Source organism: Heteronotia binoei, chromosome 1 (genome assembly GCF_032191835.1).
Source record: "Heteronotia binoei isolate CCM8104 ecotype False Entrance Well chromosome 1, APGP_CSIRO_Hbin_v1, whole genome shotgun sequence".
NCBI lineage: Eukaryota > Metazoa > Chordata > Lepidosauria > Squamata > Gekkonidae > Heteronotia > Heteronotia binoei.
The window spans coordinates 262,568,864-262,639,831 of record NC_083223.1 but is presented as its reverse complement, the minus strand read 5'-3'; the positions used below and the strand labels follow the sequence as shown (position 1 = coordinate 262,639,831).

The following is a 70,968-nucleotide window of genomic DNA, read 5'->3' as shown; positions in this document are numbered from 1 at the left end:
ATTCCACAAACAGGGAAGAAGAAGAAGATATTGGATTTATATCCCGCCCTTCACTCCAAAGAGTCTCAGAGCGGCTCACAATCTCCTTTACCTTCCTCCCCCACAACAGACACCCTGTGAGGTAGATGAAGATATTGGATTTATTTCCCACCCTCCACTCCGAAGAGTCTCAGAGCGGCTCACAATCTCCTTTACCTTCCTCCCCCAACTGGGGATTGGCAACCCTAATTTGAACACATGAACTCTTATGTCCAACTTTGTTGATCTTCAAGGCGCCACTGGACTCCAACGTTTCTCTCCGCCACATGATGGGATCGTGAATTTAGATGGCGTTTAAAAAGAGTTTGTAGAAAATGAGTCTGCCAACAGCAGTGAAGCACGCAAGCTCAATGCCAGAACCTTGAAATGCCAGATAGTGAGAACAAACCACTGCGCAAATGATATTACTAAAAATGGATTCATTTATGGGTTCTGAGGCCATCACTGCCTGCCAGCAACAATAACTGGTGATGAAACCTTCGCAGTCAGGAGTAGTCTACCTCCGAATACGAGGCACAAAGGAAGATCAGAATTTTTGTGTCCAAGCTGTGAGTTTTTATATGACTGACCTGATGGAAATCAAATCTTGAAACCAATTCAGCCAGATGATAAGACCCTTATGAAATCCGGGATGGTACTGGTTACAGAATCAGACTAGAATCTGGAAGACCCAGGTTCAATCCCCACTCTGGCATGGAGCTTGCTGGGTGACCTTGGGCTAGTCACACTCTCTCTCAGCCCAACCTACTTCCCAGGGTTGTTGTGGGCCTAAAGTAGGGAAGGGAAAGCCATGCATGCCTCTCCAATTTCCTTGCAGGGAGGATGGGACAAAAATACAGTAGTCAGATACAGAACCTCAGAAAAGGTCAAAAAGGTCAAGGAGGGACGGTGGCTGAGTAGTAGAGCATCTGCTTGGTAAGCTAAAGGTCCCAGGTTCAATCCCCAGCATCTCCAACTAAAAAGGGTCCAGGCAAGTAGGCATGAAAAATCTCAGCTTGAGATCCTGGAGAGCTGCTGCCAGTCTGAGTAGACAATACTGACTTTGATGGACCCAGGGTCTGATTCAGTTTAAGGCAGTTTCATATGTTCATATATAGGTTAATACCTTTAAGACTTGACTCAGACTTCAGACTCAAATGCAGGGCTGGATCTGGGGGGGGGGGGCAGAGGGGGGTGCTTGCCCCGGGTACCAACGGAGGGAGGCGCCAAATTGGGTATGGAGTCCATTGTATTCTATGGCACCATAAGATAGAATGGCCCATAAGGGGGCACCATTTTTTAATTTTGCCCACCCTCAAAAAACATGTAGAGCCGGTCCTGCTCAAATGAGGAGGGTTTCGAACACACGCCTGCCAAACAATCCAGTAAATGATGTACTAGACTCTTTAAAATCAATCCGTCAAACAAAGGACACCCTGCACAGCAGCCAAGAAGGTCAGAGCGCCTGCTCCGGCTGCAACGCCACTGAGGATGTTCTCCGCAGCTGAGAACGAAACGTCTGGAAGGAAAACTTTCTCCGGTAGAACACGGCACTTGAGCCCGAAAGATTCTACAAACCCTAATGATGATGCCAGCCGTGAAAACCTGAAATCTTTGATAAAGGACACCCTGATTTGACACAAAAAGGTCAAGGAGAAATCTATGGATGGCTATGAGTCATGATAGCTAAATGGAACTGTCATGTTCAGGGTCAGTATATCTCCAGGGCTGTTGCCTTTGTGGCCAACCTGAGGGGCTTTCAGAAAATATCCAGCTGGCCACTGGAAACAAGATGTTGGACCCTTGGTGAGAAAATATAACATCTCCATATGGTTCTCAAGGCAAGGAACATTCAAAGCCAATTTTGCCATCGCCTGCCTCTGTGTAGCAACTCTGGACTATTTCTGGGGTCTTCCATCCAAATATTAACCAGGGTCAACCTTGCTTAGCAGCCAAAAACTGACCAGCTCAGGCTAGCTTGGACCATCCAAGTCAGGGCAACAGCCCATCAATAGCTCTAAAAATTGTTGACGAAGAAGAGCATCGTATAACCACAGAGCTGGAAGGGGCCATACAGGCCAGCTAGTCTAACCCCCTGCTCAATGCAGGATCGGCCTAGAGCATCCCTGACAAGCGTTTGTCCAGCCGCTGCTTGAAGACTGCCAGGGGGGGTGGGGGAGCTCACCACCTCCCTAGGCAGCCCATTCCACTGAAGAACTACTCTTGACAGTAAAAAAGTTTTTCCTAATATCCAGTCGGTACCTTCCCGCCCTTAATTTAAACACATCCTTGCATGTCCTCTCCTCTGTGCCAAGAGGAACAGCTTCCTTCCCTCCTCTACGTGACAGCCCTTCAAAAGCTTCAAGAATCAGGACCTCCAGGGTCATCTAGTCCAACCCCCTGCACAATGCAGGAAACTCACAAACACCTCCCACTAAATTCACGGGATCCCCATGTCCCCTCTCAACCTCCTCTTCTCCAGACTGAACATTTCCAAGTCTCTCAGCCTTTCCTTACAGGCGAAGAAGAAGAAGAAGAAGAAGAAGAAGAAGAAGAAGAAGAAGAAGAAGAATAGTTGGATTTTTACCCCACCCTAAACTCAGAGTCTCAGAACAGTTTACAATCACCTTCCCTTCCTTTCCCACAACAGATGCCCTGTGAGGTAGCAGGGGCTGAGAGAGCTTTGAAAGAACTGTGACTGACCCAAGGTCACCCAGCTGGCTGCACGTGGAGGAAGAGTGGGGAATCAAATCCTGTCCTCCCAGATTACAGTCCATTGCTCTTCACCACTGCACCAAACCAAAGGAGGAGAAGTCTATGCAGGGCTGTTGGTTACGATGCTGAGAGACAGGGGAGATCTGTGAACTCTATCCCCTTCTTTGTAAGCTTTAAGCGGAAGACTGGGACCAATCTCCCAATAGCCTCACGCCGCTCTCACTTTCCTCTTCCAAGCGTGGCTTCTGTAGGATTTTACACTATCTGCCCTGGGGCTGCAACTCACTCTGCCTCTTTCGCGCAGCAAACAAGTTCCTCTAAAAACCAGTTTGTTTGCTGCTCAAATAAGGCGAAGTTAGTTGCAGCTCTGGAGCACATAGTATGAAATCCAATGGAAGCCCCGCTGAGAAGAGAAGCATGAGAGTGGCATAAGGCTAGTAGGAAATCGGTGTGGGTTAGGTGGAACTTCAGGGCTGTTCTGACGTTCATGTTGGTTCTCCTTTGTCTCCCACCGCCACGAGAAGCACTTACCCATCGCTGATACCAGCACTGCAAGCAGAAGGAGGCTCTCCCGCCCCAAGCTGCCTTGGGACCCCATGGCTGTGGGTTACTGTACAGTCCCTAGCCACATGGAGGGGCGGAACTGGCTGCGGAGACGGCGGGCTCCTTTCTCAAGGATGCCCTGGAGGGTGGCACCCTTGGTTTAAGAGCACGGCCAACCCGGGCAGGATGCCGGCTCTGCAGAAACACCGAGCCAATGGGAACTTGGCATTCAGTTTCGTGGGGGGCCCTCCGGAGCCCAGAAGGAGGAGAAGGGTGGAAAAAGCAGAGAGGAACAAAAGTGAAAGGGGGGTATTTATGATCGTCCCTTGCAAAAAAGGTGGTAAACACGCTCTGGCGGCATTGCCCAGTAAACAGCTGCTATTGTTCAGGCGCATTCTCGGCTGGTGGTGTGGGTGGTACTGCGGCCTCCAGAAGGAATGCAAACTGGCCTGAAGGAGATTGAGCACTGTGGAGGGCGAGGGGATGTCGAAAGCAGCATCGCTTCAGTCTCCTGTATGAAGAAGAAGATATTGGGTTTATATCCCGCCCTCCACTCCGAATCGCAGAGCGGCTCACAATCTCCTTTATCTTCCTCTCCCACAACAGACACCCTGTGAGGTGGGTGGGGCTGAGAAGCTGCCCTGTCAAGGACAACTCCTGTGAGAGCTATGGCTGACCCAAGGCCATTCCAGCAGCTGCAAGTGGAGGAGTGGGGAATCAAACCCGGTTCTCCCAGATAAGAGTCCGCGCACTTAACCACTACACCAAACTGGCTCTCCTATGACTGAGGATAGGAAGGGAGGCTAAAGAGGTTGTCGGGTCCCACTCCATGTATTGAGTGAGGGGCTCCGTGGCACAGCACACAGGAGATTCCAAGGCTGGAACCCTGGTTCAAAGGGTCTCAGGTGTCGGGAAGTGCTTTCCTCTGCCTGAGACCTTGTGAACCTAGGAGAGCCATTGCCAACAACAAAATGTTCAATCGACTCCAATGTGGGAGGGATTGGTGGTGGAAATGAAAAGTCAAAAGAACTGCTGACTATGACCACTAGCAATGTTCCCTTTAAGCTGCAGAGTCTTGTGAGCAAAAATTCTACTATATGAGCTAGTGGTATTAGCGGGGGGGGGGTGTTGTAGAAAAAGCCCAGCAGGAACTCATTTGCATATTAGGCCACACACCCCTGATGGCACCATAGTTTTGTGCGGGGCTTTTGTGTAGAAATCGCCCAGCTGGAACTCATTTGCATATTAGGCCACACCCCCCCAACACCAAGCTAGTCGGAACTGCGTTCCTGCTCAAAAAAAAAAAGCCCTGGGTATTAAAGTTGTGAGCTACTGGCTTTAAAGTTGTGAGCTACTGCATCAATTATTGTGCTCTGGGATCATCCTTCTTAAACTACGACAAAAATGTGTAAACTGGAGGCTAAAAATCTGTGAGCTAGCTTATGCTAATTCAGCTTAGAGGGAACACTGACCGCTAGATCATCCGTCATGTATCTTAAAAACATTAGACAGCAATTTATTCTGTACAAAAGTCCAATCTCTGTCTTGTTTGGTTTGTGGTCAGAGCCAAAATAATATTATAACCTCGCAATAAGATAGTCTCACTCTAATAATTTTTAATGCCCAATAATTTCTAATGCCCAACTTGATGTGCACTTCTGAAAAGAGTGGACTATGCAGAATCTTGGGAATGATGCGTTCTTCGGGTGAGAAATGTCGCATTTCAATAGGCTGGTGACGGACCCGATCTCAGCAATGTGTTCAATATAGGAACCAATTCATTTAGAAGAGGAAGATATTGGATTTATATCCCGCCCTCCACTCCGAAGAGTCTCAGAGCGGCTCACAATCTCCTTTACCTTCCTCCCCCACAACAGACACCCTGTGAGGTGGGTGGGGCTGGAGAGGGCTCTCACAGCAGCTGCCCTTTCAAGGACACGGGCTCAGAGCGGCCTACAATCTCCTTTATCTCCTTCCCCCACAAAAGGAACCCTGTGAGGTGGCTGGGGCTGAGAGGGCTCTCCCAGAAGCTGCCCTTTCAAGGACAACTCTGCCAGAGCTATGGCTGACCCAAGGCCGTTCCAGCAGGTGCAAGTGGAGAAGTGGGGAATCAAACCCGGTTCTCCCAGATAAGAGTCTGCACACTTAACCACGACACCAAACTGGCTCTCCAATTCATTTAGTCATGGAGGATCATGGGTCCTAGGACTGAAGGACTGCTGGTGGAGCACACGCTTTGAACATAAAAGGACAAAGGTTCGGGTCACTTAAACATGTTATTTGGCACAGCTTGGAGGCTGACAGGAAGCATTCCTCCTCCCTGCTGTTTCCACATAGCATTGTGGTACTCCCTCTTGAGTTTCCCCTGCCTTTTCTGCAGGCCTTCCCAAACCTGATTTGTTATGCTATTTAGGGAAGGATCACAGGAAAGCTGACCTGGTTGTTTGTGCAAAAAAGTGTGGATTTTCTCACTAGGGCCATTTTCCTTTTTCCAGTCCCCCCCCCCCCCCGCACAAGCTTTTTTGCCATCAAGTCACTACTGACTTATGACAACCTCTTGGGGTTTTCAAGGCAAAAGATGTTCAGATGTGGTTTGCTATTGCCTGCCTCTGCAACACAACCCTGGTATTCCTTGGAGGTCTCTCATCCAAATACCAGCCAGGGCCAACCCTGCTTAGCTTCTGAATTGTGACAAGATTGGGCTACTCTGGGCTATTCCGGTCAGGGCATATGCTAACTAGGGCATATGCAAACATAATCTTTACAAGGTTATGCATGGGATGGAGAAAGTAGAGAAAGAAGTCCTTTTCTCCCTTTCTCACAATACAAGAACTCGTGGGCATTCGATGAAATTGCTGAGCAGACAGGTGAGAACGGATAAAAAGAAGTACTTCTTCACCCAAAGGGTGATTAACATGTGGAATTCACTGCCACAGGAGGTGGTGGCAGCTACAAGCATAGCTAGCTTCAAGAGGGGATTGGATAAAAATATGGAGCAGAGGTCCATCAGTGGCTATTAGCCACAGTATATATATAGGTGTGTGTGTGTGTGTATATGTGTGTGTGTATACACGCACACATATATTGGCCACTGTGTGACACAGAGTGTTGGACTGGATGGGCCATTGGCCTGATCCAACATGGCTTCTCTTATGTTCTTATGCCCACTGTGTGACACAGAGTGTTGGACTGGATGGGCCATTGGCCTGATCCAACATGGCTTGTCTTATGTTCTTATGGCCACTGTGTGACACAGAGTGTTGGACTGGATGGGCCATTGGCCTGACCCAACATGGCTTCTCTTATGTTCTTATGTGACACAGAGTGTTGGACTGGATGGGCCACTGGCCTGATCCAACAGGGCTTCTCTTATGTTCTTATGTGACACAGAGTGTTGGACTGGATGGGCCATTGGCCTGATCCAACATGGCTTCTCTTATGTTCTGATGGCCACTGTGTGACACAGAGTGTTGGGCTGGATGGGCCACTGGCCTGATCCATCATGGCTTCTCTTATGTTCTTATGCCCACTGTGTGACACAGAGTGTTGGACTGGATGGGCCATTGGCCTGATCCAACATGGCTTCTCTTATGTTCTTATGCCCACTGTGTGACACAGAGTGTTGGACTGGATGGGCCATTGGCCTGATCCAACATGGCTTCTCTTATGTTCTTATGCCCACTGTGTGACACAGAGTGTTGGACTGGATGGGCCATTGGCCTGACCCAACATGGCTTCTCTTATGTTCTTATGTGACACAGAGTGTTGGACTGGATGGGCCACTGGCCTGATCCAACAGGGCTTCTCTTATGTTCTTATGTGACACAGAGTGTTGGACTGGATGGGCCATTGGCCTGATCCAACATGGCTTCTCTTATGTTCTGATGGCCACTGTGTGACACAGAGTGTTAGACTGGATGGGCCACTGGCCTGATCCAACATGGCTTCTCTTATGTTCTTATGCCCACTGTGTGACACAGAGTGTTGGACTGGATGGGCCATTGGCCTGATCCAACATGGCTTCTCTTATGTTCTTAGGGAGATTTTTAAAGCTCCCCCCGCTACTGGTCACCGACATAGTGAGATACCACCAATATAACAGCATATCAGCATGCCAATTACTACTTTACTAGTATGGCAAGTACAAAGACTGTGCAATAAAAGCCCCTAGTGGTGGTAGTGGGGAATGGCTTCCATAGGGAGAATGTGGAGAAGCTGGCCATGGAGAAGCCCATTGCTCACTTCCATGGGAAGGAGGAGGAGAAGAAGAAGAGACACCCTGTGAGGTAGGTGGGGCTGAGAGAGCTCTTGAGAGAGTAGCTCTTTCAAGAACTGTGACTGACCCAAGGTCACTCCAGCAGCTGCAAGTGGAGGAGTGGGGAATCAAACCCAGTTCTCCCAGATAAGAGTCTGCACACTTAACCGCTACACCAAACTGGCTCTCCAGAAAAGGTCATATTCTTTGAAACTTGCTCTCGAAGGATCGTTTGCCACTGGATTTTCCTGTGTGGATTGTCCAGACCAATGGTGAACAATCGCTATGATCACTGTGAGATTGTCTAAAAGGAAAGTGTCCCTGATCGCATGCGGTGTTTTTCCTTTGCGGAGGGGATGCTCCACTCACCCAGAGACCGTCTGAACCTGCGGCCGAATCTGGACTCAGTTCACTGGCTCACTAAATTCCCCCTCCCTTTCATTCGATCCTTCTTGAACAGTTATAAATTGCAAAAGAGGGGAAAGGAAAGAAGCTGTAGACCTGCATCACTTATGTGCTCTTATGTGGTCGCTCAGCTGACAATGATGCAAACTGGAGCTGGTGGGAGGGGGAAACAAAATGTCTGCCCGCTGACAGCCATAATAACATAAGAGAAGCCATGTTGGATCAGGCCAATGGCCCATCCAGTCCAACGCTCTTTGTCACACAGTGGCCAAAAAAACCAGGTGCCATCAATGGGGCCAGGACACTAGAAGCCCTCCCACTGTTGCCTCCCCCGCCCCCAGCACCAAGAATACAGAGCATCACTTGCCCCAGACAGACAGTTCCAACAATACGCTGTGGCTAAGAGCCACTGATGGACCTCTGCTCCATATGTTTATCCAATCCCCTCTTGAAGCTGGCTATGGACAATACACTGCAGTTTAATTGCCATTGAACTCTGTGAAGGTTCCTTGTAGGGAAATGACTGCAGAGTGCCCAGCTATCAGACACCGTCAGTGTGGTGCAGTGGTTAGAGTGGATGGGAGGGGCAGCCCAGGTGATTCCCGTCCGCTGCTTGGCCACAAATTTGGTTCTATTCGGAGCAGTGCCCTTCCACTGGTAGGACAAATCAGGGCAAGTGAACATACGAAGCTGCCTTATACTGAACCAGACCCTCTGTCCATCAAAGTCAGTATTGTCTACTCAGACTGGCAGCGGCTCTCCAGGGTCTCAAGCTGAGGTTTTTCACGCCTACTTGCCTGGACCCTTTTTAGTTGGAGATGCCGGGGATTGAACCTGGGACCTTCTGCTTACCAAGCAGATGCTCTACCACTGAGACACCCTCCCTCCTGAGTTTCCTGAGTCCAACACTTTGGAAGCCCCTGTTGAAAGCACAGGGCCTTAAAAGAAGTCTGGGCAGCAGAGGAGAAGAGATTGGATTTATACATAGCTGTCTTTATTGTTGCACTGCCTCATAGGAGCTGTAGTTATTATTTGCTTAGGGAAAACTAGACAAACACATAGCCTTGCATCTGTGCCAACGTGCCCTCACATGTTCTTGACCAGCACACGAAGCAACTCCAACGAAGCAACTCCTATGAGGCAGTGCAACAATAGAGAGACAGCCATGTATAGTGGTCAGTATAAGCCTACTTTCTGGGAAGTCTAAGTTCAAAATCCCCAATCAGTCAAAGGGAATTAAAGGAAAATATGAAATGTGAAAGAAAAATCAAAGGAAATGTGCTGGGTGAATTTGGTCTGGACACACACTCTCAGGCTAATCCATCTCACTGGCTTGTTATTCCTCATCTAAACAGTTCACATGCATTCCTACTGAGAAAGACTGGATCACAAGGACATGAATATAGTGATAAAGGGGAGGCAAACCTAGTTGCACCCATGAGAGCTCTGGCATAACAAGCCCAACAAAACACACACACACAAACTCTCTCTCTGTAGCAAGACAAAAAGCTCATACCTTGAATAATACTTTGTCAGTCTTAAATCTGCTGTGTGATTGAGAGAGCCTGGCAAAACCAAGTTCTTTTGCTGTGTGATTGAAAGAGCCTGGCAAAGCAAGCTCTTTTGCTTTGTAGCTCATGTGCAATTGAGAGAGCCTGGTAAAGCAAGCTGAGACACAGAAGGAAGCAAGAGAAGAAAGCAGGCAACAGCCAGTTGCTCGTGGGCCTGATAAGAGCCCTGTGGGGGCCATACATTTGCTCTAGGTGGTTCCCGCAGTGATGCTCATGAGTGCCATATCAATGTTTTTCCTAGTCAGTATGGTGTAGTAGTTAAGGGTTTCAACCTAGGCTATGGGAGGTGCAAGCTTCAATCCCCTAGTCTGCCATGGAAACTCACTGGGTGACCTTGGGCCAGTCACACACTCTCAACCTAACCTACCTCACAGGGTTGTTGTGAGAGTAAAATGGAGAAGAGAATAATATAAACCACTTTGACTCGGTGCTGGTAAGAAAAGTGGAATATAAATGAAATGAATAAGTAAATAGGACTCCCCTTGCTTCCTCCCAAAACAAAGAGCTAATCCTGGCTCCCTTCTGTCAAGCATCGATATTTCCCAATAATCAGTCTTTTGTTGTTGAATCAAAAGTTGCTTTATTTAAGAAACGCGGAAGCTTTACCAAGGACACATGCCTTGGAAGTAATGCCGTACATAGGGCGTTTTCGCACTCACCTTCAGCCGGCGCGACCCCCCTCTTCACCACGCAGGATCTGCGTGGATTTCACACTAAATGCCGCGGAGCAGCCGGAAGAGCCAAAAACTCCCGGCGCAAAAGCCGCTCAAGCGGAAACCGCCAAAAAGCAGTTTCCGCTTGAGCGGCTTTTGCGCCGGGAGTTTTCGGCTCTTCCAGCTGCTCTGCGGCATTTAGTGTGAAATCTGCGCAGATCCTGCGCGGTGAAGAGGGGGATCGCGCCGGCTGAAGGTGAGTGCGAAAACGCCCATAGTGTTACATAGTTGCTATATAGATTAACTTCAAAGGGTACCATACAGGCAGCTTGAGTCACGGGTTCAGAGGTCGGTATCAGCCTACTTTCTGGGAAGTCTAAGTTCAAAATCCCCAATCAGTCAAAGGGAATTAAAGGAAAATATGAAACGTGAAAGAAAAATCAAAGGAAATGTGCTGGGTGAATTTGGTCTGGACACACACTCTCAGGCTAATCCATCTCACTGGCTTGTTATTCCTCATCTATCTCTTTTACTGCTAAGGAATTTAGGCTATTAAAAACATCTCCCTTTCTCACACTTCTCTCAGCTCAATAAAAATAGTCTGTGTGAATCTGGGGGAGAGGTGACATGAAAGTGATACCAGCCAGACTGTAGCATAAACATCCTTGGGCCAGATGGATTTATTACTTGCCCAAAGGTTGTAAAGGAGGGGGGAGCAGTCGAGGACAGGTAACCTGTTCCTTGTCGAAGGAACCATTATGTTACATGCATGCTTGACACCTTCAATTTCACTGGGGGTATTTGAAAAGATCCCAGGAGGAATTGCCACCTTTGTGTCTGCGGGTATCACCCATTTAGAAAAGTCTACCTCCATCATATGAGGATGCTTAGCGTGGAACCCCTCAACATTTAGCTGAACCCTCCAAAATAATGTTGTGATTTGACCCACACCCACGGCAGTCATTTTGTTATGATTCCCACTCCCTGTTCTCAAAATTTCAGAAGTGGCCACCGGTTCAGCTAGGCTGAGGGATGGGGAAATCTGTTCTAACTGCTATCCATCATGGTCTTTCTCATCTGGAAGAACAATCAAAGTTCAACAAGTCAAAGGTGTTCTGGAGCAGAGGCTCTCCAAAGCCCACCGGCTTCCATATCCCATCAGCCTTTGCTCTGACTGAACCAAGCTCTCAACAGGAGCTGGAGCCCTGCCTTTGTCAGTGGGAGCGGCATTCCACACAGCTGGGGTGACAAAATGAATCTTTTGTTTCCTAGCTGCGCTCTACGGTTCCAAGAGTGGGTGGCTTGGTGGTTTGAGGCCAGCGCTCTCAGGACTGCTGGGTCCCATGTAGGCAAGGGAAGAGGGAAATTAACGCGTGGAATTCACTGCCGCAAGAAGGGTGGTGGCGGCTACAAGCATGGACAGCTTCAAGAGGGGACTGGATCAACATATGGAGCAGAGGTCCATCAGTGGCTATTAGCCACAACATGTAGATGGAAAACTATGTCTGGGGCAGTGATGCTCTGTATTCTTGGTGCTAGGGTTGCCAATCCCCAGGTGGGGGCAGGGGATCCTCCCAGTTTGGAGGCGTTATCAGAAAGTGTGTGTGGGGGGGTGGGAGGGAAATGTCTGCTGGGCACTCCATTATTCCCTATGGAGACTGATTCCCATAGAGTATAATGAAGAACTGATCTGCGGCTCTGCAGGGCTGGATTTTTTTTTTAGGTAGATGCACCAAATTTTCAGCATAGCACCTAGTGCCTCTCCTCAAAGCACCCCCCAAGTTTCAAATAGACTGAATCAAGGGGTCCAATTCTATGAGCCCCCAAAGAAGATGCCCTTTCCCTTCATTATTTCCAAATGGAGGGAAGACATTTAAAAGCCGTGTGGTCCGTTTAAACGTGATGGCCAGAACTCCCTTTGGCGTTCAGTTGTGCTTGCCACACCCTTGCTCCTGGCTCCACCCCAAAGTCCCCAGATATTAAGAAATAGGGATCTGGCAACCATACTTGGTCCTTGGGAGGAAACAGCGAAAGGGCTCCGGAAGTTCCGCTGGTGGCAGTTGGTTTTGAGGCATCGTATGACACAGGCTGTTGTACTAGATGGGCCACTGGCCTGATCCAACATGGCTTCTTTTATGTTCTTAACGACCAACGACAAAGATAAAGCCATCCCAGCCTACAGCAAGTGCTAATACCCCATTCATCAGTGGAGAAAGAGGATGGACCTTGAGACACCAAACTGATATATCAAAGAGCAGGGCTTTTTTTTTGTAGAAAAAGCCCAGCAGGAACTCATTTGCATATTAGGCCACACACCCCACCAGCCGGAACTGTGTTCCTGTGCGTTCCTGGGCAGAGGGAGACGACGGACAGCAGGGAGGAGGCAGAGTGGGCGAGCTACAAAGGAAGGGAAGGGGCAGGTGGAGGAAGATGATGGACAGCAGGGAGGGAGGAGGTGGGGTGGGTGAGCTATGAAGGAGGGGAAGGGGCAGGTAGAGGAAGAGCCAAAGTAGGGATTTGTCTAGGGCATGGGGAGTGGGGAGGGCCAATTTGGCGCACCCCACCCTGCCGGCGCCCTAGGCAAATGCTTACTTTGCCTAGTGGGAGAGCCAGCCCTGGATGTAGCTCACTGGTAGAGCACAGAGCTTTGTGTACTGATAGCCCTGGTTCCATCCCAGTCCAAGGATCATAGGTAGCAGGTGCTGGAAAAGACCTTTCTCTGTCTGAGATTCTGGCAAGCTACGTGTAGTCAGACTAGACAACACTAGACTGGGATGAAATGGCTTACACCCCCAGAATTTATAGCAATAGGGCATGTACTTTCTACAGGTCCAAAGTTTATAAAGTGCTTTTTCCTGGCTTGTTGTGGGGGGGTGGGGAGAAAGAGGAGCAGCCATGATTCATCTCCCAAGCATGAAGCCACCCAGCACTTTAGAAAGGCACTTTGATGAACACAAGTTTTTGAGGAAGACTCAGCATGGGTTCTGTAAGGGAAGATCTTGCTTCACTAACCTGTTACAGTTCTTTGAGGGGGTGAACAAACATGTGGACAAAGGGGACCCAATAGATGTTGTTTACCTTGACTTCCAGAAAGCTTTTGATAAAGTTCCTCATCAAAGGCTCCTTAGTAAGCTCGAGAGTCATGGAGTAAAAGGACAGGTCCTCTTGCGAATCAAAAACTGGCTAATTAATAGGAAGCAGAGAGTGAGTATAAACGGGCAGTCTTCGCAGTGGAGGATGGTAAGCAGTGGAGTGCCGCAGGGCTCAGTACTGGGTCCCATGCTCTTTAACTTGTTCATAAATGATTTGGAGTTGGGAGTAAGCAGTGAAGTGGCCAAGTTTGCAGATGACACTAAATTGTTCAGGGTGGTGAGAACCAGAGAGGATTGTGATGCACTCCAAAGGGATCTGTTGAGGCTGGGTGAGTGGGCGTCAACATTAAACCAAAATTAATATCCTCCTCCCTCTTGTACTTAGTCATTATCAAAAATTGTCCAATGTCCTTTTATTTTCCACTCTTTTTCTACGTATCTTCTGAACTTTTTCCACTTCATCTTAATTACTTCTAAATCATAGTCTCTTAAGGTTCATGTTAACTTGCCCATTTCACCCCAGTGTCATAACTTTTAAAATCCAATCCCATTTTTCTGGTATTTTTTCTTGCTTCCACAACCGCGCATACAACGTCCTAACTTTTTCCACTCCATCTTAATTACTTCTAAATCATAGTCTCTTAAGGTTCATGTTAACTTGCCCATTTCACCCCCAAGTGTCATAACTTTTACAATCCAACCCCATTTCTCTGGTATTTTTTCTTGCTTCCACAACTACGCATATATTGTCCTAGCGGCTGAAAGCAAGTACCAAATTATAGTTCTATTTTCTTTTGGAAATTTTTCCATTTGTAATCCCGACAGAAAAGTCTCTGCAACTTTCTTAAATTCGTATCCCAAGATCTTTGAAATTTCTTGTTGAATCATCCGCCAATGCTTTTTTGCTCTTTCACAAGTCCACCACATACGGTAGAAAGAACCTTCATGTTTTTTACATTTCCAACACCGGTCTGGCATCTTATTATTCATCTTTTGCCAATGTCACCCAGTGAGTTGCATTTGAACACGAGTCTCCTGGTTTCTTGTTTAACACTTAACCCGCTAGAGCCAGCGGAGTATTTTACATACTTTACTGTAGCCCCCCCTTTTTTTGTTTTTGTTTTTTGCTGAGACTGAAATGTAAGAACAATGTTCTCAACTAGGATAGGCATTAGAGGACCACACTAGGATCCGGAACCATCAAGTTCAAATCCTGACTCCGCCACGCAAGATTGCTGGTGACTTTGAGCCTATCACGCTCTCTTGCCTTAGCCTACCTCACAAGGTCACTTTTGCGAAGATAAAATGGAAAAGGGGAAAACCACTTGATAAGCTGCTTGGTATCATGATTAGGGAGGGAAACAGGATGTAAAAACTAAGCGCTACACCACAGTGGTTTCCATGAAATGTGTGGGCTGGACAGTTGTAAGAGATCGCAGAGGCTACTGTTACACGGCTAACCTCTACCGGCTTCCAAGCTCTGACAAAATTGGGCTATTCGGTTATAATAAGATGAATAATAAGATGCTGGACAGATGTTGGAAATGTAAAAAACATGAAGGTTTTTTCTACCGTATGCGGTGGACTTGTGAAAGAGCAAAAAAAAAAGTATTGGCGGATGATTCAACAAGAAATTTCTAGGATCTTGGGATGTGAATTTAAGAAAGTCGCAGAGACTTTTCTGTTGGGATTACAAATGGAAAAATCCCCCCCCCCCCAAAAGATAGAACTATAATTTGGTGCATGCTTTCAGCCGCTAGGACATTATATGCGTAGTTGTGGAAGCAAGAAAAAATACCAGAGAAATGGGGTTGGATTGTAAAAGTTATGACATTGTGTGAAATGAACGAATTAACAAGAATCTTAAGAGACTGTGATTTAGAAGTTTTTAAGATGGAGTGGAAAATAAAAGGACATTGAACAATTTTTGATAATGATGAAGTCTTAGAAAAAAAGAAGAATGTTAATTTTCATTTTTATTAGTTAAGGGTACCTTTAAACATTAGTACTTTAAGTAAATAACACCGGCGGGGGTCAAGTAATGGGGGAGGAGTGGCTAGAAAGTAATATGTGGGATAGATAAAAGAAGTTATTAATGATGCGAGAAATATAATTTGTTACCATATGTTACCGAATAAAATTGTTTTAACCGTGAAACTCAGGTCGTTAACAGAGGTTAGAACCGCTGTGCTGCAGCTTTACCACTCTGCACTGCTGGGGCTTTTATTTCTCTAATTATCCACGTGTAAATGTTTCATGGGAAGCCTGAATATAACTGAATAGCCCAATTTTGTCAGAGCTTGGAAGCCGGTAGAGGTTAGCCGTGTAACAGTAGTCTCTGCGACCTCTTACCACTGTCCAGCCCCCACATTTCATGGAAACCATTGTGGCGTAGCGCTTAGTTTTTACATCCTGTTTCCCTCCCTAATCACGATACCAAGCAGCTTATCAAATGGTTTTCCCCCTTTTCCATTTTATCTTCGCAACAGCAACCTTGTGAGGTAGGCTAAGGCAAGAGAGCGTGATAGGCTCAAAGTCACCGGCAATCTTGCATGGCAGAGTCAGGTTTTGAACTTGATTGTATAGCCACCTTCAAGAGGGGTTTAGATAAAAATATGGAGCACAGGACCATCAGTGGCTATTAGCCACAGTGTATGTGTGTATATATATATATATATATTTTTTTTGCCACTGTGTGACACCGAGTGTTGGACTTGATGGGCCGTTGGCCTGATCCAACATGGCTTCTCTTATGTTCCGGATCCTAGTGTGCCCCTCTAATGCCTATCCTAGTTGAGAACATTGTTCTTACATTTCAGTCTCAGCAAAAAACAAAAACAAAAAGGGGGGGGGGGCTACAGTAAAGTATGTAAAATACTCCGCTGGCTCTAGAGGGTTAAGTGTTAAACAAGAAACCAGGAGACTCGGGTTCAAATGCAACTCACTGGGTGACATTGGCAAAGATGAATAATAAGATGCCAGACCTGTGTTGGAAATGTAAAAAAAAAAAAACCATGAAGGTTCTTTCTACCGTATGTGGTGGACTTGTGAAAGAGCAAAAAAGCATTGGCAGATGATTCAACAAGAAATTTCTAGGATCTTGGGATACGAATTTAAGAAAAGTTGCAGAGACTTTTCTGTTGGGATTACAAATGGAAAAAAATTTCCAAAAGAAGATAGAACTATAATTTGGTACTTGCTTTCAGCCGCTAGGACAATATATGCGTAGTTGTGGAAGCAAGAAAAAATACCAGAAAAATGGGATTGGATTTTAAAAGTTATGACACTGGGGTGAAATGGGCAAGTTAACATGAACCTTAAGAGACTATGATTTAGAAGTAATTAAGATGGAGTGGAAAAAGTTAGGACGTTGTATGCGCGGTTGTGGAAGCAAGAAAAAATACCAGAAAAATGGGATTGGATTTTAAAAGTTATGACACTGGGGTGAAATGGGCAAGTTAACGTGAACCTTAAGAGACTATGATTTAGAAGTAATTAAGATGAAGTGGAAAAAGTTCAGAAGATACGTAGAAAAAGAGTGGAAAATAAAAGGACATTGGACAATTTTTGATAATGACCAAGTATAAGAGGGAGGAGGATATTAATTTTGGTTCTTATTAGTTAAGGGTACCTTTAAACATTAGTACTTTAAGTATATAACATCGGCGGGTGTCAAGTAACGGGGGAGGAGTGGGTAGAAAGTAATATATGGGATAGATAAAAAGTAATTATTAATGATGTAAGAAATTGAAATTTATTGCCACGTGTTACTAATAAAATTGTTTGAAACAAAAACATTTTCCACCCTCAGATCACAATCGTGCCAGGGTTTTTTTGTTTGTTTTTTTAATCTTCACCCGCATGGCTTCTGCAAAGGGAAGTCCTGCCTCACCAACCTTTTAGAGTTCATTGAGAAAGACTCGCCAGAGATTCCTGAGTAAACTTAGCAGTCATGGGATAAGAGGATGGGTTCTCTTTCTGATTAAAAAACTGGTTCAATGACTGGTAGTAAAGAGTGGGGATCTGTGGACAATTCTCACAATGTAGGGAAGTATGCTACGGGGTCCGATAAGGATTGGTACGGGGGCAAGACTATTTCATTTATTCATAAATGATTAGGAACTAGGGGTGTGGTGCTGGTAAGTGTAAGGTGATGGCATAGTGGGTCAAAAAAATCCCCACTTCACGTATAAGCTAATAGGGATAGAACTTGCTGTGACTGAGAGGGGGGAAAATCCCAAGTGTGTTGTGGATAGTTTGGTGAAAGTGTCAACCCTGTGTGCTGCAGCGGTGAAAAAGGCAAAGTCTGTGGTAGGTATTCTTGGGAACGGGATTGAGAATAAAACAGCCTATATTGTAATGCCCCCATATAGATCTATATCGCAGCCTTGTTTGGAATAGTGTGTACAATTCTGGTCACCGTATCTCCAAAAGGACATTGCAGAGCTAGAAAAAGTACAGAGAAGGGCAGCAAAGTTGATTGGGGGGGGGGGGGGGGTTGGAGCACCTTCTCTATGAGGAAAGGCTGATGAGTGACTTTTCAGTTTAGAAAAGCGATGGCTATGTTAGGGGAGGGGGAGGGTGTGGGGTCAAGATAGAGGTTTATAAAATTATGCAAGGGGTGGAGAGAGTTGACAAACAGAACTTTTTCCCCCTTTCAAAATACTAGAACTCAATACAACGAGGCTGATAGCATATTCAGGGTGGACAAAAGGAAATACTATTTTACACAGAGAGTGATTAAAATGTGGAATTCGCTCCTCTCTCTGCACCCTTGGTTCATCAAGGAGATCAGTTCCTAGGCTGCCCGTGACCCACAACCCCCTCTTCTCCCTAAAGCAGCAACGATAAGCTCTTCTTTTTCTTATAGAATCCTAGGCAACCTCCTACTGCCGGGGCCCTGTTCATTGCTCGAGTAACCCCCAGACAGCTCTTTGGAGTGCTAACAGGTGGTGGATGCTGACGATGGAAAAAAGTTGTATTGTGTGCCAAGATATTAAGTGAGCTGCATGGCTCAGAACAAAGTCCCAGATCTTCTGATGTTAAGAGTTCCATCAAAAGCAAATGAATGCCTACTTGAATGCAATTAAAGGCTCAGATCCTGATCTTGGTGGAACCATATCAAAAATCACCAAAGTTGGCAGTAAATATTTGTGTTGTCAACAATACTTGGGGAACATGGGGTGAATGCACATTTAACAGGGCATGCAGAATCAGTTTCCCAAACTTGTACCCTATGAGAATTGTTTTGACAAGCTAAAGTGTAAATTTATATAATGATCTCTCTCTCTGAGTCCTTTTGCAAAGAGGATAGAATATAAAGCCAAAAGCCTGTTAATAAATAAAACAAAATTGCTCTGACATGCTGCTGAACTAAAATCATTTAAAACACTGCTTACTGTTGCTTGTTTTTATTTAAAATTTTATTTTATCTACATATTGGACACAGTCAGAGTATATCCACAAAAAAACCAATGGGGCATTCTGTAACCTGTGTGTTTCTATACATGTCAGAAAATCCTATCTTTGTTTATATTTAAAATAACATGCATTGAATATCTCTGCCCTGCTTTTGCATTTTTAAGTCTACATTTTCACCCTGCAGTTCAAAAGCAGCCGTAAAAAGCTCTGGGAATATATTGCGTGAGAACCTAATTTCATCTGTTTATTTTGTCCTGGGTCTAAACTGTGTCAGCATTAAATAATTTGCTAAGATTCTTTCTGTCTCACGGGTGAATACCCTCCCTAGGTATGATATACATTTCACAGCCGTAAAACCCCCTTGACCTAGAGCCTTGACCTTGCAGGTCAAATACTTTTCTCTCACAATTAGCCCCATACATACATTTTGATGGAAAAGCTATTTTAAATCACAGACCATAAGAACAGGAAAAAATGCTTTTTGCATTGGATGTACAAGGATTCTAAAATATACTTTTTACTGTGGATGTATAAATGTATGTATATATATTCTGTTTAATGAGGAAAGTGTGGTCTGGGGCAGTTGTCCCCTTTTTGATTTCTTTTTTAATGAGGAAATTGTGGGGGAGGGGCAGCTGTCACTTTTTGATTTCTGTTTGATGAGGAAAGCCCTGTCCCTAGTCTTCTGTCCATCAGTGGCTATTAGCCACACACACATATATTGGCCACTGTGTGACACAGAGTGTTGGGCTGGATGGGCCATTGGCCTGATCCAACATGGCTTCTCTTATGTTCTTAAATGGCCCTGCCATGAATATGATCCCCCCAAACCTTGGGCACACTTTAGCTATAGAGTTTCAAGGGGTCAAAGGAAAGAAAGGTTTGGAACACTTTCCCTATGAAGAAAGGTCAAAACGCTTGGAGCTCTTTAGGTTGGAGAAACTGCAGGGTGACATGATAGAGGTTTATAAGATTATGCATAGGACAGAGAAGGTAGAGAAAGAAGTTCTTTTCTCCCTTTCTCACAATACAAGAACTCATGAGCATTCAATGAAATTGCTGAGCAGTCGGGTTAGAATGGATAAAGAACTTCTTCAACCAAAGGGTGATTAACACCTGGAATTCACTGCCACAGGAAGTGGCGGCGGCTACAAGCATAGCCAGCTTCAAGAGGGGATTGGATAAAAATATGGAGCAGAGGTCCATCAGTGGCTAATAGCCACAGCGTATTGTTGGAACTCTCTGTCTGAGGCAGTGGTGCTCTGTATTCTTGGTGCTGGGGGGGGGGGCATAGTGGGAGGGCTTCTAGTTTCCTGGCCCCACTGATGGACCTCCTGATGGCACCTGGGTTTTTTTGGCCACTGTGACACAGAGTGTTGGACTGGATGGGCCTTTGGCCTGATCCAACATGGCTTCTCTTATGTTCTTATGTAACACACCTTCCTTTAGGGCAGGGAAAGAAATGGGATTTGTAAGGGAAGGGCATAAGGAGAGATGAGAAAACCCCTGGCCACAAGGGAGATGCACAAACACATGAAGTGCCTTACAATGAATCAGACCATCAAGTCTATCCAGGTCAGTATTGTCTACTCAGAACTTGCAGCGGCGCAGTGGATCTCTGGAGTCTCAGGCCTTCTCCACAGACACCACAGCTTAGAGGGAGCATTGGAAGGAGCTAGGAAAGATTCTTAAGGGTAAGGACCAAGATCAAGTTAATTCATGCCACAGTATTCCCCATTACTATATATGGTAATATGGGTGTGATAGTTGGACAATGAAGAAGGCTGACAGAACTAAAGTTGATTCGTTTGAAATGTGTCACTGGAAAATTTTGTGGATACTGTGCACTGCCCAAAAGACAAATCAGTGCGTTCTAGATCAAATCAAGCCTGAATTCTCACCCCAGAAGCTAAAAAAAACCCAAACCACAGCTATCATACTTCAGTCACATTATGAGAAGACTTAGTGGAAAAGACAAGAAGGCTAGGAAAAAATGAAGGCAGAAGGAAAGGAGGCAGATCCAATAGGAGATGGTTTGACTCAGTCAAGGAACTCACACAGCCCTCCGTTTGCAAGACCTGAGCAAGGCTTTTACAATAGAATGTCTGGGAGGATAATAATTCATAGGGTTGCCATAAATTGGAAGTGACTTGATGGCACTTAGCACATGCATGCGCACACACACACACAAGAAGAAAAAAGAGCAAGGTCAAAGGGACTGGTAATACAAAAGAACAGGGTGATATGTAATTATATTGACTTTTTAAAAAATTCCCCTTGGGATGGGTGGCCCTCTGTGCATGCCTTGGGGCCACACACCAGAATTTTTGACACTGGCTGTCAAACTCTTGGGAAGAGGATTTTGTTCCCATAGAACTGACTGTTTTGCGCTCCCTGCTAGGCATTAGTGGGAACTTGGTTAAAGCTGCAGTGATGCTATGCATATTTTCTCTGAATTAAGCCCTCAATGAAACTGGCAGGGCTTTCTTTAAACACACTCAGACCAGCTGCAAGAGTGGGGAAAACAGAAGTGAAAAAGACCCCCAACTCTGAATGGCTGAACCTTTTGGTTTTTTTGTCAAGGTCTATGATGCTACAGCTGCAGTACTGCAGTCCGAGCTCTCTGCTCATGACCTGAGTTCGATCCTGGCGGAAGCTGGTTCAGGTAGCCGGCTCCAGGTTGACTCAGCCTTCCATCCTTCCGAGGTCAGTAAAATGAGTACCCAGTTTGCTGGGGGGAAAGTGTAAAAGACTGGGGAAGGCAATGGCAAACCACCTCGTTAAAAGTCTGCTGTGAAAACATCGTGATGTGACGGCATCCCAAAGTCGGAAGCGACTGGTGCTTGCGCAGGGGACTACCTTTATGATGATTTCTGCCTTTAATTAGGTTTTATTTTGTAATCTGCCTCTGGCATATAACATGTTTCCTGGAGGCAGTGTGCAGGCAGGCAGGCAGGCATCCCAGGAACTATTGACTTATTTATACGATGTACAGGCTTCCTCTCCATGAAGGGGGGGGGGGGGAGGGAGAGCCAGTCAATAGGCAAAGGATTGCACAGAAAATTTCCCTCCTGCAGCCTTAGAGAAGCTTTTTAATGAAAGAAAAATAAGGTCGGGAAGGATGGCGGAGAGAGAAATGGAAATAGATCCAAGTGGGCAGCCGTGTTGGTCTGAAGCAGCAGAACAAAGCAGGAGTCAAGTTGGACCTTTAAGCCCAACAAAGTTTTATTCAGAATGTAAGCTTTCGTATGCGTGCATACTTCTTCAGATGAGGGGATAGGGTACAGTGGGCTGAAATACATGTAGTTGGTGGGTTAAGAGTATAAACTGATGCATAGTTAGGATCAAATGGTGAAATAGCGTAATAAATTGGAAGACCATTTGGTCCGGATAGTAATAAAAGGTAATAAAAGTTGCCTGTTAATTGCTGTTGCTGCACCAAGTCTAAATGGAAAGGTTGTGACAAAAATGGCAGAAAATTTGATCGGAAAACATGAGGAAGCAAAGAGTAGTTTGCAGAAAATGAAGGCAAAAAATAAGTTTTAAAGGAAACAGCCCTTTGTCCTCAGCCCCGTCCTAGCTATGCAATAAATCCTCTGCAATAAATCCCACCGACCTCAACTGGCCTTTTCACTAGCAAGGAAAGCTCCACGTGCAGCTTACGTTCCTGCGCCTTTTCTCTTCTTCCGCCCTTTGCCGCTCTGGCGACAGAAACCGGGCAGTGATGTCATTCGTGTGCGTCCCGCCCGTTTCCGCTTGGGAGCGAGAGTGACTTCTTTGCAAGATGGCGGCGTCTCTGTTGAGGTGACTGGAAGGGGGCGAGGAGGGGGAGCGGTTCCGTGGGTGGCGGTGAGGCCGCCGCTTCAGTGTGGGGCGGGATATGGGGCGAAGAGGCTGCCCCCGAGTGGGACACGTAGGAGCTCGGCCGAGGGGGGATATTGACTGTGTTCTGCTTTGTCTGCCTTGTATCTGTAGGCAACCCAGAATGCGTGCGCGAATTTGTGGCCCTGTGCACGTGCAAGGGTTTGTGTATGCGCTCCTGCATGTGCACGCATACATAGACGCAGTGTGTGCAAGTGCACGCAAACGCAGATATGTGCATAGACTTGCGGCATTAGGAACCACCTTTGTATATACCAGGGGTGGCCATTCTTGCTTAACAAGAGCCACATAGAATACACGTCAGATGTTTGAGACCCACAAGGCATAATGTCAGATGTTGGAAGGAAGGAAAGAAAGAAAGAAAGAAAGAAATAGATGGGGGGGAGAGAGGTGGAAAGAAAGCAACTTTACATACATTCTCCAAGCCACCAGTTGGCTTGAAGAAAGAATTTAAAGAGATATGCCTTCTCCAAGCCAACTGTTGGAGTGGTAGGGGTTCTGAGAGCCTCCCAATATGTGCAAAAGAGCCACAGTTTGGCCAACCCCAGTATATACCTTCTTTCTCTCTGTGTACACTGAAACCGAAATGCGCACACATTGTCTTGGCACTGTGAATGTGCATGCATTACGTAGCCCAGTATACAAGATTTGTGTTCCAAATGCACACATGCTGAAATGTTTACGTAGATTTGTATTGTCCAAAATAAATTCTACCGGAGGGGGAAGGAAATCTTGGGGTTGGGTTCAATACTCACGCTAAGCTGTGGAATCTTCTGAGCAAAAATTCTACTTTGTGAGCTACTTGCGTTAAAGTTGTGAGCTACTGCATAAATTAGTTTGCTCTGAGGCCATTTTTCCTGAGCCAAGACAAAAATGTTTGAGCTGGAAGTTAAAAATCTGTGAGCTAGCTCATGCTAACTCAGCTTAGAGGGAACACTGGTTGGATTATCTCCCACCTTTCTTCCCAATGGAGTCCCAAAATGGCTTACATGCTCTCCTTTCCATCTTCACAACAACCTTGTGGGTAGGTTAGGCTGAGAGTGTGTGACTGGCCAGAGGTCACCCAACAAGCTCCAGTCACAGAGTGGGGGTTTGAGCCTGGGTCTCCCAGAACTTGGTCTTTGTAGTGCGCGGCTCCCTGAAAATCACGGCTCAGTGTGCAGCAATTTTTAAAAAGACAAACTGTTAAGCTGATTAGGGAAAGGACTGAAAATAAAATTGCTAATATTTTAATGCTCAGTATAGATCTGTGGTGTAGCCTCATCTGAATACTATGTAAAGTTTTGATTGCTCTATTGAGAGCCAGTTTGGTGTAGTGGTTAAGTGCATGGACTCGTATCTGGGAGAACCGGGTTTGATTCACCACTCGTCCACTTGCACCTGCTGGAATGGCCTTGGGTCAGCCATAGCTTTCACAGGAGTTGTCCTTGAAAGGGCAGCTGCTGTAAAAAGCTCTCTCAGCCCCACCTACCTCACAGGGTGTCTGTTGTGATTGTGGTGGTGGGGGGAAGGTAGAGGAGATTGTGACCACTCTCAGAGTATAGGGCGGAATATAATTTCTCCTCCTCCTCCTAAAAAAAGCTCCTGCGGAGCTGAAAAAGTGCAATAAAGGGTAACCAAGATGCTTTTAAGGACTGAAATATTTTCTTATGAGGAAAGGAAGCGCTTCCCCCTCTACCATAGTACTAGAACTTGAGAGCACTCCGTGAAGTTGATGGGCAGTAGATTGAGGACAGGCAAAAAGGGAACTTCCTTTTCTTAATGAGTAATTAAATGGTGGAATTGGCTGGCAAATTGAGGTATTAGTGAAGGCCACAAGCATGGTGGGGATGGAAAGTTTGGTCAAGTCACAGCTGATTTATGGCAGCCTCATGGGGTTTTCAAGGCAAGAGACGTTCAGAGGTGGTTTGCCATTGCCTGCTTGGCATTGCGACCTTGGACTTCCTTGATGGTCTCCTATTCAAATACTAACCAGGGCAGATCCAACCCTGCTTAGTTTCTGACAAGCTTGGGCTGGTCAGGGCTGCCACCAGCATAAAAAAAAGGTAAAGGTAGTCAGTCCCCTGTGCAAGCACCAGTTGTTTCCGACTCTGGGGTGACGTCGCATCACAGCGTTTTCATGGCAGACTTTTTATGGGGTGGTTTGCCATTGCCTTAAGAAGAACCCCGTGGTGCAGAGTGTTAAAGCTGCAGTACTGCAGTCCTAAGCTTTGCTCACGACCTAAGTTTGATCCCCAGTGGAAGCTGGGTTTTCAGGTAGCCGGCTCGAGGTTGACTCAGCCTTCCATCCTTCCGAGGTCGGTAAAATGAGTACTCAGCTTGCTGGGGGGAAAGTGTCGATGATTGGGGAAGGCAATGCCAAACCACCCAGGGACGGTGGCTCAGTGATAGAGCATCTGCTTGGTAAGCAGAAGGTCCCAGGTTCAATCCCTGCCATCTCCAAAAAGGGTCCAGGCAAGTAGGCATGAAAATCCTCAGCTTGAGACCCTGGAGAGCCGCTGCCAGTCTGAGAAAACAATACTGACTTTGATGGACCAAGGGTCTGATTCAGTATAAGGCAGCTTCATATGTTCATATGTTCACCCTGTAAAAAGTCTGCCGTAAAAACGTTGTGAAAGCAACATCACCCCAGAGTCGAAAACTACTGGTGCTTGCACAGGGAACCTTCCCTTGCCATTGCCTTCCCCAGTCATCTACACTTTCCCCCCAGCAAGCTGGGTACTCATTTTACCGACCTCAGAAGGATGGAAGGCTGAGTCAACCTTGAACCGGGTACCTTAACGCAGCTTCCGCTGGGATTGAACTCAGGTCATGAGCAGAGAGCAGTACTGCAGTTTTACCACTCTCTGCCATGGGGCCAGCAGCATACATGGCCTTAAACGGAGATTAGATAAATTCATAGAGGATAGGCCCGTAATTGACTACTAGCTGTGGTGACAGTGGAAAACTCTCTATTCAGATGCACTAATCTGAAACACTGTCCTTGGAGGCAACATTGGTTTGTGTGTACCTCCAGATAACCGATTGGCCAGTGCAGAAACAAGATACTGGGTTAGATGGATAACTGTTCTGATTCAATAGGATTCTTCTTAATGTTTTTTATTTACTTCATCTATATCCTGCCTGTCTCCTCTGTGGGGACCCAAAATGCTTTGTTTTGTTTCCCTCCGTTTAAGCCTCACAACAACCCTGTGAGGCTCAGATTATGTGACTGGCACAAGCTTGCCCGGCAAGCTTCCATGTTAGAGTGTTGATTTTTAAGCCATGGTCATCCAGTTCCTAATCCAACACTAACCACTACCCATTGCAGTTTTTCTTGGTGTAGTGGTTAAATGTGCAGACGTATCTGGGAGAACCAGGTTTGATTCTCCACTCCTCCACTTGAAATGGCCATAGCTATTGCAGGAGTTGTCCTTCAAAGGGTAGCTGTTGTGAGATCCCTCTCAGCCCCACCCTCCTGTGGGGGGAGAAGATATAGGAGATTGTAAACTGCTCTGAGTCTGATTCAGAGAGAAGGGCAGGGTATAAATCTGCAGTCGTCTTCTTCTTATCTTTCTGTTTAGACATCATTGAAATAAAATAGAGCAATTCCTCAGTGGAACAGGCTTTCTTGGGAGGTGGTGGGCTCTCCTTTTTTGGAGGTTTTTAAACGGAGGCTGGATGGCCATCTGACAGCAATGAGGATTCTAAGAATTTGGGGGGAGGTATTTGTGAGTTTCCTGCATTGTGCAGGGGGTTGGACTAGATGACCCTGGAGGTCCCTTCTAACTATGATTCTAAATATGCACATAACGTTTTGTCACTGGGCAGATGCATTTGTTTGTATATAAAACATGCTGTATTGTGCACACATACAAAGCTTTTGTTCTTATGCACACATGGCAAAATGTTTATGTAGGTTTGGTGCCTTGCAAGCACGGATGTGTGTACACGGATCTGTGTTTGTGCGTGCCAGCTGAGACACCTACACAGGTTTGTGGCATTGTGACCACATCTTATGTGTGCATGTCATTGCGACACAAATGTACACATTATGAAAGTTATGCATAGGTTTGTGGCAGCTGTGAATATGCATATGTTTATATATGCTTCCTTAAGTGCATGTTTATGAGCATTACATGCTAATACGTCTGATCTGAAAGGCAGATTAGGAGTGTTGTGATGTGTCCCTCTCTTGTTTACATATAAGTTCAAATTCACATGTTTGTGTAGCACATGAGCATGTTCGTGTATGTGTGTTCACAAGCTAATATTTGTGGCGCTGAGAATAAGTGGCTAGATTTAAATGTAAGTACCCGAGTAGATGAGGTATACATCTCTTCTTTTCAAAACAAATTACCAAAGAAAAGCTGCCCTCTGACCCCCACAAATAAATGCCAGATGTTTCCAATGGGAAACATCTATGGGACTGAGGCAGCTGCCCCATGGTGCAGGTGACCTCCTGACCCCCTCTCCACAAATGCATGCCAGAGGTTTCCTATGGGAATTGGTGGAGACAATTTTAGGGGCTTGCCAGCCAGGTTATTTTTCCATTACAGCTTGCTTCTGGTTTTTTTAGCTTCCCCTCACATTTCAATGCAAAGAACATTTTTGAACTTTCCAGATCTTTTGGCTGCGGTTTTTCAATGCATAGCTTTTCAGAAGTAAAACAGAAATATTTTAAAATTTAATTTGGTGATGAGCTAACGTCTCAAGGCCCCAATTCACTCAGCCCTGACTTCTAGAGACATCCATAATCTCCAGCACACACATAACCACAACCACCAGTACAGAAGATGACAAGCCTTACCAAGTATTTTTCCTATTTAAAAGCCAGTGTCTTGTTGCGAAAGCCTCCAGACCCCCTTGCAGAAACCACTCTCATGGTGAATCCACAGGGCTTTTTCTCGAAGACTATTCCGATGAAACATTCCAGCTTCATAATGTTTTGATAACTGTTTTCTACTGTGATTGATTTATATATTGCTAATTGTGAGAGCTGGGCGAAAAGCATTTTGCCTTCCAGGGCCCCTAAAAGGTCAGGGCATCAGGTTACAGGACAGCAATGTAAATCAGGTCTTACAGAGGCCGGAAAATGGACATTACATCTCTCCCTGAAAACACAGGATGCTGGTCACTGTCAGGCCATAAGAGCCCCGTGGCGCAGAGTGCTAAAGCTGCAGTACTGCAGTTGGAGCTCTCTGCTCACAACCTGAATTCAATCCCAGTGAAAGCTGGTTCAGGTAGCCGGCTCGAGGTTGACTCAGCTTTCCATCCTTCCGTGGTCGGTCAAATGAGTACCCAGCTTGCTGGGGGGGGGGAAAGTGTAGATGACTGGGGAAGGCAATGGCAAACCACTCCTTAAAAAATTCTGCCGTGAAAACATTGTGAGAGCGACGTCACCCCAGAGTCGAAAACGATTGGTGCTTGCACAGGGAGTCCCCGTCAAAGGTGGCATCTAGCTTGCGGCAGTCTCGTGGCGGATGCGGTAGCTGGGGTTGTTGCAGCACTGGAGGGGGAGGCGGAGGTGGCTGCCCTCCTCTTGGCCCTTGTGGCCATTCCCCCCACTCACCTCCGAGGTGCCCTGGTCACTGTCATCTCCCATCCTCGAGCGTAGGGAGGGCCACGCCAGGATCGCCTCTCTCCGAGCGGGTGCTTCATCCATCAAGCTGGTGGATCTTCTGGGCTCCCACACTTTGGGGGTGATGAACAGTCACTGTACGTGCAGCGGGGACCCTCGCCCTGCCACTCTCCGGTCGTTGAGTATGTGCCACGGAGGTTGCTTAGGGTCACTACCGGGTCGTTGTTCCTCACCAATCGGTTGTTCTGGGTTGTCGGGGGCTTTTCCGTTATCTAGAGCTCTCTCCGCCATAGGGTTAGAAAGTTTCTAGTTCGGTTACGTCCCCAAGAAAGATCACTTCCAAAATGTCAAGCATCGATATTTCTCAATAAATAGCCTTTTGTTATTGAATCAAAAGTTGCTTTATTGTAGGAACTCAGAAGCTTTACCAGGGACACAATCCTTGGAAGTAATGAGGTATCCAGTGTTACATAGTTACTATATAGGATTTCAAAGGGTATCCTGCAGCAGCTTGAGTCACGGGTTCAAAGGTTACTACACAGTGTCTCTTTTATTACTAAGGAATTTAGGCTATTAAAAACATCTCCCTTTCTCACGCTTCTATGGGACCAGATAAGGACTGTCCGTGTGAATCTGGGGGAGAGGCACATCACAGCTTTACCAGCCAGGCTGCAGCGTAAACATCCTTGGGCTAGATAGATTTATTACTTGCCTAAAGGTTGTAAAGAAGAGGGGGGGGGCGGTAGAGACGGGTGACTTGCTCTTTGTCTAAGGAACCATCATGGCACGCAGAAATACGCATGCTTGACAGAATTGGCCAGGTCTCACAAGCGTATATCTGTGTCTTGTAGTGTCAGCTAGAAGGTATGAGTGGGCTATACAGATCTGACTACACGGATTGAAGTAGTCGTGGCAATGCAAAAGAAATTCACTAGTTATCCCCAAGTGTAATTGTGTCAAGCCCTGACCGGGATGATGAAGAAGAAGAAGATATTGGATTTATATCCCGCTCTCCACTCCAAAGAGTCTCAGAGCGGCTCACAATCTCCTTTACCTTCCTCCCCCACAACAAACACCCTGTGAGGTGGGTGGGGCTGAGAGGGCTCTCACAGCAGCTGCCCTTTCAAGGACAACCTCTGCCAGAGCTATGGCTGACCCAAGGCCATGCTAGCAGGTGCAAGTGGAGGAGTGGGGAATCAAACCCGGTTCTCCCAGATAAGAGTCCGCACACTTAACCACTACACCAAACTGGCTCTCTCTCTCTACCTGGATGGCCCTGGTAGCCTGAACTTGGAAGCCAAATAAGCTCTCCCTTGGCTGGTATTTGGATGGGAGACCACCAAGGAAGTCCAGAATTGCTACACAGAGGCAGGCAGTTGCAAGGAAAGGAAAGGTCCCCTGTGCAAGCACCAGTGGTTTTCGACTCTGGGGTGACGTTGCTTTCACAACGTTTTCACGGCAGACTTTTTACGGGGTGGTTTGCCATTGCCTTCCCCGGTCATCGACACTTTCCCCCGAGCAAGCTGGGGACTCATTTGACCGACCTCGGAAGGATGGAAGGCTGAGTCAACCTCAAGCTGGCTACTTGAAAACCCAGCTTCCGCCGGGGATCGAACTCAGGTCGTGAGCAGAGCTTAGGACCACAGTACTGCAGCTTTAACACTCTGCCCCACGGGGCTCTTAGGCAATAGCAAACCAACTGCATACAAAACCCTATAGGGTTGCCGTAATTCAGCTGCAGCCAGAGGTGTTGAATGGTGCATGTGCATTTGTGAACCGATTCCAAATTAGGTGGATGTTGTTCTTTTATTACTACCCCGATCTTGGTTGTTTATCCTGATTCCTTTCTCTGATTTGCTGTGAATCTTCTGATTTAATCCTGTTGTCTGTTCCTTCCAGTAGGGCTGTTTTTATTCTATTTTATCTTTGTGAGTTGGGGTCCAGATCAATGTTCCCTCTAAGCTGCAGAGTCTTGTGAGCAAAAATTCTACTTTGTGAGCTACTAGTATTAAAGTTGTGAGCTGCTGCATATATTATTGTGCTCTGGGACTATTTTTCCTGAGCTTGGACAAAAATGTGTGAACTGGAGGCTAAAAATCTTTGAGCTAGCTCATGTTAACTCAATTTAGAGGGAACACTGGTCCAGATCCTTAAAAAAAATGAGTCAGCAGCAATGAGTAAATTAGCTTGTCAGGGTAGGTTCATCTCCTTTCATCTGATACGTGTTTTGGGAGTCCATCCATTCCCCAAACCCCATTGGGGTGAGCAACCCCATAGCTACAGCCTGAAGGTTTATCATCCAGATGAAACTTTCCCACTTGATTCTGTGGGATATGCAGACTTGTAATTGAAAGCTGTGGTCGAGCTTGTAATTAGTCTCTTGCCAATCACAAGTAACTCTCCTATGGTGAGTAAAAGTTTCCTTCAGGTGACTAGGCAGGGTTTTGGTGGGGGGGGGGGGAGGAAGATAAAGGAGATTGTGAGCTGCTCTGAGTCTCTGATTCAGAGAGAAAGGTGGGGTATATGTAAATCTGCAATTCTTCTTCTTTTGGGTTTTTTTCTTACTTGAAGAGTGTGGTCAGCTTCTCCCACTTTTTAAAGTAAGCAAATATAATGTGTATCGCTGTGTGTTCCTTGGGGGGGGGGGGAGAGTGATTAAGCTTAGAAAAATTATGCACAGAACCAGAGGCGGCCAAACTGTGGCTCAGGAGCCATATGTGGCTCTTTCATGGATATTGTGTGGCTCCCAAAGTTCCTCTTACCCCGTCGGCCAGCTTGGAGAAGGCATTTCTCTCCCTAAATCACTTCTCTAAGCCCAAGCCAGCCAGCAGCTGGAGAATGCATTTAAAGTTAAAGTTGCTTTTTCCTACCTTTCTCTCCCCCCTCCATCTATTGCCTTCCTCCTTTCCTTCCTCCCTCCCTCCCAAATGTAACATTCGTGTCTTGTGGCTCTCAGACATCTGATGTTTATTCTATGTGGTTTATACATTAAGCAAATTTGGCCACCCCTGCACAAAACTGTGGATTGAGGCCCTTCCCACTAGAAGAGCTTGGCTCGCCATCTGGCTGAAGCAAGGAGGTAACGGAGGCTTCGATCCTGTGAGCCTTTGTTTGAGAGGAAGCTCAACTGAACTCTGAAAGCTGAACTCTGAAACGGATGGCTCAAGCTGGCCGCATCTCATCAGCTCTCAGAAGCTAAGCAGGATCAGCTGCTGTTAGCATTTGGATGGGAGACCTCCGTGGAAGTCCAGGGTTGCTACACAGGGGAGGGCAGTGGCAACCCACTCTTTGTCTCTTGCCTTTAAAATTGAGGTTTGCCGTTTAATGCCCAAATTTGTTTCAATTATTGGGCTTTTATGGTCAGCTTGTTGCCGTATAAATAAACTGAAGTGAAAATTGATGTCAGCTATGACTTGACATAATATTCCAGCTTCCAAAGCTGAAGGGACCTCCTTTTGGGTACACATGTTTAGGATCTTTGGGCTATCTTCTCCTCCTCCTCCTTCTTCCCCGCCCTCTCCGCAAGCGGACTCGGGGCGGCTAACAGTCCAAATTTCAGACAATAAATACAAATTAAAACAATCAAACTTCAAACGATAAACACTATTAAAACAATTTAAAAACATTTTACGGTGCTGTTAAATAACTACCTAGGCGGGATTGTCCTTTACTAACAGTTAAACCTGTTAAACAGTTAATACCTCCACTCTCCTAGCTTGCTTTGTCATGCCCCTATTCCATTACTTTTTATGGCCTCCTGTCCATCCTTCGCACTCAGAACTGCACCCCTGACTTGGAGACTGCTAGGTCTGGTGGGGTGCAGGGGCAAGTGGCAAGGAAAGAAGGCTCCATTCTGTGCTCCCAGTCCTTGATTCCAACATGTTTTTCAGTTTCTGAAGGGCAGGCTTGTGAGCCGTGTTCCCTCTAAGCTGAGTTAAGAGAAGCCATGCTAGATCAGGCCTGTGGCCCATCCAGTTCAACACTCTTTGTCACACAGTGGCCAAAAAAACCCAGGCGCCATCATTAAGTCCACCAGTAGAGCCTGGACACTAGAACTCCTCACACTGTTGCCCCTCCCAGCACCAAGACTACAGAGCATTGCTGCCCCAGACAGAGTTCCAACAATACGCTGTGGCTAATAGCCACTGATGGACCTCTGCTCCAGATGTTGATCCAACCCCTTCTTGAAGCTGTCTTTGCTTGTAGCTGCCACCACCTCCTGTGGCAGAGAATGCCATGTGTTCTGAAAATGGGGTTTTAGCCAATCATCTTCTTAGTTCCACCGTTGGCAGAGCATTCAGTCTGGTAAGATATGCCTTGCCCTTTGGGTGAAGGGCTTCCTTTTATCCGTTCTAACCCGACTGCTCAGCAATTTCAAAACTGAGTTAGTGTGGGCTAGCTCACAGTTCTTTAACCTCCAGCTCACACGTTTTTGTCTTAGCTCAGGAAAAATGGCCCCAGAGCAAGCTTAGCTATGCAGTCGCTGATAACTTTAATGCCAGTAGCTCACAAAGTAAAATTGTTGCTCACAAGACTCCATGGCTTAGAGGGAGGGAGCGTGCTTTTTGTTTTGCTTCATTTGCTGGTGTGTCACCTTTGAATGTCGGCCTGACAGCGGCTTGGACCAGATCTGTCTAGAACGATTCCCTGAGCCTGCGAGGCTGTGTGTGTGTAGAAGGAAATTGAAACCCATAATTTACCTCCTTTCCCACGCTGTGGGCTTGCAACTTAATATGCTGTGCTCCCAACTGTGACAGTGACCTGCCATCTACCAGCGCTTAGAGGGTGACAAACTGCGGCGTTGGCGAAAGAGCAGAATGAAAGCAAGTTTGTTTTTTGACCCCCCACCCCACCCACGACAGTAGGAAAATAGCAGACTCTCTGTTCTTCAGGCCTTTGGCTCCAGCAGCGTGAAATAACTGCTCTTTACTTGGCTGCTTCCCCTTTAGAGTCATTTTACTACCTTGGCCTCAACAGTTTGGTTTTTCAGGAGCATAAAGAGCAGGGGCTGGTGGGGTGCCTTTCATTTAGAGCAGAGATGTCTGGCTCCAGTATATTCTTCGGTGTAGTGGTGCCAGTTTGGTGTAGTGGTTAAGTGCGTGGTCCCTTACCTGGGAGAACCGGGTTTGATTCCCCACTCCTCCACTTGCAGCTGCTGGAATGGCCTTGGGTCAGCCACAGCTCTGGCAGAGGTTGTCCTTGAAAGTGCAGATTCTGGGAGAGCTCTCTCAGCCCCACCCACCTCACAGGGTGTCTGTTGTGGGGGAGGAAGGGAAAGGAGATTGTGAGCCATTCTGAGTTTCAGAGTGGAGAGCGGGATATAAATCCAATATCATCTTCCTTCCTTCTTCCCTCCCTCCCTATCTACCTCTGACATTCGTGTTTTGTGGCTCTCAAAATCTGATGTTTATTCTGTGTGGCTCTTAAGTTAAGCAAGTTTGGCCACCCCTGGTTTACAGTATCTTGAATGAGGAAATGGAGGTACATTCCCAATCTTTTATCTTAGGGGTCATCAACATGGTAGCTGTGAGTGCCATGGTGCCCTTTGACACCTTTTCTGGCACCCACCAGGTGTTTTTAGGAAGTGGGGAGGCTTTTGCCCTGTGAAGTTTCTGATTGATTATTGGAGATTTGATTAACCATGCAAATTCGTTTTAACCATGTTTTGGTAGCAGCTGCCACCACAGCGCAAGAATCTGCAGTGTGTGACTGAAGTTAAGCTGCGGCATTCATTTTGGGGCTGGCTCCGCCTCTTTTGGCCACCATTTTGTTGCTGCACCTGCCGTGTCATTTTGGAATCCCAAATGTGCTTGCAGGCTCAAAAAGGTTGGGGGACGCCTACTTTTACTTCATTCCACCCTCACCCCCCATACTTCCATAGTAGATGGTGTTTCAGCACAAGATGATGAGAGAATTTTAGGAGAAGCGCAAAAAGGGTTGAGACTTACACCAACTTTATCACGTAGACTTGTCCTGCAACTCCCGTTGTTCAGAGAGAACCCCAGGGCAAGTCTCTGTAGCGGGGGTGGGGAGGAGAGCATATGGAGCACCGCCCTGCCACCACACAGCCCTGCCACCACACAGCCACTCCACATAGCCACTGGCACATCGCTCTGCCCTCTGCTTTCACAATTCAGCTTCGTAGAACAAAGTTCTACGGAGTCCAGTAGCACCTTTAAGACCAACAAAGTTTTATTCAGAATGTAAGCTTTCGAGTGCATTCGCACTTAATCAGACAGTGAAGTGGGGTACAGTGAGCAGGTGCTGCTGGACTCCAGCATTGTTCCATTGCTTCAGACCAGGGGTGGCCAAACTTGCTTAGTGTAAGAGCCACATAGAATAAATGTCAGAGGTCCATGAGCCGCAAGAAATGAACATCAAATGTTTGAGAGAAGGAAGGCAAATAGATGGGAGAGGGAGAGGTGGAAAGAAAGCAACTTTAACTTTAAATGCATCCTCCAAGCTCTTGGCTGGTTTGGCTTGGAGAAGTGATTTAAAGAGACAGATGACAGGGTGGTGGAGGCTTCGAGAGCCACCCGATATATGTGAAAGAGCCACATGTGGCTCCCGAGCCTCAGTTTGGCTATCCCTGCTTCAGGCCAACATGGCTGCTCACCTGGATTTAACAGCTTTGTAGAGTGTTTTCTGGGTGTCCAAAGTGCTTTGTGTAAACAGTATGGGTTCCAACAGCACTGACAGGTAGGTCAGTATCTCTCTTTGAGGAAACAAAAGCAAAGGGAGTAAGTGGCTCACCTAGCGCATTGAGGGCTCTCTGTAAGGATGAACACAGTCCCCGTCGTAAACATAACAAATGCTTTTGTCTTTCAGATTAGCTGGCCGGCGCTGCCTCTGCACCCCTTTCAGTCCTGGATTCTCCATGCAAAGGTAAGTTTCTGGACAGCCAGAAGCGTCATTAATTCTCTCCTCCCTTGACTCTTTGCAAGATTTTGCTCTCCAGTCCGTTTGTTCTCCTTTTGTTCCCCTGTCATTCATGGACCATTAAGACAGATCAGTAGGAATGGTGCTTTTATATAATCCCCAGTGGCTTCACGTAGGAAGTAACAGGGCTATCAATCAATTGGTATTTTCCAGGCGTAGTTTAGCTTTTGGCACACACTGTGCTGTTTTACATAAGAACATAAGAGAAGCCATCTTGAATCAGGCCAGTGGCCCATCCAGTCCAATACTCTGTGTCACACAGTGGCCAAAAAACCCAGGTGCCCTCTCCAAGCTTCTGCACCCCTTCTCCAAGGCCCAGCTAGACCCCCACCCCAGTTGACACAGTCCGGAAAGGTTCTTTGCCACCAGTGGGCTTTCATTATGGATCGGCAGCAGAAATACTGTAATGCATGGTTTGCAGTTCAGAGGTAATTGTTCATTAGCTGGCCATTGTGATGGGGTGGGGGGAGAAAGGAGCAGGTGAGCCTAAGGAACCCCATCCCCCGCCAGGTTTATTCATTTGACAGCATGCCATGACCAGTGTTCCCTCTAAGCTGAGTTAACGTGAGCTAGCTCACAGATTTTTAGCTTCCAGCTCACACATTTTTGTCTCAGCTCAGGAAAAATGGCCCCAGAGCAATTTGATTTAATGCCAGGAGCTTACAGCTTTAATGCCAGTAGCTCACAAAGTAGATTTTTTTGCTCACAAGACTCTGCAGCTTAGAGGGAACATTGGCCGTGACACGCCCTTATGTCTGAAACATCGACTGAGAGGTGACATGATAGAGGTTTACAAGATTATGCATGGGATAGAGAAGGCAGAGAAAGAAGTACTTTTCTCCCTTTCTCACAATACAAGAACTCGTGGGCACTCCATGAAACTGCTGAGCAGTCAGGCTAGAATGGGTAAAAGGAAGTCCTTCACCCAAAGGGTGATTAACACATGGGATTCACTGCCACAGGAGGTGGTGGCAGCAACATGCATAGATGGCTGCAAGAGGGGATTGGATCAACATATGGAGCAGAGGCCCATCAGTGGCTATTTAGGTATATTAAATTAGGTAGCCTACAACTAGGAAATGCATGTCCTTCTGGGATTTGCAAAAACACCAATTGGCAGGGAACTTTATTACCTTTTATGGCTATCCAGACCAAATGGCCAAGCCACACTGTTTTATCATGTGACTAAAGCCAGTCTGCACTCTTAAACAACAAACTGCACGTATTTCAGCCCACAATACCTGATCCCCTCGTCTGATGAAGTGTGCTGAGAGAGCGCATGAAAGCTTATGTTCTCAATAAAACTTGGTTGGTCTTAAAGATGAAACTTGACTTCTGCTTTATTTAGCCACAAGGTATAGATGGAACTCTCTGTCTTGGCAAGTGATGCTCTGTATTCTTGGTGGGGGGGGGGGAGCAACAGTGGGAGGGCCTCTAGTGTCCTGGCCCCACTGGTGGGCCTCCTGAAGGCACCTGCTTTATTTGGCCACTGTGTGACACAGAGTGTTGGACTGGATGGGCCATTGGCCTGATCCAACATGGCTTCTCTTATGTTCTTAAGCATGCCAAAAGCCACTTGTAGTGCAATTCCAATTTCAACGTAAGCTGAGTTTTGCTCTAACCTTGGTTTGGAGTTGCATTGGAGGGAGGTTCCTTGCACCAGAGAAGTGCCATATGGGATCTACCCTGCCCCCCAGCCCAGTACCTAATGGACTTGGGGAACTCACCACCACAAGATGCAGCATTGATGACTGGTCTGTATTGGGAGTCCCCGACCTGCAGGTGCCTGTGGGCGCCATGATGCCTGCTGGCACCTTTTTCTGGCATCTACCAAGTGTGCTTAGGAAGTGCGTGGGGCCAGGTAGGGTTTTTGCCCAGCAAGGCTTCTGATTGGCCGTTGAAGATCTGATTGGCTGCGCAGATTTTTTTTTTTTTTAAAAACCCGTTGCTTTGGCAGCAGTTGCCAGCACAGCACACAAATCTGCACTGTTAGTGGAGTTAAACTGTGGCAATAATTTTGTGGCCAGCTGTGACTCCTGTGGCAACCGTTTTGTTGCGGGGCCCACCATGCCATGTCAGAATTCCAAATGTGCCCATAGCCTCTAAGCAGTCGGGGACCTGAAATGTGTAAGAACAGATCCTTTATTGTCGCTTCTCCATTCTTGGTCGGCTTCAAAGCTGGGTTATGGCGTCGCAAATTAAGTTAATTATTTTTACCATTTGGGTCATCCAACTGTTTTTGTGGGGTAGTTACGATGCTGCCGCTAAGTTTCCATTCCATATACCTTTACTGGTATTAAAACAGCATGACTGATTTCATATAGGTGTCAGTACAGACATGCATAAATCTGATAAATTATCATAAATAAGAATATAAAACAGGAGAGTCTAAGATGGTAAACAGCATGTCAAATATAAAATGCCAAAAGAAAATGGGCATCGTTCAGTTTGCTAAAATCTATTGGTATGTTTCAGTTAGTTTTGATTTTATAAGCTTCTGCTAAAAACTTTGCAACACGTATGGTGGTTTTGGGATTTACACCTTCTAAAAGCTGACAGCATTTTCTCGTCAGTTAAGATTATTATTTGGAAAATATTTAGATAGAAATAGAATGCGCTGGGAAGCGAGTAAAGGGCACTTCAAAATAATATAGGATAGGAAGTCGGGAGTTCCCAATTCACATGGGCAGAGCCTTTTTTGAAGGAGTATTTGCCTAAAACTGCCATAAAGAATTTCCAGTGGAGATGGAGGAAGATGATGATGATGATATTGGATTTATACCCTGCCCTATACTCTGAATCTTAGAGTCTCAGAGTGGTCTACAATCTCCTTTATCTTCCTCCCCCACAACAGACACCCTGTGAGGTAGGTGGGGCTGAGAGAGCTTTCACAGCAGCTGCCCTTTCAAAGACAGCTCTGTGAGAGCTATGGCGGAGTGGGGAATCAAACCCGGTTCTCCTAGATAAAAGTCCGCGTACTTAACCACTACACCAAACTGGCTCTCCAAACTGGAAAAGCATTTAGGCGGGCCATAGTAAAGGTTAAATTTCATCGGGCTTGAGATATTGACCTATGTTGTGGGTTTTAATATTGGATACATCTCTTCTGCTGATCTTAGGATCAGATAAATGAAGGGTCAAGTGCAGGTCTCTTGGTGGCCTCTAAACCAGCAAGCAGGAATCAGGCTGCAGTACAAGTTGCAATTAAAATTCAGGGCAGATCTTTGTTTTTATTGATTCAATATGTTTATGCACTGCCTCTTAGCTTTGGTTTACGATTCAGAATCTGATGTATGCTGTGCAAAAAGAAAACAGAGAGAAGTACGGAAAGTGAAAGCACGAAAATTTGGGCACTAATCCTGAGATAACAGAAAGGGCAGACGGGATGGCTGGTGCCGGAGGTGGCTGTGAGAGGTTGGGGAGCCAAAAGGCACCTTCCAAGTGCTATTTGAGAAGTTGATTCTCAGCTGATTCTCCAGGCACCCTGGCGGAGAAATCCAAAACCCCTAGAATACAATCCACATTATACCTTTGGTGTAGTGGTTAAGGGCGCAGACTCTTATCTGGGAAAACCAGGTTTGATTCCCCACTCCTCCACTTGCAGCTGCTGGAATGGCCTTGGGTCAGCCATAGGTCTCGCAGAGTTGTCCTTGAAAGGGCAGCTTCTGGGAGAGCTCTCTCAGCTCCGCCCACCTCACAGGGTGTCTGTTGTGGGGGAGGAAGATAAAGGAGATTGTAGGCCACTCTGAGATTCAGAGTGAAGGGTAGGGTGTAAATCCAATATAATCTTATTGTTCTTCTATTAGGACCCCCCTACACACACACACACACACACACACACACACACAAAAACGACACCAGCAGTGTGTCAGCTTTCAAGTTCTCCAGAACTCTTCTTCAGGCTGGCCATTCCAAAAATAATGAGAAAGTAGAAGCAAGAAGTGATATTCAGGAAGACACCCCTGTATTGATTTCCAAGCCATGCACCCCTGGAATGTGATATGACACAGCAATGCCCATTTGAATTGGAATGGTCTTTCTTGCACATAAGGGAGAAAAATCCAATTCCTTCTTGGCCCAAGGCAGGCTGGAATGTGGTTCTGGTTCACAAGCCAGACAAACATGATGGCTGGGTGAAAGGTTAAGAAGCATCCATCTTTCTGCTCCTGGGAATGAAGAATTCCAGGCCCAGAGAGGGACTGGTGGGCAGAGCTGTAAAAATGCCTTTCTTCAGGGCAAGACAGCAAAAACACAAAGGCTAAGGGTTAGGTGTTCATCTTGTTGTGAATGTGTGGTATAACTGCAAACTAATCTCACATTTCTGACTTTTAACAAAGTTTCTATTTTTCTTTAATTACTGCTAAGGCTATCAAAGTCAACCAGTCTCATGAACACTTGATGGATGCCTATCATGTTTGACACTAAGAGAGAAATCTATCACTTTTTGGGAGCTTCAAAGGAGTCAGTTTGGGAAAACAGGGCCATAAAAAGTCATTTGGCCAGTGTATTTAAAATTCCTATGTTGGGGTATGGATTTATGACACGAATGATCTCTGATTGGATATTCCACATATGACACTCTGATTTTCCATTGGTGTGACACTCTGCCCCTTCATTGGGTAGTTGAATCGCTTGATGTGACGTAATTTACCCTAGAAAACAGGCAACCCCACCTGTCAGGTTAGAGAAAAGAGAAGGAAAAAAATAGGGTCGAGAGAGAAGAGAAGGAGTCGGAAAAGAAAAGGGAATTCCTCCTGCACCCCTTCCTACCCTAACCCCCCCTTCCTTCCTCTCAAGAGAAATCTCCCTCCAGAGGCCTTGCATTTCCTCTGACTGAGCCTACCCTGCAAGATCTAGGTATTGTATCACCTTCCCCCATCCATGCTGATTCAGCTAATCTCTGTATTCCTCTTGTATGCTTGAAATTGTTTGATTGGGATGTAACTATTTGAAACCCTGTACCTATAATAAAATCCATTATTAACCAAAGGATTTTCAGTGGTCTATCTCCGTAGACATTGACAGAGATCTCTGCTCACCTCACCTCTCGTAGACTCACCATTTTGAGCTAAGAAATATTAATATTCCCCAATAAAAAGTTAGTTGAGGTGTAACAGAAGCCCCAGGACACAATGTTAAATCATGGCGTAGTCTGCATCGTTCATGTAGACAGATGCAATGCTGATGCTGGCATCTGGCAATGCCATGTGTTGTCATGAGCTAGAGGCTGTAAAAAATGGCTCTGTTTCATGGCAAACACAAATGTGCCATATATCTCTCTGCCAAGTGAGGACCGAATCCTCTTTTCAGGAAAGAGTAAAGAAAATGCTGGGAAGCCATTGCTTTTTCAGTGAATGAACACTTTCCTGCCACCTGCCCTCCTCCCGACGGCCGTGGGCAGCACTGTCTTGGTAGCTCCTTCCTTCCTTCCTTCCTTCCTTCCTTCCTTCCTTCCTTCCTTCCTTCCTTCCTTCCTTCCTTCCTTCCTTCCTTCCTTCCTTCCTTCCTTCCTTCCTTCCTTCCTTCCTTCCTTCCTTCCTTCCTTCTGAATGAAGGTTTATTTATCATTTGCCAATACAATAGCAAACACAAATGACAATTATTTTAAAAGTTTTATTGGTTTTAAACAAAGAAGGGGAACAGGGGTAGATGGGAATAGAAAAACGTTAGTAATACAGTTATGAAGCATTCTGCATAATGATAAATCAATCATACAAGATATTTCTGTCATATTTAGATTATAAGTCATCATTTGAACCTTCTGTTTTTCAAGTTATATTTCTAATTTGGATAGTATATATAACAAAAAAGTTAAACTAAAATAAAGGTTCACATTGGTAAATCTTAAGTATCTCACCACATATAAAACTTCTCCCACTGCTTTCTGGCTTCTTCCTTAGATTTCCCAGCAAGCAGCTGGGATAAGTACTCCATCTCTGCCGTCTCCAATATTTTCTCAATCAAGTCTGCCCTCATAGGAATTTCTTGATATTTCCATTTCTGTGCAAGTAAAATCCTAGCTGCTGTAATAATATGTGATGTTAGATGTCTTGTCTCCTTTGTGTAGTCACGGGGTATATATTCAATAAAAATATTTCTGGTTTAAATTGGATCTGTGTCTTCAGAATTTTCTGTAATAGTTCATGCACCATCTTCCAATAGCTTTTCACCACTTCACAGGTTCACTACATATGATAAAACGACCCAACATGTTTTGTACACTTCCAGCACTTATTAGACATATTAGAATACATTTTAGAAAGTTTCTGAGGGCGTTAGATACCATCTATAAAACATCTTATACAGATTTTCTTTAAAAGCAGTTGACTTAGTTAATTTAATATTAGCCTTCCACAACCTCTCCGACTCATCTAACGTAATATTACGACCTACATTCCTAGCCCACTGGACCATACAATCTTTTACAATCTCGTCTTGCATCTTCATCTGTAATAGAAAAGCATATAATTTTGAGATCAGCTTCTCCTGAGGTCCCAAAATGTTTACGTCAAATGGATACTGTTCTGTATTAAAACCTATTGCTTTATCTTTAGCATATCTAGATTCTATTTGAGATCTCAACCACCAATTCATTTTGATATCCATGCTTTCTAGTTCTTCTTTAGTTTTTAAATGGTTGTCTTGTTTCAAAAGTTTGTATACGCGATTCTGATTTGGTCTTATGAGATTTGGCGGTGCAAACGCTTTCACTTGTGAGACCCATCTTGGAATTTTTTGGTAAATCCTCGGCTTTAACCATGACCATGTATGATACAAAGATTTTTGGAACCAATGGGACGTATATGCATACACACAAAGAGCCTGTGTGGGTGTCATAGTTAAGAGCAGCGGACTCTAATCTGGAGAACTCTGTTTGATTCCCCCATTCCTCCTCCACATGATGCCTGCTGGGTGACCTTGAGTCAGTCCCAGCTTTCTCGGGACTCTCAGTCCCACCTGGCTCATAAGGTGCCTGTTGTGCAGAGAGGAAGACAAGGCAATTGTAAACTGCTTTGAGACTCCTTAGGGTAGAGGAAAGTGGAATATAAAAACCTACTCTCCTTAGAGGGAACCAGACCCTCCATTCAACGATTGTGGCTACTAGAAGGTCAAAGTAGAAAAACCAAGCAGCACCCAGCCTATCCCTATGGTATTGCAAAACTGTGGGAACAGTATATAATGGAAAATATTTCATATAGAATAAATGAAAAAAAAAGGTAAAGGTGCAAGCACCAGTCGTTTTCGACTCTGGGTTGATGTTGCTTTCACAACGTTTTCACGGCAGCCTTTTTATGGGGTGGTTTGCCATTGCCTTCCCCAGTCATCTACACTTTCCCCCCAGCAAGCTGGGTACTCATTTTCCCAACCTTGGAAGGATGGAAGGCTGAGTCAACCTTGATCTGACTACCTGAACTCAGCTTCCTCTGGGATTGAACTCAGGTCGTGAGTGGAGCTTGGACTGCAGCTTTACCACTCTGCGCCAGGGGCTCTTTTAAAGGTAAAGGTAGTCCTCTGTGCAAGCATTAAGTCCATGGGTGAAGTCACATCATGACATTTTCTTGGCAGACTTTTTACGGGGTGGTTTGCCATTGCCTTACCCAGTGATCTACACTTTCCCCCCAGCAAGCTGGGTACTCATTTCACCGACCTCGGAAGGATGGAAGGCTGAGTCAACCTGTTTATTTATCATTTGCCAATACAATAACAAATGCAAATGAAAATTAGCATACATCATATATGAAAATAACATTAAACAAGGATAACACAAAAAGCAAAAGTAGATCAATTTTCTGTCGAAAAGATTATTAGGTACAATGTCAGGTTCAGTCAAATATGTTATCAGAGGAAGCCAAACAGCTGCCACACAATGTTCATATTCAATCAAGAAATCGAAAGAATTGCATGCTATTTTATTAAGAACAAATAATTCCCACAGCCTAGGAAGCCGTTGATCCAATAAGGGTGGTGAGGAATCTACCCAGTTCTTTCTGGGGAGAAAGTGGCAGAGGAGACCAATTCCTTGCTCTCCTTCTGGGCTACCCAAGGGGAATATGGGCGGCTGCCACTGCAAGGGGAAAGGTGTGAGAAACCTTTGCAGTGGCCTTTGCGATGGGAACGTCTAGAGCAGGGGTGGCCAAACTTGGTTAATGTAAGAGCCACATAGAATAAATGTCAGATGCCTGAGAGCCACAAGACGTTAACGCCAGATGTGTGAGAGCCAGAAGGAAGGAAGGCAAATAGATGGGGAGGGAGAGGTGGAAAGAAAGCAACTTTAACTTGAAATGCATTCTCCAGGCCACCAGCTGGCTTGACTTGAAGAAGTGATTTCAAGAGAGAAATGCCTTTCCAAAGCCAGCTGATGGGGTGGTGGGGGCTTGGAGAGCTACACAGTATGTGTGAAAGAGCTACACGTGGCTCCCAAGCCACAGTTTGGCCACCACTGGTGTAGAGGGAACCTTGGTCTGATCCTGCAAGGCCACCCTCCTGTTCTTCGCAGAGACCGTCCTGCTCCACAGCTACCTTGTTGCTTTCCACCTGCTAACGCCTCTGACTCAGTCTCACCCGCGTTTCTTTTCCAGGGTGGCCCCCACGGCAACGACAGCAAAGGAGGAGATGGCCCGGTTCTGGGACAAGAACACTCGCTCAAACCGCCCTCTGTCTCCCCACATCACCATCTACAGGTCGGTGCTGTCTTTTCGGCAGAAAGGCAGATCGGGATGTGCGTGTGGTGTGCGCTTAGCAGAATGGCTTTTCATTTCTTTTGTCGGGTTGGATCCTGCAGATCTGTTCTGCTAACAGCTGCAGCTTGTTGCCCCTCCCCCACATGCCAAGTGCCTTCCCCTCACGCTGTAGTCTCCTTAAAGGTAAAGGTAGTCCCCTGTGCAAGCACCAGTCGTTTCCGACTCTGGGGTGACGACGTATCACGACGTTTTCACAGCAGACTTTTTTACGGGGTGGTTTGCCATTGCCTTCCCCAGTCATCCACTTTCCCCCCAGCAAGCTGGGTACTCATTTTACTGACCTTGGAAGGATGGAAGGCTGAGTTAACCTTGAACTAGCTACCTGAACCCAGCTTCCGCTGGGATCAAACTCAGGTCATGAGCACCACTCTGTGCCACAGGGCTGCTAGAGTCTCCTTACACCGGGGGAAAAAACTACTGTTAGTGAAATGGATCCTTGGACCACAGGAGAGCAAGATGCATGTGCACGGTCTAACCCTACAAATGAACATATGAGGCTGCCTTATACTGAATCAGACCCTTGGTCCATCAAAGTCAGTATTGTCTACTCAGACTGGCAACAGCTCTCCAGGGTCTCAAGCTGAGGTTTTTCACATCTTTTTGCCTGGACCCTTTTTTGGAGATGCCGGGGATTGAACCTGGGACCTTCTGCTTACCAAGCAGATGCTCTACCACTGAGCCACCGTCCCTCCCCTGTCCATTTACATAAATGTGTCCTGCTCTTCTGAAGGAAAGCTAGATTGGAGTCTCTTGTGGTATAAGGCAGCTTCATGTAGTTTATATTCCAAGGAGGAGCCCATGGCTCAGTGGTAGAGCATCTGTTTGGCATGCTGTTGTCCCAGGTTCTATTCCTGGCATCTCCAGGACCAAGTAATAGGCGATGTGAAAGATTTCTCCCTCAGGTTTTTCAGGTTATAAGCTTTCAAGAGTCAAAGCTCTCTTGGACAAATACAAATAGGAATGGATACCTCTGAGCCCTTATATCCTCTTCGCAACTTCTGATTGGGATACAAGGATACAGGGATCTCTGTTACTTGTATCTGGCAAAGGGAGCTTTGATTCTCGAAAGCTCAGACCCTGAAAATCGCCTTGGTCTCTAAGCTGCTACTAGACTTGAATCTAGAGTCTAGAGAGCCAGTTTGGTGTGGTTAAGTGCAGGGACAGTTATCTGGGAGAACCGGGTTTGATTCCCCACTTCTTCACATGCACCTGCTGATGTGACCTTGAGTCAAGTCAGAAGTTCTCGCAGAGCTGTTCCTCTCAAGAGCAGTTTGTCAGAGCTCTCTCAGCCTCACATACCTCCCAGGGTGTCTGCTATGGGAAGGGAAGGGAGATTTGTAAGCTGCTGTGAGCCTCCTTTGGTTAGCGAAAGGCAGGGTATAAATCCATCCATTCATCTTTCCCTCCCTCCTCCTCCTCCTCACTTTTCCATGGAAGTGAGCAATGGGACATCTCCATGGCCAGCTTCTCCAAGCTAAGTGTCATCCGACAGGGTTCCCAATTCAGCCAGAGTTCCTGTCTCCCTGTTCTGAGTCCAGCCCCTGGCCTCTCCATATACAAAACTTGCTTTCTGCATTGCATTCTCTGGTCCAAATTTCAGTTTCTAGGAGAGGATCACGCACCCTGATTGCATAGCTGTCTGTTGGAGCTCTGTTGCAGCCAAAACCTGCTGCTTTCTCTTTAGCTTGGTGGCTCCCCCCCCCCCCCCCCGGCTCCTGCCACCCTCCCGGGATTCCTGCTGCTGTGGTTGTGTCATTCTTCAGACACCTCTGCAAATTCCTCCGTCCCATCCCCTTCTCCTCTGGTTGGATTCCTTGCATAATTCTGAGCACAGACGTGGAGCTAGCTGGGAGCAGCCCAGGGTGCTGTTCCTGAGCCCCTTAGAATCATAGAGTTGGAAGGGACCTCCAAGGTCATCAACCCCCTGCACAATGCGGGAAACTCACAAACACCTCCCCCTAAATTCACAGGATCTTCATTGCTGTCAGATGGCCACCAAGCCTCTGTTTAAAAACCTCCAGGGAAGGAGAGCCCACCACCTCCCAAAGAAGCCTGTTCCACTGAGGGACCGCTCTAACGGTCAGGAAGTTCTTCCTAATGTTGAGCCGGAAACTCTTTTGATTTAATTTCAACCCACTGGTTCTGGTCCTACCTTCTAGGGCCACAGAAAACAATTCCACACCATCCTCTATAGGACAGCCCTTCAAGTACTTGAAGAGGGTGATCATATCACTTCTCAGCCGCCTCCTCTCCAGGATAAACATCCCCAGCGCCTTCAGCCTTTCCTCATAGGACTTGGTCTCCAGACCCCTCACCATCTTCGTCGCCCTCCTCTGGACCCGTTCCAACTTGTCTATATCCTTCTTAAAATGTGGTGCCCAAAACAGAACACAATACTCCAGGTGAGGTCTTGGAGTATTGTGTTCAGTTTTGGGCACCACATTTTAAGAAGGATAGAGTTTCTCACCGTAAGCTGAGGGTTGGTGGCCTGGATCCTGCAGCTCTAATGGCAGCACCTTCCCCGGTGCAAAGAACCTTTCCTCTGAAGTGGAAGGCTTCTAGCAGCAGGGGGAGGCATCCGACATTACAGGGAACCATAAAAGAAAGAAACAGCCGCGTCCAGAGAAACGATCCCCGTACAAATATCGTACAGCTGGTTCAGTGTATAATAAAATCAATATATTTGAAAAGCAATACTTGTGGTGATTCTTATTGCTCTTATAACTCACACAATAAAAAAAAGTAAAGATAGTCCCCATGCAAGCACCAGTATTTCCGACTCTGGGGTGACGTTGCTTTCACAATGTTTTCACAGCAGACTTTTTATGGGGTGGTTTGCCGTTGCCTTCCCCAGTCGTCTACACTTTCCCCCCAGCAAACAGGGTACTCATTCTACTGACCTTGGAAGGATGGAAGGCTGAGTTAGTAATCCTGAGCCAGCTACCTGAACCCAGTTTCTGCCAGGATCGAACTCAGGTCATGAGCAGAGAGTTCGGACTGCAGTACTGCAGCTTTACCACTTGGCGCCACGGGGCTCTTGGACTCACACAATATATGCGTCTTTTTCGTACGCTCAGCTGTCGATAGGCTTCAGAGGTACAACAACAATTAAGGTTACAGATCATAAGCAGGCCTCCACAGAGTTCAGAAAAGTCTAACGCAGAGTAGCATCAACTTGGTCTCCTGAAAACAGGGGGGCCGTTATCCTTCCTGTCGGTGCACTTCTCAGTGTCTGTAGTCAGCAAGTAGAGTCAGCCCTCTGTATCTTTTTCTGATTGTAAATTACCCCTGCTTTTATGACAATAAAGAAGATGACGACTGCAGATTTATACTTTGCCGTTCTCTCTGAATCAGAGACTCAGAGTGGCTTACAATCTCCTATGTCTTCTTCCCCCACAACAGGCACTCTGTGAGGTGGGTGAGGCTGAGAGGGCTCTCACAGCAGCTGCCCTTTCAAGGACAACCTCTGCCAGAGCTATGGCTGACTCAAGGCCATTCCAGCAGCTGCAAGTGGAGGAGTGGGGAGTCAAACCCGGTTCTCCCAGATAAATCTCTGCGCGCTTAACCACTACACCAAACTGGTATGAAACTGAAGTACAGTCAGCCCAAACAAGTAGAGGAAGGCACATAAGTATTTTCAGTGTGATCCAGACCTAATATGGAGAATCACCACTCAACAATACAAATGAGAGACTAAACCTTTGACATTCCAGTTGTTGGCATAGATTCCTGTTGTTTGGGCTGACTGTACTTGCTGATGATGCAGGCGCTGAAAAATGCACCACCTTGACAGGAGATCTGAAGAAGATTGTTAAGTCGATGCTACTGTACATGTATACACAGGGCTTTTTTTGGTAGCAGGAACTCCTTTGCATATTAGGCCACACACCCCTGATGTAGCCAGCCCTCCAAGAGCCTATTAAAGGGCCTACTGTAAGCTCCCGGAGGATTGGCTATATCAGGGGGGGTGGGCTAATATGTGAGCCGCCCTGAGCCTGCTTCGGCGGGAAGGGCGGGATATAAATAAAAATTATTATTATTATGATTTGGCCCCCGGGTCATATGTTTGACACCCCTGCTTCGAGGTGCTCTTGGACCCTCACTCTTTTCTACAGTAAAAAAATGGGGCCTTTGTTAGTTGGGGCTGGTGGGCAATTGGGGAGGTGCTGAGGGCTGCTATCGTCATCGGGTCTAAATGCCGTCTCTTTTTCTCTCTCTTTCAGTTGGTCTCTGCCTATGGCGATGTCCATCAGCCACCGTGGGACTGGGATCGCAATGAGTCTAGGTGCTTGCGTCATCTGTGTCTTGCCCATAAGTACCGTTCGCGTGAAGGTCCCGCAGTGAGGAGGGACCTCTGTGGGTCATCTGAAGGTGGCATTTTTTGCTGTGGTCCCCATAGAGTGAGACGCCCAGTGCTGGCTGCAGGGGTGATGACAATGATATTATTCCACAAATCCGGCCTGCAAGCTGAAAGAGCACCCACAGAAGGGGAATGGGGAGGGAATAGGAAGAACTGGAGGGGATGTTATCCCTGCGGCCTGGTGTGGTATTTAAGAGCAGTGGAACTGGGTTTGATTCCCCATTTTGGTACAGTGGTTAAGTGCGCGGACTGTTATCTGGGAGAACCGGGTTTGATTCCCCACTCCTCCACTTGCAGCTGCTGGAATGGCCTTGGGTCAGCCATAGCTCTGGCAGAGGTTGTCCTTGAAAGGGCTTCTGGGAGAGCTCTCTCAGCTTCCCCCCCACAGGGTGCCTGTTGTGCAGGAAGGAGATAAAGGAGATTGTAGGCTACTCTGAGACTCTGTCCTTGAAAGGGCAGCTGCTGTGAGAGTCCTCTCCAGCCCCTGGGTTCTCGTTGTGCAGGAAGGAGATTGTAAGCTGATCTGAGACTCTGATTCAGAGAGAAGGGCAGGGTATAAATCTGCTGTCGTCTTCATATGAAGCCTGCTGGATGATCTTGGGCTGGTCACAGTTCTCTCAGGACTCTCTCAGCCCCACCTCCTTCACAAGTTGTGGGGAGGGGAAGGGAAGATTGTAAGCTGCTTGAGACTCCTTAATGCAGAGAAAACTGGATGTATAAAACCCTGCTCTTCTTTTTCTTTGACTCTTAAGCTGTAGGCGGCTGTTGGTGTTTAGTGATTTGCAAGCAGCTGCAACAGAGGAAACCGTTAAAGACCTTTTCTGGCCTAATGGGTGGCAAATGAAAGCTCGGCTCCTTCTGCAATCCAATGCAGCTGTTCCAAATGTGTGGCTGAATCCATGTACCCCCAGATAGCAGTTAGGCATTGTTAAGTGTGCCCTGTATTACTGATAATATTTCTCGGGCAAGGTGTTTGCAAAACATCTCAGGGACACAACCTGCATGCTTCCCTTTCTCAGCTGTTTCCTTAACGGCTTGGAACTGCTCCACACGTCCTTGCTGTCCAAAGTTCAGTGGGCGGCATAGCAAAACGGCAGTGTCAACCCCTGGAACTCATTAGCAAAAACAGAACTTTTGGAGATGGCTGGATATGCTGCCCCTGGCCTTTTTGTTTTGACCTTTGTGCTTTCCCTGCCATTTGCTGCTGAACTCCCCTACGGTTATTTTTTGGCTTGAAAAAAAAATTGGTATGATTTCTCTTATATTTAACTTGTTCACTGTCACATCAAAAGGTGGGGTGCAAAGGGATGGATCACAGAATCATCATAGAGTTGGAAGGGGCTATGCAGGCCTTCTAGTCCCACCCCCGGTCAATGCAGGATCAGCCTAGAGCATGCAGGCCCGTAGCCAGAAAATTTTAGGTGGGGGGGGGCCCAGGGAATAAAATTTCAGGTGGAGGGGCCCGCTGCTCTCATGGCCCCTGCTCTCTCCACGGTTGCTGCTCCGACAGCCCCTGATCTCCCCTCCGCTCTGGCGGCCCCTGCCCCCCTCTGCAGTGCCTCCCCCTCCCTCCCACCCGCCCGGTGAAGCGCTGGCTTCTGGGACTCTTTCAAGGCCACCTCCACCCCCACCCCACCCCGCCAAGCAGCTGATCAGCGGGAAAAGCAGCACCGAGGCCAAGCTACTAAAAAAGTGCACGCTGCCTCCTCCCCACTTCCTCCCTGGATCACCATAGAGGAAGTGGGGAGGAGGCGGCAGCGTGCACTTCTTTAGCGCACTCCTAGCGCACTTTTTTCAGCGTGCACTCCCCAGATCACCATAGCCGGGGGTGGGGGCGGCCTAGAAAGAGTCCCAGGAGCTGGTGCTTCGGTGGGTTAGGAGGAGACCGTGGAGGGGGGTGGGGGCCACCAGAGCAGCAGGGGGATCGGGCTGTCAGAGCGGCAGCCGCGGAGAGAGCGGGGGCTGCAAGAGCAGCGAGGAGAGCCAGGCTGCCAGGAGGGACAATACAGGTGATGGGGGGGTTGGTGGAGCGGCCGGGCCCTCCTGCCGCCCCCCCCCCCCCAGCTACAGACCTGAGAGCATCCCTAGCAAGTGTTTGTCCAGCTGCTTCTTAAAGACTGCCAGTGAGGGGCAGCTCAGAACCTCCCTCGGTAGCTGATTCCGCCATTGGACAACTTTTACTGTAAAAACGTTTTGCCTAATATCCAGTCGATACCTTATTGCCCTTAATTTAAACCCATCATTGTGAGTCCTCTCCTCTGCCGCCAACAGGAACAGCTCCCTGCCCTCCTCTAAGCGACAGCCTTTCAGATACTTCAAGAGAGCCACCGTGTCCCCCCTCAACCTCCTCTTCTCCAGATCTTGCAGATCAGTTCCATGAATGGCACCTTCCTTCTCCGCAGGGACTCCTCCACCTACGCAGGGGAAGGCTTTTTGGAAGCAGGGGCAGATGTTGCCGGTTAGCCAAACTGTGTCACGGAACCCGACGCAAATGTTTTAATCACATAATCAAAGCGCACGGGGCTCTTCCGATTGGGAATGACGCAAACAGTGCTGTTCCCTTTCGCCCAGGCTGTCTTGTCTCGCCAGATGGCTGTTGAGCAACCACAGAGAGCAAGAGAAGCCCCTTTCCCTCCCCTCCCAACTGGTCTCTGGTCAAGCTGGCAGTTATAGAGGGCAAGCCAAGCAGATGTTGAAGCAACAACTGGCACGCAGGGGAGCGGCTTCAGCTGGAAGAGCTTGTTTCTAGCCGAGGTTGCAGGTGTGGGAGGCAGACAGAGCGGTCAGGCCGAGAGGAGGGAACAGACCGAATAGCGACTCTGCTGCCGCCACTCGTTCAAATCCCCTCCCCCCGGCTGGCATCCTTTTTGGCAGTGCCATCTGGAGAAGGGGCTGGGAGGGGAAGCTCTGAGGCCTCAATGCTACGCACAAAAGCTCCAGCAGCTCTCCAGCTGGCAGAGGACTCGGATCGAGTTGTCTCCCACATGCTGCTTTCCCCCACTTCGGGGGGGTCCACCTGGCTGTGTGTCCGGCCCCTCTCCGATGCAGGACTCGCCTCTTTCCTGGTCACTTGAGATGCGAGTGATAGGTGGTCTCCCTGGGAAAGGCCCTGTCACTAAACTGTTCTCTTCAACGGAGATCAGGACCATGGAGGCAAAAGGCACTGAAGAAAAACAACCAACTCACTCCGTGTACAAAATAATTCTCTATGTAATCCACAAAAGACAATTGATAGTCTTGAGTAACAAATCAATGATACAGCAAAAAGACCATCCAGTGCACTACGCAACTATGTTTGGACAAGACAGATCAAGATGGGGAGCTGTGTTAGCCTGTCCGCAGCAGCAGAAAAGAGCCGGAGTGCAGCAGCAACTTCAAGACTGACAACATTCGTGGCAGGGGAGGGGCTCTCGTGAGTCGCTGCTCACTTCTTCAGGTGGCACTGAAGCTGTGCTCTTTTCTACTGCTGCAGTGTAGTAGAACAAGGAGGGACATGGGATTTTTAATCTCACTACAGATTCTAATTCAGAGGTCCCCAACCTTTTTGGCACCAGGGACCGGGTTTGTGGAAGACAATTTTTCTGCAGACCAGTGGGAGCGGGGGTGTGTGTGTGTGTGCAGGAGATGGTTTCAGAATGAGACATTTTGTGCACTTTATTTCTATTAGTTTGGTGTAGTGGTTAAGTGTACAGACTCTTATCTGGGAGAACCAGGTTTGATTCCCCACTCCTCCACTTGCAGCTGCTGGAATGGCCTTGGGTCAGCCATAGCTCTGGCAGAGGTTGTCCTTGAAAGGGCAGTTGCTGTGAGAGCACTCTCAGCCCCACCCACCTCACAGGGCATCTGTTGTGCATGAGGAAGGTAAAGAAGATGAATGCAGATTTATACCCCGCCCTTCTCTCTGAATCAGAGACTCAGAGTGGCTTACAATCTCCTATATCTTCTCCCCCCACAACAGACACCCTGTGAGGTGGGTGGGGCTGAGAGGGCTCTCACAGTAGCTGCCCTTTCAAGGACAACTCCTGCAAGAGCTATGGCTGACCCAAGGCCATTCCAGCAGGTGCAAGTGGAGGAGTGGGGAATCAAACCCGGTTCTTCCAGACAAGAGCCTGCACACTTAAGCACTACACCAAACTGGCTCTCTAAAGGAGATTGTGAGCCACTCTGAGACTTGGAGTGGAGGGCAGGATATAAATCCAATGTCGTCTTATTATTATTACATTGTAATATCTAATAAAACAATTATACAACCCACGGCTCGGTTGCTAACAGACCACCGACCAGTACTGGTCCTCGGACCGGGGTTTGGGGACCTCTTTGCTAATTCTCTGCTCCCCAGCATCTCCCCTCTGTTCTAATCCAGCTGATCACAAGATGCGTCCTTTACAAGCATTCTCTGCTTGTCAATCTTGAGCCGGCTACCTGAATCCAGCTTCTGCCGGAATTGAACTCAGATCGCGAGCAGAGAGTTCAGACCTCTGTACTGCAGCTTTACCACTCTGCGCCACGGGACTCCGTGGTCTAACAAAGGGTGCCATTTTTCAGTAAAATTAGCATGTTAAGGAAATTGCATTGCTCTATTGATTCTATATGAAATATTTTCCATTATATACCGTTCCCACAGTTTTGCAACACCATAGGGATAGGCTGGGTGCTGCTTGGTTTTTCTACTTTGACCTTCTAGTAGCCACAATCGTTGAATGGAGGGTCTGGTTCCCTCTAAGGAGAGTAGGTTTTTATATTCCACTTTCCTCTACCCTAAGGAGTCTCAAAGCAGTTTACAATTGCCTTGTCTTCCTCTCTGCACAACAGGCACCTTATGAGCCAGGTGGGGCTGAGAGTCCCGAGAAAGCTGGGACTCGAGGTCACTCAGCAGGCATCACGTGGAGAAGGAGTGGGGGAATCGAACCGAGTTCTCCAGATGAGAATCTGCTGCTCTTAACTAAGACCCCCACAATGGCTCTTTGTGTGTATACGGATACGTCCCAAGCCCCTCCCAGTTCTTGTTCCTGGCATCCCAGGTCAGGTGCTCCCAGCCAGTGTTCCCTCTAAGCTGAGTTAACGTGAGCAAGCTCACAGTTTTTTAGCCTCTGGCTCACACCTTGTTGTCTCAGCTCAGGAAAAATGGCCTCAGAGCAAACTAATTTATGCAGTAGCTCACAGCTTTAACGCTAGTAGCTCATGAAGCAGAATTTTTACTCACAAGACTCCACGGCTTAGAGGGAACGTTGCAGCTGATTGCCACCTGGGTGTCTTTCCTTTGGGCATTGAAGTCGGCCTGCAAGCAGCAAGTTGGCTGTGATTAATTCTTTATCTAAAACAAAACTAAAACTGCCCTTGAAATTCAGATAAATATATACACAAATACTTTAAATAACATGCACAAAAGGGAGGGGAGAATGAGCGTTAGCGAGGGAATGCCAAACGAAACAAAGGAGTCTTCTGTTAGTAGAAAACAGCGATAGAAGGGGGCAAACAGATCTCCACGGGAAGAGAGTTACAATGTTTGGGTGCCACGACTGAGAAGGCCCTACCCTCGGATGGCTGTAGCAGTCAGGTAGGTTCGTATGGGCATAGGTAGACCTGAAGTGAGTATCCTTAAGGGCTATGATATGCCAAGGAAGCCCTTGCATGGCATTGGGGGCATACGTGGGTCTCTTGGATGAGAGGAAGGGACTGCCCCTGGTGCTCCTCAGCTCCGTTGGAGCATTCTCCAGTAACAGGAAACATGGCAATGAAGTGAAAGGACCTAGGGAGTTCTGAAGGATGTTGGGGTGAGGAAGAGGAGCACCTTGTCTCGCATGTGTGTCATAAGAACATAAGAGAAGCCATGTTGGATCAGGCCAATGGCCCACCCAGCCAACACTCTGTGTCACACAGTGGCCACAAGAACATAAGAGAAGCCATGTTGGATCAGGCCAATGGCCCACCCAGCCAACACTCTGTGTCACACAGTGGCCACAAGAACATAAGAGAAGCCATGTTGGATCAGGCCAATGGCCCATCCAGTCCAACACTCTGTCACACAGTGGCCAAAAAATTTATATACACATACACACTGTGGCTAATAGCCACTGATGGACCTCTGCTCCATATTTTTATCCAATCCCCTCTTGAAGCTGTCTATGCTTATAGCCGCCGCCACCTCCTGTGGCAGTGAATTCCACGTGTTAATCACCCTTTAATGCCTTCCTGTGTATCATTAATGCCTTCCTGTGTATCTGTCTTAATTTCTTTGCAGGGGTCTCTCTCTTTGGCTTGAGCGCCCTGGTTCTTCCAGGGACCTTCCCTGACTATGTGGACTTCATCAAGACCCTTAACTTGCCAGCTGCTCTCATCTATTCAGGGAAGTTTGCCCTGGCGTTCCCCCTGACCTACCATGCCTGGAATGGAATCCGGCACCTGGTGAGTGGTGGTTACTGGGGCAGGTGGTTTGGGCAGAACCTTTGGGTGAAAAGGACTCTGGGCTAGATCCCCTGGTGCCATTTTGCTAATGTTGACATTATTCCTCTCAGCAGGACTTTTTTTGAGCAGGAGTGTAGTTCTGGCTGGCTTGGCATCAGTTACTAATATGCAAATGAGTTCCTGCTGGGTTTTTCCTACAATAAAAAGCACTGTTCCCTCAGGCTAAAGAAGATGATGATATTGGATTTATATTCTGCCCTATACTCTGAATCTCAGAGTCTCAGAGCGACTTACAATCTCCTTTATCTCCCCCCTCCCCCCCACAACAGACACCCTGTGAGGTGGGTGGGACTGAGAGAGCTCTTGCAATAGCTGCCCTTTCAAGGACAACTACAAGAGCTATGGCTAACCCAAGGCCATTCCAACAGCCACAAGTGGAGGAGTGGGAAGCAAACCCGGTTCTTCCAGATAAGAGTCCGTGCACTTAACCACTAAACCAAACTGGCTTTCCTTGGCTTTATGAGGGGAAAACAGTGCTGTTAAAAAAAAACAATCTGTGGAATCCAGCTTTCCCGGTTTTGAAAAACTCTCTAAAGCCCGCGTTCGGTTCAGCTCCATGCTCTCTGATAGCAAACTTCGGAGGGGAAGCTCTGTAGGGAATAGGGAATGACTGAGATCAGGAAATCAGGCCAGAAACTTGAGTAGTCCACGATATTTTTAATTTACCTTCTTGCCCACACGTGTTTCTATTCAGCCATTCGTGACTTCTAAATTAAAAGAACCAGCTCTGTTCCTTACGCTTCCCTTGCCTGGAGCTGGTTTTCTTCTTGTCATGACTGGCATTTACGAGCCTGGCGCAGTGAGTCTGAATTGGCAGGAGACAGAAGGTGTCAGACTGGAACATTGGCGACAGAACCTGGAACGTTGGCCTTGACTCCGCAGCCTCAGCTCCTGGACTCTGCCCAGAATTTTTAGCCTCCAGCTCACACGTTTTTGTCTTAGCCCAGGAAGGATGACCCCAGAGCACACAAATTGATGCCGTAGCTCACAACTCCAGTGCCAGTAGCTCACCAAGTAGAATTTTGGCTCACAAGACTCTGCAGTTTGGCGTAAACATTGCTGAAGGGCTGTCACTTAGAGGAGGGCAGGGAGCTGTTCCCATTGGCAGCAGCGGAGAGGACTCCTCGCAAGAATGGGTTTAAATGAAGGGCGGGAAGGGACAAGCTGGATCTTAGGAAAAACTAACTGGCAGTCTTTAAGCAGAGGCTGGATGAACACTTGTCAGGGATGCTTTAACCCAGGTGTGTGGAACTCATTTATTATGAGGGCCGGATCTGACATAAAAAGAGACCTCGTTGGGCCGAGCCACATCTGGTTGAGCCGAGCCATGTTGGGCCGGGCCGAGCCATGTGTGTACCTATTTTAAGATTAGGTAGCAGAGAGAGACATTCTATAAAGAACAAAAACACAAATACATATTTTTAAAAAACTTAAAGCATGTTTAAAACATTAGCACTCATTGATCTTAAAGGTGCTTTATTTGTATTTCTCCCATGGGATCCAGGGAATGGAGCAAAGGAAGCTCTGACTCTTTCCTTCCTTCTCCAACGGAGGAGCCTCAGCCAATGGAGAAAATAGAGGTTTTGTTCTGTACCTCCTGTGCAATTGAGCAAGCCTGGCAAAGCAAGCTGTGATGCAGAAGGAAGCAAGAGAGAGAGGGAGAAGGGAAGAGATGACAGCCAGTTGCTCGGGGGCCTGATTTGGCCCCCAAACTGCATGTTTGACACCCCCGCTCTAACCTTTTTGAACCCCTTCCCAGGGAAGGGCTGCAGTTCACTTGCTTGCTGAAACGTCTCCCTGCTCTTTCTTGCAGGCTTGGGACATGGGCAAAGGGTTCAAGATCCCCCAGGTCTACCAGTCCGGCGTCTTGGTCCTGGTGCTGACGGTTTTGTCTTCCATTGGGATTGCAGCGATGTGAAATCCGGAGACGTGGGGGGCAGGGTCCTTCCCCCTAGTTCCCCCCCACGCACACTCTGAAGTCTTCTGTTCCTCCACTTCATCAACATTTTTTGACTGAGGTCTCATGGGGAGAGAGAAACGGGGGAGGGGGGCAGGGCGAGCCCTTCCCCCCACAGATGGGTACACAACTTTACGTTGAAATGCAGCTGTTCTTTGCAGGATTATTGTAGACCGTTCTTTTGCCATGCCCTGCTCTTATGGGCAGCTTCCCTGAGACAGAAGACACCAGACTCTTGATGGCTAGGGATCCCCAGGTAGTGATTGGCTAAGAAGCCACCGTACCCACAATGCTTTGTGAGTCACTGTTCGCCTTGGCCTCTCTCTCTCCTCTCCCTCAGGCACCATCCTGTAGCTTGAGACAATACAAGGCTTTGTACCCAGCTGGGGGAGGAGGGCACACCAGCAGCGCAGCGTGTGAGTGAACGTGTGGGTCTATTTCTGAAAGGACCACTGTCCCCGTTGATGGCTGGCAGCGAACGCAAGCAAGGCCACCTCCGGCAACCGTCCTGGGCCTCGGGGCAGCAGTTGTCAGGCTTCGGGCCTGTCGCTCACGGCTCTGCCGCCTGTTGTTGCCATGACAACTTGCTGACACGTCGCATTGCTTTCTTTGTAGGTGTGGGTCGCTCGCCGGCCCTGTGAAAACACCAGCATGCATGGCAAAGGGAAAGAAGTGGTATACTTTTGGGGTAGGGTGTTGGGGCACGGTTTCTGTTGGCCCTAAATTTGAGGCAGAGGGGGAGGGGACAGGATCAACCAGCCAGGCCCACTTGAGATCAATTTTTACGTTTCCTCAGCTTCCTGACAAGAGCCATCCACCTAGACGATCCTGGCTGAACAAATGGCTCTCTCTGTCATTGGGTGCACCTCTGTTAACCGCCGCTGTCAAAACGCTAAAACCTTCCCTCCCTCCGGGCCGGCCAGGGCCATGGTTTCAGAACGTGGCCATTTTGCAGAGCTGGTGCCCATTCTAATAATAAACTGGCCTCAGCTGTTCATGGGGCATGGTGGAGCTGCCGGTCTGATCTTTTGTACGCTTCCAAATAAAAACAGTTACAAAGGTGTTTTCTTTTCAAAATTTAAACCACAGCTGGTGTGGGATACAGGATGGGGCAGCGTGTCTCGCAGGTCTGTGGCCTTTGATGACGAACGTACAGGGCTTGAACATTAGATGCTCCCTCTTTCCACCTGATCAGGTCCCCAAGGCAGCAAGCACACACAAAAAATTGAGATTTGAACAATTAGACAGCATAGATAGCTTCAAGAGGGGATTGGATTAACCTATGGAGCAGAGGTCCATCAGTGGCTATTAGCCACAGTGTATTGTTGGAACTCTCTGTCTGGGGCAGTGAGGCTCTGTGTTCTTGGTGCTTGGGAGGGGCAATAGTGGGAGGGCTTCTGGTGTCTTGGCCCCACTGATGGACCTGATGGCACCTGGGGTTTTTTGGCCACTGTGTGACACAGAGTGTTGGCTTGGATGGGCCATATGTTCTAATGTTTTTAATTAAAAATACACGTAAAATTATAAAACAATTCAGTAAAACACACAAACCGTGCTAGTTTTAAAGAACACAGCCGCCAAAGTGAAGTAGCTGTTTTTGAACTAAGGGGCAATTTCAGTAGCCCTGTTAACATGTTATAGTGAACACACGAGCATCATGCTAATCCTGTGAATTTAGGGGGAGGTGTTTTGTGAATTTCCTGCATTGTGCAAGTGGCTGGACTAGATGACCCTGGGGGGTCCCTTCCAACTATGATTCTGTGATCATATGTGTACTTATATGAACATATGAAAGGGTGATTAACACGTGGAATTCACTGCCACAGGAGGTGGTGGCGGGTACAAGCATAGCCAGCTTCAAAAGGGGAATGGATAAGCATATGGAGCAGAGGTCCATCAGTGGCTATTAGCCACAGCTTATTGTTGGACCTCTCTGTCTGGGGCAGTGATGCTCTATTTTTGTGCTGGGGGGGGCACAGTGGAAGGGCTTCCAGCTCCACTGGTGGATCTCTTGATGACACTTGGGTTTTTTGGCCACTGTGTGACACAGAGTGTTGGACCGGATGGGCCATTGGCCTGATCCAGCATGGCTTCTCTTATGTTCTTAACATATGAAGCTGCCTTATACTGAATCAGACCCTCGGTCCATAAAGTCAGTATTGCCTACTCAGACTGGCAGCGGCTCTCCAGGGTCTTAGGCTGAGGTTTTTCACGCCTATTTGCCTGGATCCTTTTCAGTTGGAGATGCCGGGGATTGAACCTGGGACCTTCTGCTTACCAAGCAGACACTCTACCACTGAGCCACCATCCCTTTCTTGTGTAAGAAAGACACAACCTCCATTCAGTTATTACAAACAAAATCAGCGACTAGGACCTGGGTAAGGATGGGGCTTATATCTATGGCAGCCAACCTCCAGGTGGCTGTCTTAAGTTCCCAAGTGCTTCAAATAAAAGAGGCTCTTTATTTCAAAGAAGCATTTTAATGGGAAGCATCATGGTATACTTCAAACATGGGCAGTGCGGACGGCTACTGACAGTTGATAGAGCTCCACATGGAAGGAGATAATGGTGTTCAGTGGGGGGAGCTGACCTCAGTTCCCACTGTAAGGAGTCATGGCCCTTTAGCTTTCAATTCAGGCCCCGTAGCCTAAACTCATTCCAACTGATCTCCAAACAGAGCTAGCCATAAACAAGGGCCTCTGCTACAAGGAGGTGGTAAAATACAGGGACTTGACAGTGGCATACGAAATATAGAATTACCATGAAAAACTGATTTTTAGAAAATGCCTTTTACTATTGCTTATCCAAAAAGTTGGCTCAATGTTCGCTTATTTCAGACTTTATTACAAGTGTATTTACGGACTTTGGATTGTTGTCTTAGTGCGCCGGTAACTCTTGGAGCTGCAAGTAAATGGAATGAAATATTATCGAATGGGCAACTACTAACAAAATTACTTAAGGTGTGTATAATTCAGGAGCTATATGTTGAAAAAAAGCTTTCCACTATTGGCAAAGTGTTTGAAATAAGAGAATACGGAGCCAACTTTTGGGTAAATGATAGTAAAAACATTTTCTACAAAAACAGTTTTTCCACAGTGACTCGGTGTGTTGTATGCTGGTTTGTAAAACACGGCGATCCCATTATATGCTGTTAACCTGCAGGCAGCCCTTGGAGATCTGCTGCAACTACCACTGGTCTGAGAACAGAAGTCAGGTCTCTTGGAGAAAATGGCTGCTTTGGAGGGTGGACTCTGTGGGGCGATACACTGCTGAAGTCCCTCCCACCCCAAGCTCCATCCCCCAAATCTTCAGACGTTTCCCAGTCAGGAGCTGGCAGCCCTACTTTTAAAAAGGTAAAGGTTTGCAAGCAGCCCCGTGGTGCAGAGTGGCAAAGCTGCAGTACTGCAGTCCAAGCTCTCTGCCCAAGACCTGAGTTTGATCCCAGCAGAAGCTTCAGGTAGCCGGCTTGAGGTTGACTCAGCCTTCCATCCTTCCGAGGTTGGTAAAATGAGTACCCAGTGTAGATGCGGCTGAAAATTAGAAAACAGAGACTTCAAAGAGAAAAAAACTCCGTCACTTTGATCAATGTGCTCTCCAAGCACAGCGAATACGTCCTGTTCTCTCAACAGGGCCGTTTGGACTGAGGAGTTCCTAAGGGAGCGGCCCCTCCCCCAGGCCGGATCAAGCGATCAACGACCCTGTTCCGGAGGAGGAGCCTACTCCCAGCAGTTTAGGACCGTCCCACTACCAGGGACCACCGGAGAAGGTCATGATGTGACATCACCCCAGAGTCGGAAATGACTGGTGCTTGCACAGGGGACTACCTTTTTTAGTCCCCTGTGCAAGCACCAGTAGTTTCCGACTCTGGGGTGATGTCGCATCACGACGTTTTCTTGGCAGACTTTTTTTACGGGGTGGTTTGCCATTGCCTTCCCCAGTCCTCTACACCCCCCGCCCCCCAGTAACCTGGGTATTTATTTTACCATTAGAGCAATTCCTCAGTGGAACAGGCTTCCTCGGGAGGTGGTGGGCTCTCCTTCCTTGGAGGTTTTTAAGCAGAGTCTAGATGGTCATCCGACAGCAATGAAGATCCTGTGAATTTAGGGGGAGGTATGTGTGTGTTTCCTACATTGTGCAGGGGGGTGGACTAGGTGACCCTGGAGGTCCCTTCCAACTCTATGATTCTATACCTCGCCCTCCCCAACCCCCAAATATCCACGTATTTTTCAGCCCAGAGCTGGCAACCCTGTGCACTTTGCATGTTTAGCTGTACATATACATTGAATGCAACATGGGTATTAACATGCATATGGAGAAAAATCAAGTGGATTGGACGTGTTCAGTAATGTGAACAGAACTAGAAAACGACATTTTAACCAAGCGCCAAAAAGACAGTGACGGGTGTGGGTGTGTGTTTCCCTGAGGATGGGGCTCAGCAGCTGCAGTGAATCTCCAGTGAACGCCTACCCAGCTTTTGAAGGTTGAGGAACTAAGGGCCAGGAAGGACCCCAGATGATGATTTTGGCAGGTTTGGAATGAACATATCAATGTAAGTACGTAAGAGAAGCCATGTTGGATTAGGCCAATGGCCCACCTAGTCCAACACTGTCACACAGTGGCCAAAAAAACCAAGTGCCATCAGGAGGTCCACCAGTGGGGCCAGGACACTAGAAGTCCTCACCCTGTTGCCCCTCCCAAGCACCAAGAATACAGAGCATCACTTGCCCCAGGCAGAGCGTTCCAACGATAAGCTGTGGCTAATAGCCACTGATGGATCTCTGCTCCATATGCTTATCCCTCTTGAAACTGGCTATGCTTGCAGCCGCCGCCACCTCCTGTAGCTATGAATTCCATGTGTTAATCGCCCTTTGGGTAAAGATGTAAGCTGACTTATACTGGCTCAGACCATTGGTCCATCAGGGTCAGTACCAGTGTTCCCTCTAAGCTGAGTTTGTGTGAGCTAGCTCACAGTTTCTTAGCCTCCAACTTGCACATTTTTTTGTCTTAGCTCAGGACAAATGGCTCCAGGGCAAACTGCTTTATCCAGGAGCTTGCAGCTTTCATGCCAGTAGTTCACAAAGCAGAATTTTTTGCTCACGGGACTCCACAGCTTAGAAGGGAGTATTGGTCAGTCCTGCTCCGACTGGCAGCAGCTCTCCAAGGTCTCCAAGTCTTCTCCACCACTTACTGCCTGGTTCTTTTAACTGGAGATGCTGGGGATTGAACCTGGGGTCTTCCGCATGCCAAGCAGATGCTCTGCCACTGAGTCGCGGCCCCTCTCTCAGATCAGGAAATAGAACCCGTGTCGGGTTCTGCAGATAGCTCGGTTCTGAATAGGGCAGGAAACGGGTTTAGCCAACTATCCCAGCAGCACTTTGGCTAACTGCATCCTTCCTGCCCTTTCAAGAGCTCTGATCGGCACATCTGGATTTCCCCCCCCCTCTGTTTTGTAGTACTGGCTGAGAGATAGAAGATGATGATATTCAATTTATACCCTGCCCTACACTCAGAGAGGCTTACAATCTCTACCTTCCCCCACCCCACAACAGACACTCTGTGAGGTAGGTGGGGCTGAGAGAGCACTCCCAGAAGCTGCCCTTTCAAGGACAGCTCTGTGAGAACTATGGCTGACCCAAGGCCATTCCTGCAGCTGCAAGTGGAGGAGTGGGGAAGCAAACCCGGTTCTCCCAGATAAGAGTCCGCACACTTAACCACTACACCAAACTGGCTCTCACTTGTCCAAGGTCACCCAGTGCGCATCGTGTGGGAATTTGAATCCAGGTCTCCATCCAACACTGGCTGCCTGAGCATACCCTACGGCATGGGGCAAAACCTTAATGGGGGGGGGGGGGGGGGGCGAGGTTAGTTGGCCTGTTCAGCAGGATTGCAAACTGGCAGCAAAGAGCTATTCTGAGCAAAGGCTCCAGATTTCCCAGTCTAGGCAGTGCCTGAATTTTTGATGCTAAAAATAAGAGTGGAAAGAGAACTAACCTGTTTATCTCTCTCTTCTCCACGCCTCTGTCAAAAGGGAGATGAGACATATATCTCTCAAATAGCATCTTTTGAGCGCCTGGTGCTTTGATGATCAAAGATGATAAAGATTCTCCCACAATACCTTCTCTGCTGCTAAACCAATTATACGTGCTTATTAGTGGGATGATTTTGTCTCTTTTTTCTCCTATTGTTTCTCTCCACTCCTGATCTTCAACGTGCACGGGCTGTTAACGTGCTTGGATGTCTTATGAGGTTCCAGAACAGATTTCGGCGAACTAATTGGCTTGAGTTTATTGTTGTTTTCCTGACGAAGTTCCTTTCTTCCAACTGTTCATGGGAGGGAGATGGTGAAACGAGTCCGATTCGCACATTACAGTGAGCGTGGATAAATGCTGCACGTACCTTCATTAGTAAGAAAGAACCAAAATGTATTTGCTTTACAAATGAAAGCGGGAGCTATGAGCCGGATAGAAGTGGGATTTGAATCACAGCCGTACATGCACTGAATGTAACGCAACAACTACGAGGCACGCATGTGTAAAGAAAAAATGTGCAGGACTAGAGGAATGCTGATCTGATCCAGCCAGGGCTCTTATGTTCTTGCTCTGTGAACATGGATTGCCCTAGTGTGGCTTTTTTTCCCAAAGAATGTTTGCAAAGGAGCAACAGTCTCTCAAACTTCTTGATATATCGCGAAGCAGAGAACGAAAATAGAAGCTCCCCTAAAGGAGCAATGTCTATAATCCAATGCAGCATAGGTAGTCTTGAATTTGCAAAATATTTTTGTCTACCTACATTGTATTTTTGTTCTGTTTCTGATATATTGAGAAGTCTAAGAAATTCTCACTTCTTTGGAAGCTTATTAGTTTGCAAGAACTGCTCTTCATCCACTGGACTAGTGGGAGCTTTGTTTATTAGATATTCTACAGCCAGGGGTGTCAAACTCATTTGTTATGAGGGCCAGATTTGACATAAATGAGGCTTTGTTGGGCCGGACCACGTGTGTGCCTATTTAAGATTAGGTAGCAGAGATATAAACTCTATAAAGGACACAGACAAACACAATTAAAGATTTTTTTTTTAAAAAAAACACACCTAAAACATGCTTAAAACATTAGCATTCATTGGTCTTAAAGGTACATCCTTTGTAATTCTCCCGTGGGATCCAGAAACTGGGGAAAGGAAGCTCTAGCTCTTTTCTTCTTTCCCCAGGGAGCCAGGAGGGGAAGCCTCAGCCAATAGAAGGAAGAGAGACTTGGCTCAGTAGCTCTGCTGTGTGATTGAGAGAGCCTGGCAAAGCAAGCTCTCCCTCCGCACTTCTTCCCCAAGGGAGGAGCCTCAGCCAATGGAGGAAATAGAGGTTTTGCTCTGTAGCTCCTGTGCAATTGAGAAAGCCTAGCAAAGCAAGTTGTGATGCAGAGGGATGCAAGAGAGAGTGAGAAGGAAGCAGATGACAGCCAGTTGCTCGGGGGCCTGATAAGAACCTTACGGGGGCCTGATTCGGCCCCCAGGTCACATTTGACACTCCTGTTCTACACAGAGATTTTGGAACTGCAAACAGGATATTTGGAAGCAACCATTTTGTTTGCTGCATGTTTTCAAGTTTTGGCAGGTGCGAATGGAATATTCCCAAGGGCTTGGACTCTACAGAAGTCAGAAAACACATTTCCTTGAGGCCAAATGGTGACTAAACTATGCAGATCAGGAACACAGTGGGTGGAGATACTTTTGGTACAGGTGGTCTGATCTGTGAATTAGGCAGATCATGAGAATTGGGGCAGGAAGGGTTGCATCAGTGCTTAGTTCTCGTGGCCCCTTCTTAACACAATCCAGGGAATTGCTGATTAACATTTTGGAGTCAGTCAGAAATGTTTCTCCAGGCCGGATTGGCAAGGAATCCTGGAGGTTTTTGCCATCTTCCGGGCACGGAGCAGCGGGCTCTGAGAATGTATGTGCGAGATTTGTGAATTTCCTGCATTGTGCATGGGGTTGGACTAGATGACCTCTGAGGTCCCTTCCAGCTCTGTGATTCTGTCCTTGCAAATGTAATACCTGAAAAAAGGGGAGATTCCACTGAAAAAGAAGACTGCAGATTTATACCCCACCCGTCTCTCTGAATCAGAGACTCAGAGCGGCTTACAATCTCCTATATCTTCTCCCCCCACAACAGACACCCTGTGAGGTGGGTGGGGCTGGAGAGGGCTCTCACAGCAGCTGCCCTTTCAAGGACAACCTCTGCCAGAGCTATGGCTGACCCAAGGCCATTCCAGCAGCTGCAAGTGGAGGAGTGGGGAATCAAACCTGGTTTTCCCAGATAAGAGTCTGCACACTAAACTGCCTCTCACTCTTCAGATATCTGAAAGGCTAGCCTTTCACATGGAAGAAGGTATCTCCCCCCGCCCCTGCTGCTCCAGGTTACAGGACAAGAACCACTTTAAGTTACAGGAGTGTAGATGTTGGCTGGACCTTAGGAGAAACCTAGGATAGATGTTGGACATGTAGATTACAGCAGATTCAAGTCTAGGAGCACTTGAGGTTAATCCAGGGTATAAACTTTCAAGAGTCCAAGCTCCCTTTATCAGAGACAAGTAGGAATGGCCATCCCGGAGCTCTTATATCCCCCTTCCACCTTCTGACTGGGATACAAGGGCTCCTTGAAAGCATATCGGTCTCTGAAGAAACTGGCTTTCTACCCTGCCCTTCACTTGGAATCTCAGAGCAGCCTACAATCTCCTTCCCTTCTGCTCCCCGCCAACAGACACCCTGTGAGGTAGGTGGAGCTGAGAGAGCTCTGAGAGAACTGCTCTTGAGAGAACAGCTCTGAGAGAACTTTGTTCCAAGGTCACCCAGCAGCTGCATGTGGAGGAGTGGGGACTCCTATCGGGTTCTCCCAGATTAGAGTCCACTGTTCTTAATCACGACACCAAACTGGCTCTCCAGTCTAGCTCTTAGAATTGGAAGGGGCCACACAGGCCATCCAGTCCAACCCCCTCCTCAATGCAGGATCAGCCCGGAGCATCTCTGGCAAGTGTTTGTCCAGCCGCTGCTTGAAACCTGCCAGTGTGGGGAGCTTACTCCCTCCCTCGGGAGCTGGTCCCACTGCTGAACAACTCTTGCTGTAAAAATGTTTTTCTGGATATCCAGCTGGTACTTTCCTGCCCTTCATTTAAACCAGGGGTGGCCAAACTTGCTTAACATAGGAGCCACATAGATTAAGCATCAGATGTTTGAAAGCCACAAGACATGAATGTCAGACATTTGAGAGCTGCAAGAAAGGAAGGAAAGGTGGAAAGTAATAGAGGTGGAAAGAAAGCAACTTATTAATTTGCCAAGCTGCCAGCTGGCTTGGCTTGGTGAAGTGATTAAAAGAGACAAGTACCTTCTTCAAGGCAGCCGATGAGGCAGTGGGGGCTTAGAGAGCCACACAATATGTGTGAAAGAGCCACATGTAGGCTCCCGAGCCACAGTTTGGCCACCCGATTTAAACCCTGCTGCAGACTAACGTGGCTACCGTCTCAAAATTTCAGCAGCGGAGTTCCTACTTAGATTTTACCTTATTGGAAACCTTCAGACAGAGACTGGACACACATCTGCCGTGGGTGCTCTGGCTTTGGGTGTTCCTGCATTGACCAAAGGGCTGAACTAGAGGGCCTACTTCTCTATGATTAACAGGCCTCATTTTGGGTGGGAGCTCACAGGAGCGGCGCTCCGGAACCTATACGTTTTATTGCGCTGTTTCTTTCTTAACCCCCCCTCCCAAAAAAAACTTGCTTCTGGGCTCCATTGTTCAAACCCCCTGTGAGAATTTTGCTGAACTCTAAGATCTGACAAACTTTCTAATATTTCCCCCCACAAAAAACGGGGAAATAACTAAAACATATAAAGCAGACGGATGGAAATCTTCAACGTGCCACTGTGGCCATACGGGAGAAAGTAATTTTAAAAATACAGTGGGAGGAAGGTTTTATTATGACAGTTACAATGCACGAAGCATTTTAAGGTAGATGCTGAGCTGACATAATTTTGTACACCTTCCGGTGATGTCAGGGGTGTGTGGCATATGCAAATGAATCGTGCTTATGAGCTCCGGCACCTCTTTTTCTACGAAAGGATCTCTGACGATTGATAGTCTTTTTTGTCAATCTGACAGCCCTAAATGAAACAAAACCTCCATAAAGAGAGAACAGCTTTCCCGGGTTAGCTTTATTTAGAGTGTATTACCACAAAAACGGCAGGTGTAGGTTACGACAGCACCGTTCCTCCATCAGCGGTCCCCATGATTTTTGTCTTTTTTAATCGCAGAGCTCAGGTCGTCTCGATAACCCGGAGTCGGATCGGGGTGTGTCTTCTCCTGGGCAGTGATCATCCCCTTCCCTTGTTTTTTGGGGGGAAGTCAGGAACTGCGTGGTTTTCATGGCCGGGCTGAGCTGTCCTCGTCGGGATGGAAGCTGTTTCTTGAAGAGACGCTAGCTGATAAAATGGCAAAACAGAAGTGAAATTGGGGAGACGCGGCGAGACCAAAACGTAGATGCCTTGAAATGGAGAAAGGGGGGAAGAAAGAAAGAACGAAAAGACAGAGGGGAAAAACCTAGATTGACTCGAAAGATGTGAGCAAAACAGCTGGTTTTAGTAATCGGCAATAGAATTTTTGCTGTGACCTTCAGAGGGACGTTTAGCAGGACGGTTCTTCGGGGCACGAGGGAGGCCTTAGGGAACCTTCCCTTTGGGCCGATTCGCTCCGGTCCTCGTCCAATCCTGCCGACGTCTTCCAAACTTCCGAGGCCAGGCTCCCCTTCGTAGCAGGCCGACTGGACCCCACGGTCTCGGGCAAGACGCCGCTCCTGGGGTTGGCTTCCATAGACCCCGGGGGGTGTGCGGCCAAGAGCTCTGGGGTACTGCCCCCTTTGGGTTTCCTTTCCAGTGACCTGGGGCGGCCTGAAGGCTGGGCCTCAGCAGAGGTGGCCCTCCTGGGGGCAGGCTCTCGGGCGCTGTGCCTGCTCAGGGCCTTGGGGGGTGTGATGGCGTCCTTGAGACTGATGTCGATGGAGCCTGGCTGACGGGTGAGAGGGATTTCACTGTTAGATCTCTGCCTCATTTCCTTGGCCTCTTCGACGTCCTGAGGACTGTCTTCTTTGAGTCGGACGTCGATGGTGCCTGGGGCGCGTGTGAGGGGCCCTTTGGGAGTGGTGGTGCCGCTGTACTTGATCTCTCCTTGAGCGGGCATTTTGGCCTCCGATTCGGGACGCTGTAAGCCTTTCTCAGAGGGGCGTGTGGCTTTGGCAGAAGTTTCTTTTGGGTCACTAGGCTGCAGGGGACAACGGGAATGATTGCATTTATGTTATGAAGAAGACTGCAGATTTATACCCCGCCCTTCTCTCTGAATCAGAGTCTCAGAGCAGCTTACAGTCCCCTTTATCTTCTTCCCCCACAACAGACATCCTGGTAGGTGAGTGAGGCTGAGAGAGCTCTGACAGAAGATGCCCTTTCAAAGACAGCTCTGCGAGAGCTATGGCTGACCCAAGGCCATTCCAGCAGGTGCAAGTGGAGGAGTGGGGAATCAAACCCTGTTCTCCCAGATAAGAGTCCCCGCACACTTAACCATTACACCAAACTGGCTCTGAGTTAAGCATTCCCAAATGCTTTGCCTCTAGTATCTTTAAAAGTGCCCTGTAAGGTAGCAGGAAACAGCACCCTGTCTTCCCTTTTCTTAAAGCAAGGGGTCCCCAACGTGGTGCCCAGGGGCATAACATCAATTGCTTTTAGAAAGTGGGAGGGACCAGGTGGGGCATTTGCCTAGCAGGGCTTCTGACTGGTTGTGCAGATTAACAGGCATTCTGTTAACACGAGCTCCTGCCTGAATTGTCAGAGTCAGCGTTACAAGTTCTATATAACCTTTCTCAGGGCTTTTTTTGTAGCAGGGACTCGTTCGCATATTAGGCCATAAGCCCCTGATGTAGCCAGTCCTCCTGGAGCTTACAGGAAGCCCTGTACAAACCGCCCTGTAAGCTCTTGGAGGAATGGCTAAGTCAGGAGTGTGTGGCCTAATAGACAAAGGAGTTCCTGCTACAAAAAAAGCTGTGACCTTGGTCCATGACAGAACAAAGTTTTGAGTCCAGTGGCACCTTGAAGACCAACAAAGTTTTATTCGAGGTTGTTTTTTTAAGCTATTGCGTCATACGTTTCTCTTAAACATATGCGTATTTGAATCAAGCGTCCTCTGTGTTTGCAAAAATTGCCCTTTACGTTGTGTTTTGGTACCTTTTATTCTTTTCCTTCGCCCCTTTTCTTTGTCCTCAAAAAAAAAATTAAAATAAGAATTATTTTTTTTTAAAAAAAAGTTTTATTCAAGGTATGAGCAGATATATGAAGAAAACTGTGTGTGCACGCAAAAGCTCATCCCTCAAATAAAACTTCTTCCTGCTTCTTCCGGCCAACATGGCTGCCCACCTGGATCTATCTTGCTCCATGACAGTTTGTGGTTGGCTCCACCTCCAAGGGCAGCCATTTTGTGACTGCGCTCACTGCCCTGTGTCAGAATTCCAAAGATACCTGAAGGGTGGTCTCAAAGAGGTTAAGGACCCCTCCCTTAAAGGCTAAGAGAGTACCTTAGGGACCGTCTTTCCCCATACGAACCCCAGTGAGCGCTGAGGTCAGCTGGGAAGAACTTGCTGACTATCCCCGGGCCGAGAGAGGTAAAGCTTCAGAGTACTCGTGATCGGGCTTTCTCTGTTATGGCTCCACGCCTATGGAACCAGCTTCCGGAGGATCTGCAGGCCCTGCGGGAATTTGAAAAGTTCCGCAGGGCCTGCAAGACCACCCTGTTCCGATTGGCCTTCACCGATTAAGGGAAAGAAGAAGATATGAAGAAGATATTGGATTTATATGCCGCCCTCCACTCCGAAGAGTCTCAGAGCGGCTCACAATCTCCTTTACCTTCCTCCCCCACAACTGACACCCTGTGAGGTGGATGGGGCTGGAGAGGGCTCTCTCAGCAGCTGCCCTGAAAAGCTGCTAGTGAAACCTATACAATAGCACCAGTATATTAATTTTAATGATTTTATTGATTTTAGAGTTTTAGTAGAATTTTAATTAATATGTTAATTAGTTATGTTCAAATACCTTGTAAAACTAATGTATTGATTATGTTGTTAGCCGCCCTGAGCCTGCTTCGGCGGGGAGGGCGGGATACAAATAAAAATTGATTGATTGATTGAGAGAGTAATGAAGGACCAAAAAGTTGTAGGAATAAGAGGTCTGGTAAGGAAGTCTTAAAAAATACTTAGGATTCCAAACACACTTTCAGTCAAAGGACTCTTTCTTTAGATGTGTGGTCTGGGGACCACAATAAATACCTGAACCACCAACAGGGCAATTTCTGTACAGACATATCTCAGTCAAAGCTCACTGATTTCAATGCACTTAGACTGGAGGAACTCCACACAGAATTACAGGTAGTATAACAAGTTAAACCCATTTCTACTTCTAATACACTCTTAATATCCATTAATCATCAGCCTTATTCTACAGGCCCTGAACCTTTTTGAACCTTTCACCCCCTTGGAAAGTCTGACACAGAGTGGTGCTGCAACCACAAAATGGCTGCTGGAGGCGGGGCCAAGCACCAAATGCCTGCTGCAGGAGGTGGAGCCGTAAACAACCGAAAACATGCAGGAGGAGGAGGAAGAATAAGATGAAGAAGAGAAGGAGGAGGAGGAGATTGGAATAAACAGCTTTAAAAAGGGATTAGATGGATTCATGGTGGAGAGATCCATCAGTGACTGAGGGGAACCTCAGTTTTTTCCAGTCCTGGCCCCGACCTGGTGAAATCAGCTCCCTATTGAGATCTGGGCCCTACCTGGCTTATTAGCCTTCTGTAGGGCCTGTAAAGCGGAGCTGTTCCGCCAGGCTTTTAGCTGAGACTGCGGGCGTCTATTTTTGATCTGGTTGGCCTCTCCAGCCAGCACTGGTATCTGTGCTAGGAAATGGAATAAAAACTGCCATGATGTGAGACGGCTAGGCTGGGCAATATGTGATGACATGGTAATCTGAGTGCTGTAGAGTTGTCTGTTTATAGAATGTTTTTATTGTATTTTATTGTTTTATCATATGTTGTACTCCGCCCTGACCCCTACGAGGAATGGGCGGAATAGAAATACACTAAAATAAATAAATAAATAATAAACCTCCATGTTCAGAGGCAGTCAACCTCTGCATTCCAGAGCCAGAAGGCAGCTTCAAGGGAAGGCCTCGGCCTCTGTGCAGCTTTGGAAATTGGGGTGTGATTCCTGGATTTTGCACAGATTCAGTGGTGGCATGGCTATGCAGTTTCAGGAGGAAAGAAGAAGATATTGGATTGAGAGCCCACCCTCCACTGCGAATCTCAGAGCAGCTCACAAT

At 47.3% G+C, this 70,968-nt stretch overlaps 3 protein-coding genes across 3 annotated transcripts in view; 1 reads left to right on the top strand and 2 right to left on the bottom strand.

The window, feature by feature from the left end:
* Positions 1-3,515, bottom strand: part of LOC132583352 (myelin protein P0-like) — a 35,666-nt gene extending 32,151 nt beyond the window's left edge. Inside the window, exon 1 of the mRNA XM_060255014.1 lies at positions 3,265-3,515. Within this exon, the coding sequence (XP_060110997.1) occupies positions 3,265-3,331 (67 nt within the window). The 5' untranslated portion in view covers positions 3,332-3,515. The remainder of the gene's footprint in view (positions 1-3,264) is intronic.
* An 18,787-nt stretch (positions 3,516-22,302) lies between these two features.
* SDHC (succinate dehydrogenase complex subunit C) lies at positions 22,303-57,640 on the top strand. Its single transcript, XM_060255007.1, has 6 exons — positions 22,303-22,477; positions 34,944-35,000; positions 43,634-43,735; positions 48,019-48,080; positions 54,397-54,560; positions 56,434-57,640. The coding sequence occupies exons 1-6, from the start codon at positions 22,458-22,460 to the stop codon at positions 56,536-56,538; spliced, it is 510 nt and encodes a 169-aa protein (XP_060110990.1). The 5' UTR covers positions 22,303-22,457; the 3' UTR covers positions 56,539-57,640.
* A 9,603-nt stretch (positions 57,641-67,243) lies between these two features.
* Positions 67,244-70,968, bottom strand: part of CFAP126 (cilia and flagella associated protein 126) — a 12,853-nt gene continuing 9,128 nt past the window's right edge. The window contains exon 5 of the mRNA XM_060252535.1: positions 67,244-67,876. Coding sequence (XP_060108518.1) covers positions 67,244-67,876 — 633 coding nt within the window. The remainder of the gene's footprint in view (positions 67,877-70,968) is intronic.

Coding starts and splice junctions, on each gene's coding strand:
- SDHC (XM_060255007.1), top strand. CDS start 22,458: ATGGCGGCGTCTCTGTTGAG. Junction 22,478..34,943: donor ATGGCGGCGTCTCTGTTGAG/GTGACTGGAAGG, acceptor TTTGTCTTTCAG/ATTAGCTGGCCGGCGCTGCC. Junction 48,081..54,396: donor TGGGATCGCAATGAGTCTAG/GTGCTTGCGTCA, acceptor ATTTCTTTGCAG/GGGTCTCTCTCTTTGGCTTG.